The 56,803-nt window shown below is 42.3% G+C and overlaps 2 long non-coding RNA genes across 6 annotated transcripts; one reads left to right on the top strand and one right to left on the bottom strand.

The window, feature by feature from the left end:
- Nucleotides 1-32,968: 32,968 nt before the first annotated feature.
- Nucleotides 32,969-56,279, top strand: LOC111272450 (uncharacterized). Of its 5 annotated transcripts, none has more exons than XR_002687519.2 (4): nt 32,969-33,365; nt 33,912-34,938; nt 53,944-55,797; nt 56,191-56,279. It is a non-coding gene; the product is annotated as an uncharacterized LOC111272450 (long non-coding RNA). The 5 variants fall into 5 exon arrangements; XR_015315737.1 differs by having other exon boundaries at nt 32,969-33,574; XR_002687521.2 differs by having other exon boundaries at nt 32,969-34,938; nt 53,944-55,485; nt 55,667-55,797.
- On the bottom strand, nt 53,556-54,103 carry LOC147751861 (uncharacterized). Its single transcript, XR_015315738.1, has 2 exons — nt 53,982-54,103; nt 53,556-53,767 (listed from the first exon to the last, which is right to left on the bottom strand). It is a non-coding gene; the product is annotated as an uncharacterized LOC147751861 (long non-coding RNA).
- Nucleotides 56,280-56,803: the final 524 nt, after the last annotated feature.

Raw genomic sequence — 56,803 nt, 5'->3', positions numbered from 1 at the left:
TTTCTCTCTCTCTCTCTCTCTCTCTCTCTCTCTCTCTCTCTCTCTCCTGCCCCCCCGACTGGTCGGCCAGTGTGGCTTTTTTCTTAAATATTCACTCTTCCCGGCTTGCGTGGATATACGGGACTTCCCGTGAGCGGGCGTGTTGTTGGGTTTGCGATTGTGTGTGAGAATAGGTGTGGACAGTGTTGTCATCGTACAGGCCGGTGAGTGGCAAGCTGTTTATCGGCTGCTGTTTATTTTCTGACTGTTTCACGCGTTGCTGAAGTCATTCTCCGCCATGTCTGTACTGATCGACCAGTCAAAAGCAATTTTCTAACTTTGAGGAGTGAAGCAGCAGACGAAATGGAACTGAACAACACAACTGAACGCCATTACTGCTACTGACTATTTGGGCCGGGTATTCATTCTTTTTACCGACGCGCAGCCACGCCACAGTATCCAGAATTCGATGGCAAAGAACGCTGTTTTTTTGGAAGGGTCCAAAGAAGACGGGAAAAAGTCAGTCAAATTTATGGGTACGAAGAAAGGCGAACTCAAATGGTTACAGGCGAGGATGTACTTTACATTGTAATCGTGACAAGCGAAGTAGAAATTAAGCTATTGCTAGAGATCGATACCTGACATTTATTGTTTCTTTATGTCCTCCTTTGCTCCTATTTCGTTTGTCACATGTAACAGCTGAGGTCAAAATTGGCGGGACATTTGACGGGGGAAAGAGGGGGACAAACTGTAATATTTTATTCGTTTTTGCATTTTCTATATCTACGGGACGTTTGTCCTTTGTCTCCTTGCTCCTTTAAATGCTAATAACAGTTGTAATTAGTGCGAAGTGTTACTAATCTAGAATAATAATCAACTTATGTGATCAATGTTAGCGTGAGAATAGAGCGGCTCAACTGAGCTACCCGCCGCAAATATTATGGAATAAACCTCAGCGTCGTGGAACTGCCGACGGCCAATAAACACAGTTAGTTTTATGTTGCTTGTTTTGCCGATTCACTGTCATGGGCCGTAGCCGTCAGGGTTATCTGACTGAACTCGCTGTACATACACGAACGTTTTCTTATTCTCGCGTTTAGCAATATGTGTGCGTTAGATTCCCTTCAAAAGGACTGAGGGGTCACAAGTGACTCGTGATGCGCCGACTTCAAAATAAATACTGACGTAAATTACGCTAGGAGCTTGATGCTTAATGTCGCCGCTCTATTTCTGATGTTGATCAATCGCTCATTTAGCAAACCGTACGAAGGGCTTTCCTGTACGAGGAGCGAAGTATGTCAATCGAAGTGAAACTTTACATTTAGCCAACTCATTCAAATACGAAAAATATATTCAAATTAAATGGATATACTCTTAGCTATCAAAAATATAAACAAAAAATGTCAATCCAGCGATCCTGTGTAGGTCTTTGATTACTTTGTTGCGTAGGCTCAGTGTATTGTCGGAAAATAAAAAACAACGTAGATATATAACGATGTTTCGACACTTAGCAACGCTCCAAGACATTTCTATCGCTTAAACCATCCACAAACTACTACCTGAATTAAACAAGGACCAGTGCGTCGCCATTAATATTTACATAGATATAATTATCCTCACCTTCTGTAGCTTATATATAATTAACTGAAAAATTGAATCTATTTTTAAACAGCTATACGTTATTTAAGAAATCTTCCCAAATACTCCATTTGAAGAATCTAGCTTCAATTAGGATGTCGTATTATGTGTCTGTCTTCCAATCTTAGGCAGATTACGCATTTAAGTGTTGCACGCATAGATTCGTTATTTAGGGCGTAGCATCGGCTCATATGCCAGACAAAACTGAAATCAACTGCTTGGAATAAAGGTAGGTGGAGCAGATAACAAATTTGTAAGAAGTGGTCATTAGTGGATCTACGAAACGTCTACAGTTCTTTTTGTTGTTTGTTTGTCATTTTTAAGATATTAGAAAGCTTTCCTGATTTTTTTTTAAGTGACAAAAAATGGGCTTCCAGCCACGCTCACGTTCTGAGAGCGAAGCTTGTACGTCAACAAGCTGCTCGCAGAAGAATGCTAGGAAACGTTCGTACTGCAATCTTTTTAGTTGTGGACGGCCCGTTCTTTTCTTTGATGCAGAAACACTCATGGAAAATTCATTTAACTATAGAAGAACTAAGCTGGTTCCTGCTGACTTTCAAGGTTTTATCGGGCGAACAGTATAGTCTGTATACTAAGGTAAAACTATGTCTATCTGGTAAAAACTTGGCCCAAAATTGTGTAGTCGATCTCAATAGCCGACTCCACACACACTGAGTCTGCAGCTTCATGCGATTGTAAGTTAGATATAAACTCGACCATGAGGTCCAAGATGAGAACGCGCAGCCTTTTTTTTTTTATTGTTGACGAAGATGAATTCGTATACCGTCCTCTCTTCCCCAATTCCAGCCTACAGCTCCAGCGACAGAGATTACGGGCGTAAAAACTACGCTGTACGTTGACGTCACTCAGTGTTGAGCGAGGCGTATACCACCAGAACAAGAAATGGGGAGACGACCTCCCTAACCAATGCTTTCCGTTGGTAGGCTTCGTTTTGACGAGATTTTTTTCAGTCGTATGAAGACGCGGGAAACTCCAGATAAAGGACTATATTTCCAAATAGTACAACTGGCTAAAAATAGGTACCAAGCGCAGGAAAGCCAAAAAACGACTCGGAAGAAAACCCCGATGTTAATCTAGCTCGCTGATTGTGTTTCTGATCAATAACAAATTGGTTTGCCCTGGTCAGCTCATACTCCAGAGATCCTGATTGGAACAAGTATTTTTCAGACAGTCCTTTCATCGTGCGCGATCACTCGTTACATTACATTCGTTACTGTAATGTGATTTCTCATATTGTCTTGTTATTGTTATGGTGGTGTACCTGTGCTGAGAGCTTTTCTAAATCGATGCGCGCAACAATCTTGTACTCGAGCGGTTTTGCAGATCGGGTTTAATGAACTGGGCTGTCTATCTCTCGCTTGAGTACGCACGTCTCTGAACCCTATCAGTTGCCTCTAAAAGTGCAGGAAGAATAACTCGAGGTATTTGACGTCACTTATTCACACGGTGGCTCCTGTTACTGCAATGTCATGGACTTCCAGTAACCTTACCTGTGCTGTTTCTCTATCTTTTTCTGCTATGTAGTCGAGATGGTTCCCGACATTGGCAGGCTCAGATTTATTTTGTTCCATTCTTGTTTATAGCAACGTCGAGAGGTTATTTGGCTTCGGCGTAAGATAGAAGATCTCTTTCTCTTCAAATACGATCCTATTCTGCATAGACATGACCAACGTGGCAGAAATTTAGCCAATGGACGAAACGAGCGTATTTTGCATAAGCGAACCCGTTAGCATATTCGTAAACCCTTGACAGGTCCTTCAGAACCCTATTTGGCATAGTATCTGGGACATAAGGGTTGCCCAGGCACCGACCTGTCACCTTGGCAACAGCAGAGGAAATCCTGTCTAACTCCAGCTGGCAATACACAATAATAGATGTTCACTCGCGCCATGAACACGTCTAATGGGATTTTCACAACACGAGCTGTGCGGTAAAAAGAAGAAATCATTTAAATGATTCTTCACAAATTTACGTGCTGGTCGTGGCTGAAGGTTAGCAATGAGGTAGAACAGCCACTTGAAAATAAAAACAACTGCGGCCGATTGCTTTCGTAAAGGAGGCAACGGACCGCAAGTGTCGTCCCATGATAGTGTCAGTTTAAACAAATACAGTATTGTATATCATATAAAGTTCTAAACAACAAAAGGACACTGTCTGGAAAAGCTATACTGTCATAAGAGGTTTATTACGCTCGTCTCACGCATACATCGGCAACTCCGCATCTTGAGATATGCTTTTTGTGCAAAGTAAAATACCTCGTTGGTCTATCATACTATTAGATATAACCGATTATCGTACGCAATCCACGTAACCCAGCTGTGAAGTTTCTTCGCTCGCGATGTGGTGTGTTTTTTGTCACCTATTGATTTTGTCCTAGGTGGTCAAATGGAAATCGGTTCCCTTATTGATTGTTTTGTCTGTGTCCATTCAGAATGGTACTACGGTTGGACTCGTTCCTCTGTTCCATTTTGTTATCGAATAAATCTCAAAATTTATATTCAACGTGCGTATCATCCTACCGATAGTTATGATTCCCTGTCTAGGGTAAAACTCCATGTTCACTGAAACTGGTTAGCAAAAATTAAAAAAGTGATCTATTAGTATACGAAATACTACTATTTCTTTGGAAACCGAATATGTGACGGGGGGGTCTAACGAATGTCGGTATATTAAAAGACATTAGGCAAACTTAGGAGCTGCCTAGGTGAGAAGTGAAGTTTAGATATGAATTAATGTGCTATATTTAACTACAGCTTACTGGGTATCGGTACGGTACAGAGCAGAACAGTAATAAACATTGTTACTGTCATTATTATTTGTATCAAAACCGAATAGCTATCGCTACTTTTCCTTTGTGCTAATAATCGGTACCAGTTTATTTTTATTTATATTTAATTTAATATATTACGTTGGACGGTTTTAAGCCATTTCTAAGCACAGTCTGAGGCCTTTCGGCACCAACGTTTACGGCAAAGCCTAGTTTTGCGTGTTGAAGTGGGGACTTATTGCGAGAAATCTAAGACTGAACTCAGGGCCACACAATTTAAGTGAAACGTCATACCTACTTTGTTATTGCGGCCGATTTTATGAAGATAAGATCGTGGCAATACCGAACCATGAAGACAACTAGCTTAAATGATATCTATCAAAGCCTCTTAGTGTTGTTTAACCCCTATCATAACAGGTATCACTCTCTCTATTTAAAACTATTATCAACGTCCTGCGCACCGGTACTTGCATTAACTAATGGTTATTCTTATGAAACCCTTGATCATTATCAGTATTCTATTCTCACAGTAATCGTACACACGTCGCCTACGTACGCTTGTCTTGCAAGTCTTATAAAAGCAACGATACAATGATCACGCTCCAAGTTCTTTTAATCGCAGCTAAGACGATTTAATAGCGACGTGCACAAACCTATACGCCCAAGACTTTCACAATTAAGTGATCTGGGCGGAACTTTTCCCTTCTTTTTTGTTTCTTGAGTTTTGCATTTTCTATCATTCACATTTGTTATATAGACCCCACACTAATTTGTGGCCGTAGTCATCAATATAGCCTTAGTTTTTGCCAAAGGATGATGAGACGGGAACAGCAAGATGGTGACGAAGCTTGTAGGCTTCAACTGTAGATCACTTGCATGAATGTTTTCTAAAAGTATAAATGGGCGACGTCCAAGTCAAATAGCCATTGTCTGTGACGCGACAGCGGTGCCGAATCGGCTTATGTAAACATGCACATGTATATTTATCGGTAATGGACCCGGGTACATGTGTGCGTGCGAGTTGTGTGACGAGCTCTATCGGCGGTCGCTTGGATCCGCTTGCATGCAGCTATGCTGGCTTATGACTCTGTTCGTCTGTCACCCACTAGCTAACGGAAATGAACTAAAAGAACTACTTTCTAGGTGTCACAGCAGCCTCGGATACTATGGCTACTAGATCTTGGGAGCTTTCAATCCTCATATGGAGACGATAACTCTTAACGCCTCAAGCATTTTTTAGTATTTGATGCTTACGGCTCAAATTCCAGCCGTTGCCGTGCGATCCATAGTTAATGTCGATTTCGATGCACGCGGCGCGGCGCAGTTCGTCCCCTTTGAAGACGGAAGAAGACTCGCTACCGCCCCCGGCCGTGACGCCCAGCAAGTGGTTGAACTTCTCGATCAAATGAGACCTAGGATCTCGTCCCTAGGATCAACCCGGTGCTTAAAGCAACTTCATTTGCCTATGTACTACTATCGCCACTTCTACTATCACCACCAGCTCATGTTCTAATTTCCCACCAGCATCAACAGCCCTCTCTGATCTCATCATACCCTCTTTAATCTAACAGCAAAAGTCTGCTTTCATTCCGCAGTCCCATATTCACTTATATAGCATTATATGGCGGATTCGCCTCCGGCGTCATCGCCCCAACAGCATCACCCTACATGTTAGTTGAGATGAAACGCAGCGGAACGGGCATGTGAAAAAAGACCTGAAGTAGCTCACATCGATCTACACCAATCCTTGCTACCTTACACACGTGCACATGTACACGTACACGTGCACGCTTTACTCCGATCTCTCCCTTGATTTGTCCTCATCCACCGAAGTCGTCGCCACCTTCACCCTTACCACCAGCACCACTAGTGTTACAACCTCTATCGACGGATACAGCGCTGCGGCTTCTCCCACCAGCTCTTCGTTCAGCCGATTTGATTGGCGTAGACGCCGACTGCTTGGACCGGATAGGAAAATAGGGGGCAGTGACGGGACGCGGATGTGGAGATTGCGGCATACGATCAGGCCAGACTGGGACCAAGCGCCGCCAGCGTGTCGCGACGTCAACTTGGCTTCGTTCTAAGGAGCGACTCATCTAAGTCGGTATCATTTTTGCGAGTTTGCTCAAAGCAATTTGGATTGCAGGTCGAGATAGATGAACAGTAGCCATTCAGCTTATATTTGGACAAAGAGAATTCGCGCTCTGTCTGTATCGGCATTCTGGAACCGATATAACACGCTCATTATCAATTTTTCCGACGATCTGTTTTACAGTGGCTTCGAATCAACATGTCTATAAGAGGCACTTAATAGCTGAAGGTACTAGTCAGCTGCGGACCTTAGTAAACAAAAACGGAAGAAACTCGGTATTTGTTGTAACGTATGGAACAAATCTGATATATTTATGCGTTGCTACGCTATTCTGTATATTTGCTCCGATGATTCCGCCATTGCGTCGAATGTGCAGTTTATAAACGGTGAAATTCACCGTTTATAAACGGCTAGTTATTTACAACTAGGTAGAAAAAAAGTGGTGCCATACAGTTCGCGGTCGTTAGCTATGGCGACAAAATCAGTAGTTCTATAGTCGAGTTTCGGAAGAGTCATCAAGTTATACCATCCTCATCGAATGCGTATGACGTTGTGTTCTATGTCACAATAGCGACATAAAAAATTTCTTTAGAAAAGAATAGCTTTAGGAGTTTTTGGGTTTTCAGAGCTTCTAGACTAGTCTGACGCATGCTGAGCGCAACCAGCTTGATGCTAGATGACTTCACAAGGCCGAATAACTAGCCGGTCAAACGGCTAGGCGGCGGGGTGCCGACGGGGCCTTGCGATGGGGCCAAGGATACACCGCACACATGGTTGTTATATAGTAACGGCACGCCGAGACGGAAAGTCGGCCAATTCATCTGAGGCCAGCATGGCCTACTGTCTATGAATAAACCCCTGCCTAGACTGCCGATGTTAGTGAATAGGTTACCTAAAACGTACTGCCGGTGGTATGCGGCAACCACAACGATGACGGCGTCGATGCCATGTTCCCGACGGGACCACTGGGACTGCGACTGCTGTGGCAGCTTCCTCCTCATAGCCAACATGCTCTATCATGATAGTCCCATGAAGCACTTCGGACCGATGAGGTAATGAAGCAAGTTATGGCGCAGTGAAGGAAATGAAGAGTGAGCAAGCCGGGCCTATTGAAGATCGAGGAATAAGCTAGACGTCAGAAGCCTGCATCGGAAGTCGGTGCAATGGAGTCAGTTTGGTGGGTTACGGCGCCCAGTTTGACTAAGAAAACTTATCCAAGAAAGTTAATTATTGATCTTCTAGTATAAAGGACTCATTTGAAAAGCCCTTCATTGGGCTTCAGTGTGGCCCAGTTTTCTTGTACTGTACGGATGCAATCAACTGAGATAAATAAGCATGTTTCAATGATCTGAATAAGCACAATACATTACCGCAATGCTACTTAGAGTAATAGTAAACAGATATCCTCTTAATTTAGAGAATTTAGTTAGCCGTGAGAAACTCACGAACTCTATGTACATCAGCCAGTACCTTAAGGAAGCTAGCATACATGGTAGTACCTCAATACTTCAAGGCGTACCAATCGAATCTGATTCGCATCGTGTACTGAGAAGGTTATACTGCTTCAGGGTTGAAATAGCAACAGTCCAGCACTCATCTGCTCCAGCATGATAAATGTCATAACCAAGGATAGCCCTTCGTCGACATAGTAAAAGTTTATACTGCTGTTATAAGAGCCAGTGATTTTACCAACCTAAACCAAACGCATATGAAGATCTTTTCTATGTCCTTAAATGTCCTATTATCTAAATTAGACAATACCCAGATCTCCCGAGGTAGGCAATAAGGAGTTAAATATTCTTGTAATATAACAAGGGTTTGGCGCGCGTAGACTTTAAATGGCTTCCCACTGCCCTTTTCATTTACCTTTAGGACCATATAATGGGGACATGACAGCGATGCAGTCCATTGAATTGTAGCAGCAAATAGCACTTCAATGTATAATCGTAAAATCGTTGAATTTTTATTTACATTGATATCGCTTCGTCTGTAAGACATTCCTGTGCCACTAGATAATCTGGGTCAGGACAAATGTAGTCTAAGGCGAGAAACTTCGCAATTACACTTAACTGTGAGAATTCGGGAAAGGAGAAAATTTGCATGAGCTGACGTGGATGAAAGATCTGAAGAACTCATAAAAAATATGTAGAGGGTCATATATATATTTTTACAAAGATTAAAGGCCATTTTGGGCTGGTTTACTTGATCGCCCTTGTCAAGGTGCGCCTTAACGTCTAGCCGTTCTGAGTTTGTAAAGAGCTTTAGACGTTTTGGGCATGTTGAGCTCACTAGCGGTACACATCTAAATACATTAGACAAGCAATACTGTGTCATGTACGATTGCTGAAATCCCTTGTTAATTTGTAAAACGGTTTTAATTAATACGAACCGAATTATTATAAATGCAAAAAGAAGATGCACCAAATAAGGTTGTTCTTCGAAAATTCTTCCGCTGAAATAGCTCAATACAATTATCTATCCTTTCTTCAATTAAATTAATAATAAAGACACGGTTTCGTTATTAGGTGCGCACCCCTCGATAAGCTTGAACAGTAACTGCAATATTCTGAAAGATTTGTTTAATATCTATCAGAGCTCGCGCAGATTTACTTTTTCCCATATTGGTGCAAAAAAATAATGAGGCGGCATACTTATGCCAAAGGCTAAATATTCCGGCGCGCATCGTAGGATCTCGTCTGTCGTCGTTTATGAAAAGCTAAATGTGACCTTATTGACTCCGTCCTTCGTATATTTACCTCGGGTCTAATTATGCTAACGTTTATGGGGTAAACAAATGCTGTAAGCTGCTATCCGATTTAAGTGCGTGACACCAACGTATAAGGTACGAATAATCCGTTCATATTTTGTTATCCTACAGTCTTCTAGAAATAAGTATTACTGTCTCCAAGAATGTAATAAGCTTATTGCTATCCTAAACGTTGATTGTCATTAACAACGATGATGCCTTGATTCGTCCTTGTTTAGTGATAGTGAGAGCGGTGCGGACAGTCATCTGCAGGACACAGGCGTAGTTCATCTACAGTGGGCCTGATGTCGCTGGAATCTGAGCGTACGTTGACGGCAAAATCTGGTCTTTGGAATAAAAGCATTCTCAAAGTGGATTCAGCAGCATCCTGCGAAAATCGCTCCGGCGCTGAAATCAGGGTTGCCCGGTTTGCTTGGAAGGGACGCAAACTTCACAGTCACTAATTTTTGCCCCTGCTTCCCAGGTTCTAGAATGAAATAACGAGTATTGAGTTGATATAGAGTACTACAATTTTCCATAAGAATAAAAAAAAACGATGCTTCTTAGGTGAGACATCCGGCTTATCGGTAATACGTTTATAGTGGCTTCTCAAAGTGCGATCGATTTAGAGTGGGCTCGATTTGCAAAAGCTTTTAGGAAATCTCGACTCGATTGGTGTTTTAAATTCTCTAAAAAAATTTACCTTCCGTTACCACGAGGTTTAAACAAGTATTTTCGCATCAATTGAGCATAGAACCAATACATCTAAGATAGCTGGCCTAAGTATTTTTAAAATTAGTTTTTTGTCGTGACGTGAAAACAACAATTCCTCAAAACAGTGGCTGTTTCACTTGACATCGCGCTTCATTCAATCAATTCATGCTCCGGAGTGGCTCCGAAAGTTAATTGAGAATAGACCTCATATCGTTAAAAACCATCAAGGGGTTCGGCAATGATACTGACTTTATTATAGGCTTTATCTGGCGATGATGCCTGTTCCATCGATGAACTGAGTTTCTGCCACTGCGGCGTTCATGTAGTGCTTGCTAAAAGTCTCTTACGAAAGGCTGTCTCGCATAACCGCGTTTTAGCCTCTTGCTTTAAATAATATCTCGCTCCCCTGAAGTCCGGCTGTGGACTGCAAATACGCCCGAAATCCAAAACCTTTCTCCAGGAACATTTAGGAATCTTCCGAATGTTCGATGGATTCAAGTGTCTTACGTTGTAAAACTGTTTCTCGTGACGATGGCTATCCGGCCGCATGGACAAGTCAAACAGTTCCAAAAACGTTTGGAAGCAGAACGAAATGTCAGTAAACGATGTTTTTAGAACGAAATGTCAGTAAATATAGCCAAATCATAACTGATTCGTCTAGTTTAGTCTGGATTCGACCACATCTTCAGAAAGAACTTTCTTTCTTGGTTATGGTTGATCGCTTTCTGATTCGTGCGTCCCCAACTTTCATCCGACAAAATTCACCAGACCTCTATGAATAGTGCAACAGCTACTCTTGATCAGGGAGGTTCGCAGCTCATGAAGTTTGTAATATTTTGTTTGAGATGTAGGCATAAAAAACTGCAATAAACAATAGGCCAATTGTTTGTTAAAAAGCATCCGTTGCATCTAACCAGGGGCGCCTATATACTCCAATGAACGCTGAGTTCGAGGTCACCGACAACTAGTGAACGCAGCCATTGTAATTAGCAGAAGTAAAAGCATCTCCACACCGGTTCTTACGCTTTAGGCAACTAGCCTATTTCACTAGGACTCTTTGTATTTGTTTTGCTATAAAAAAAAGTCTATGCCACGATTTGCTAGAGACCCGTTCTTATGCTAATACACAGTTTCGGCGAGCCTACGCAGATGCAGCGAATTTCCTTTAAGATATTCATTTGAAAAAATTTCACATACAATGGTCATCTTTTTTCTGAGAGAAAACTCTAGCTTTCTCTGTATCTAGTTCTACAAATGGATTTTACTCTACTACATAAAGACATAGTGCCTCCTAATGCTATGATATTTTTACTATCATAACTTGGCGTAATTTACGCTAGACAATTACCTTACGTATGTTTTATTTCCTGGACATGAACAGCCTACAGTAAGTAATCTCGAATTCGATAGTATGCAGTATAAAAGTAGATAGACGATAAGGTAAATGGCTGTGCTACTAAGCGTCAATCCCAAAAGGCACAAGCTGGTAAATTTAAGCACTATCTTTTACAGCTGTATTCCTGGTAAGTATTAGTCTAGTGCAGGATGTCTATAATGCAGCCCTACACGTGAGATCCATTTCTCCCTAAAACAAATGGGAGATTTAATTCAGTGATGAGTTCATGATGGCTTCGCTGAAATACGACTTGTCTAACCGATGATGCCAAAACGACACAGTACCGTAGGCTGAAAATACACTGTTGAGCACTAAGCAGATTTTTCTATCTCCTAACATATATTCTAAAAAAGAAAAAAAACAAAAGTAAAGAAAGGAGAAAAAGAAATAAGGATTATTGGCCACCAACCTAATGCAAGCTTTTCCAACATTGTTGTTTTTATAGCACCTGTACTAGGCACATGAAGATTTAGCTTTCATCTATTACCTGAAAGTCGTCGATGAATTTCTTTGCCTTGGGCCTAATTGACGCAACTAAATTCAAGAAAGGTATGATAACTACCAGAGCAGAACGTTCGGCAGCAGACAGAAACAAGAGGTTGTTTGTTTCAGATCGAGTTCCCACGGGCAGGTGGGTCACGTTTGATAAAACCGTTACTCTGCATTAAGATAGACTGCTTAGCGACGAGGCTAAAATCAGCATGTTTAATAGCCCTGTATGAAGACAAAGCGGAATGATACGACAGGAATAACGGGCCACCTATTATATCTTGGTTCTATGTTGTCCTAAACCATTTGAGAAGCCGTTGAAAAACAAGCCAAAAAACACCTCGCGAGTTTAAGCTTTAACTTAGGGCCAATTTTTATCGAAGTCAGCACATACGATGCATGTGGGCCGCTGTAACGCAGCGTAAAACGTATGCACCTAGAATCGCTCTAGAATACTGGAAACCGGCCTGTCGATGCGTAGAAGGCATGCTAGAGTGTTTGGTCAACGAAGTTCCATCATCCATCATAAACACTTTTAAAATCCTTCATTTGCATATAGGAGAGTAAGGCTATATGACCAGTTGCAAAGTCCGAGGCCACTCGAAAGTAAAAAAGATAACAATATCCATATTTTTTTATTACCATAAGTACATGTAACTAATCCGACAAAACAGGTTTTCCTTTAGTCAGTTTGGCTTTTCTTCTTATTCGTGGAGCTTTCTCCGCACTCGGCTTTTTCTGACTCTCGGCATTCTATGATCCATCGATGCAGGCATCGATGACAACTCAAGATAGTCTCATGGCTGGCTATGCACAAACCCTTTTCGTCTTAATACCCCCCGTAGTAACTACCTAAGCGCCTAAAAGCATAATCGTCATAGGTGGTGATCTGGTCAGAACTTTTAGTTTGCACCGCTGTCTGTTTAACTGTGATTTGCAACTGAGGTTACCGTGTGCGCTATCTTAGACAACGAATCTGACCACGGTAACGACGCTGATATCATGATATATATAACTGTGCAATCAAAAGTCGTGAAGTCGGTGGCTCGCAATGTCCCAAATAGAACACGTTATAAACGATGACCCGAACATTGTCGTGCTTTTAGCCAGAATCTTACTTTGAAACAAAAAAAAAAAACAACAAGCTAATTCTTGTGTGAGACGCCCGAGACTTACATCCATGGGGCTGGAGGCTCAACTTGAAGTTTGGGGTAGTTTGAAGGATCTAATGCTACCCATTACATCTGCCTGAAGTCACACAGTGATCAACGCTGAGCCCCTTAGAATTCAAGAGGTAATCGCTACATGCACCGCGACGACACCCACCCACATCCGGTTCAAAGCTGTTGTGGACGTCCAGCCTTTTATAGTAGAGCACAAACAATACGTAACGACATCATATCGGCCCTTCTTGCTTTCACTATATAACTCGTCGTTGTGCGTTGTCTTAATATCATTTCAATTTATTAACTATACCAATCTTTTTCTGCAATACGAATCATTTTTGGGAAATCCTCTATTATTCTTATCACGGTCAAAGCGTTACCGAGCGCGCGAATTCTTGTCTTCATCGTTTTGATGTTTTTACATCAATTATATTACAGACGGCCATCTCGCGTCATAAAGTGAGCTTCCAAGTGAGAAACATCAGCTGTTTTCACTTTCGCTGCTAGTATATCGACTTTTCCTTGCTATGAAGTTTCTATTAAGTATACGGCGATGGAACGAACAGCAGGGCAACGAAACGGGGGGAGGAGCGGAAACTAGTGTGTTTGTTACAGTTATGTTCTACATAGTGCGTTTTGTACCTTGATTCACGTTAGCGTTCTCAGGAAGCTTACCCGCCATAAAGCATATATTCGGTTACCATATATGTAGCGAAAACGCTGACAACACTTTTTTCGTGACACTGATTGCCAATAGCAGACACTTCGTACCGAATGAAGCAGGATGTGAAACCGAAGTTACGACCACTTCCTAAACCATAACTGAGATATATCAGAGTGACGTTGTGTTTCGTATTTTGATAACGCTATCGATTATTGTTTAGAAGCATTGCTGGATCCCTATTACTGGGATCCCTACAAAAAATCCCCTGATTTTTTGTGCTTATTTTTTTCACTTCACGATGTTACCTACACCACAAAACAGTTACGCGTCTCAGTATCCTTCAGTTCTATTTATAGAAGAGTTTTATATTTGAATGGTGTAATATGTCCTGATATGTAGTCTGAAGAAAAATTGTTATTTCCGTTAAGGGGCTGCATATTGATTCAGTTCGACTGTTCTATAAAAGCGCAAACAATCGATAAACGTTCAAAAGACAACGTGTGTTCAGATTACCGCTATTCCAATAAATATGTAGACAAAGTATCTTCCGGAAGGGAACCTACCAGCTGTGGTTATTTGGTCTCACTTCAAATATGTTATTATACCGATTGAAATATTACAGACACAAACTAATTATTTACTCACGCTAACCATTCCTTGCTGTATGTAAACGAAGCTCATGTCATTGAAACGGTTATTTTCGACTAAACGTTAAGCAAATAATTGTACTGAACTTCGTTCATGCGTATCTTAACAAAACGGAACGTGGGTCACTCCGAAAGGGCTATTGGTGTTTCTGAAGACGGTAATGCTTTGCTATACTCTTGAGGCGACGGCGAATGGCGCAGCTTCAAGACGACAGAGGGAGTGACGGAAGGCTGCAGCACTCTCAGATATATCCACTACTGAAATTTAGTGCTATTTTTTCTGGCGATTTGCGAATACTGTAAGCCTAACAGTGCACTGATTTCGGCCTGGCTTGAATGAAGCCTCTGACAATATGCGAGTTACACGCCCGAAGTACGCCTACAAATAAGCGTAATAAAGTAAGGCAGTTTCGCCGAACCGGTGCAACAGACTTCGCGTGATGCACTTGCTACAGAAATTATTTTACAGTGTGTAAACGGGTTTCGTACAATAGCTGCTCTTGTAGGTAAGACCGCCATATATATATATATATATATATGCTCAAGAGAAATGGACATCAAACACAGATAAGGTACTTTATTTCTCTAGCAAACGACGCTCTATTTGCTGTACTATCTTTCGGGCTCGGTGGCTACTCCCAAACCTGCAGTCACTACGGATCGGGCAGGGTATCTGACGAGAGCTTACCTTGGGCGCTGATGCCGTCGGCGTTCCTGAACGGCGTCACTCTAATTTAAGCACAGCACTGGTATTGGGCCCTGCATACAAAACATTGGACGCTGCGAAAAAATGTAGTACAAAAGAACAGAACCAGCCAAGGCAGGCCTTTAGCACTGACAGGTAAAATTGTGGCCCCGTAATCGGTGCTCAACATGATGCTTAATATTCATCGAGTTCAGATGTTTGAAGACCCTTCATCTCAACTCATAAATAGGACTCCTGAACAAATGAAGGAATATCAATTTGTTTTATATTATACGTAGACCAGAGAACTAACATGTACTGAATGTACAGAAGGAAAAAACAGAGCCCTCGTAAAATAAAAAGCAAACTTACAAGGTCAAATAAACGTTTTTTTCTACTAAGTCTTAAGTTCTCGATATTTTCAGCCCTACCTATTTCACTACTTAGTTATATACTAACCTTAATACCAAGAGTGTAAAAAATTCCACATATCTGTTCGTAAGTTTAGGTTTTGACACTGCATAGTTTAACCTGAGCAATTGAAAATACGGATCGGTCACGATACTACCATTTTAAATATTGACTGCAACAAATGATAATATGTCCTCTTATTTATTTTTTGTGTTCAAAATGTTTTTGTCATAAATAATTTTTTTTCTGTTTAATACTTGTTTTCATCACATGTCCAAATAGAACATCCGGATTTAAGTATGGTAGGTTTTTATTAGTTCGTACCCTATTTTCCCTTGATCTATAAAATTACTTTGGTTACATGTTTGTCAACAAATAAAGATATTTTCCACTTCGGGCTCTACTGTACACCGTGATAGTTGCCACTGCACCAGATTTCTAGATAAAGTTTTCATCCTTAAATTCCCGATTCAGCCCATATAAGTACATCCAACACGTATTTGTGGTTAATGTTTAATACACCGTTATTTATTAGGTTCCACTCTATACAACTTAATAAAGTTATTCGTGTGTTAGAACGCTTCCTGTGATTGTAACCGAAAGCATAAAGGGCTATGCTAGGCATTGTTGTAACGGTCATAATCTTGGCTAGACAAAAATTCGGGCAGAGCTGGCTCTGACTTCGAGACCGGCGAGTCGCCTAAAGCAAATGCAAAGGCTGTATTGTATATACAACTCGGAAAATTTGAATCGAGAGATACACGCGGTTCGATCCTTCAATTTAAGCAATCAGCGTAAATCAGATCGGTATGAAAACGAATCAATACGAGGAAACACTTTTTCTGCTTAGCCTTTACAGTGAGCCTTGCACCTTCCCTGACATATCTTTAAGGCAGTGTTATACGTTAAGGCCAAAAGTTTTTGTCGAAAAAAAAAAAAGCTTGAAAATCAGTTGTGGAACAGTTTAGTGATAGAACTTTCATTTTTCACAATACGCAATATAGAACTCAAGCCACAGAGGTGGTGGTAAATATCCTGCCTTACATTTACACTAGATACCGAACGAACTCAGAGGATACCGAAATAAAATATCTTCATTATGTACTTTAGAATATACTCACAAATCTGACAAACAAGTAGACACCATATCCATGTCAATATTAACGCTTCTTGCACCCGTCATGGCAGCCCTATATTTGCATAGTAAATTTTCACATGTATGCCTTCAGGTTGGAAATTGACACAGCTGTTTAGTGTCAAAAATCAACCGGATAACGCATACAACATGGAAGATTTACTTTTAATATGAACACTTAACAGCTTTGATAAGTTTTTAACTATTATCATACGTATTACAGTAACCGATATCTAACAAGGCAGTGACATGTCGTTACCGGTATTGGAACACTTTTAATTACGTAAACCTTTAAAAAAAGTCTCCTCTTAGATTAATTTCGCTTGTTTTTTCATGGGTGCACTAGTTTGCCGCCAGAGCTACTTCACTGTCTGCAGCTGAGCTTGTGGTGTTCAGGAGCTACATCATGGATGTGAGTCTCCGAAGGGCGAGGTCGCATGCTATCGAAACGGTCCTCCGCCGTGAGCCTCTCGAAACTTGGACGACTTTTTGGCTCCTACTCTAAGTCAGCCCCGGAGCTGCTTTTAGCCTTACAAATTCGGTTTGCTAATCACCTTATAACACGGACTTGCTCAAGGGCAGATATGTGCGGGAGGTGAAAGGTGATCCTGCCCGATAATTAGTAGATTTTATCGATGTTTAGAAAGGTCGCTCATGAAAGTAGATGAAAAATAAGTACCGCACTGAATAGCACTTGATGGCATGACATTGCATGCTGTCTAATTCAATAACTTTCAGCGATCAACTCAACTGATTAGAACAGGAGCGGACATTGTTCGGAAGTCAAGAAGCGAACGCACTTCAAGACTGGCCGCTTAAGGCTCTGACTGTCTGCTATAGGTGTTCGATGGTGCCTCAAGGGACACGAAAAATACGTCGATGGCTAGCAGTATCATACGATGCTATTATCGTCAGTTACTGATCGGGGATTCCATTAAGGACAAAGCGTATGTTAGCTGAAAGGCGAGGCCTACGCAAGGTTATGCGCTTGGCGCAGTCGGGGTATTTTTTAATCACTTTAGGGTAAAACTATGTCGTGCTTTTAATTTGAGCTATAGAAGTTCGGAATTGAACGAAGAAAATACTGGAGGTGCCCACAGAAAGGGCATCATATCGCATAGCACACAAGTAGGTGGTAGTCCGTTCAAACTGGTATCATCTGCTGGCAAGAAGTATATATAAAATTTTGCTTATATTTGTTGCAGCATTCGAGACGGGCCTATGGGGTAAATTAATGATCGGGTTCAAAGCTCATTTTATGACCAAGAATTTAAATTTATGAAAAATGTAACTTGAGAGGATTTTCTGTTTCCATACGGAACCATCCCGAAGTGTTGATAAAAAAATAACCCAATTGTTTAGCAATAATAAAGCAGATTGATTTACGCCTTGAAGGCTGCTCAGCTACAAAATTAAAGTTCATTTCTTGTCCGATTCCGGGATTTACTGACATTTTATATGATGGCTGCTTTTAAGCCAAAGTACATGAAATGTGATATTTTAGAAAGCTTGCTTTCGCGTTTTATCAATGCTTTATCTGTAGCCTCTTGAAGATAGGAAAGATGACGAGCAAAAATTGAGAAAAAAAGACGTTCGTTCAAAGTTAGTATACTAAGGCCCAACAGATGTGATTTCATGTCATGATCAGGAAAACCCACAAAACGTGGCCACAGTAGAGACCAGCAAGAATTTGATTTTTTGATCATATTTTCGACCGTGACACGGACCCCTTACGCTTGGTCTATGAAGCCGACAAGATTTAAAACATTCGAAGTCACTTTTGAATGGACAGCAGTTGGATTCTGTAGAATTTAGCGTTATGGCCTATACGGATTTCCTTTTAATTGTAGATATAAATTCAATCAGAGAATACAATTCTCGTAGTTCTTGAATTCTATTCTAGACCTAATATGTTTGCTCGAAATACTCCAAACATCAGCATATATGCAAGGTTTCATAAAAGTCTATTTATCAGTACTCAGCCAACAGTCATACTGTACAGCCGAGTAAAGGCGAAAAGCCCCGTATTTCGTAGCACTCGAAGAAATATTTTTTCAGCTTTGTTTACCGCGATATATGTATATATATATATATATATATATATATATATATACAATTGATCAGTCGAAAGATCCACTTTCGACTATAAAGGCAAAATATAACTTTTTTTTAAAAAAAACTTACCGTTGTTGTGTTTTAACATTTTTTTATTTTTAATATTTTCTTTTGTTGTCACTTCGTGAAGGACCTGTAGAATTCTTCTTTGTAATATTTCTCCGGTAGCGACGCGTTCAGCCTACTAGTCACCCATTCCTGATTGGGCTTCCACCAGACTCGACCACTGGGAACCTAGCATCATCGAATTACCCACCGATCAACAGCCGTCCAGCAGTTATGGTCCAGCAAGCATCATCAAAGATAGCATTTGCTTGTAGCAAGATCACTGCGAGTGAGGCAATTTCCGCTGCAAGCTCTGAAAAACTTCAGACCGTCACGCAGCTAACTTAGGATTAGCAGACAGAGGATACTGAAAGATCGACAGATCTTCAAGACAGGCATAACATGCCAGTATTTAAAAGTCCACACACGCCAACTGCGTTATCTCCAATGTGGCTTTGACCGTCGTGATAAGGGTCGCCATAGTCGTCCTGCTAAAAGTGAGAACTGAGCGTGACATACATAATACACACATGAAAAGGACGTCGTTGCTGCTTGTCCTATTCCATTTCGAATGAAAATTTGGGCCGGCTAGAGTGACCTAGAGTGTAACGGCTGCAATGCACTCATCTACCAAAATGTATGCGGGGAATGGAGGCAGCTAAGGGGGTGAACGAAATTGTGTGGTGTAGTTTGACGTCGACTTCGACGCCGTGTTGCAGCCACCTTCATTGGCATCGGCGGCTCAAGCAGTCAGCAATAAGCCTTGACGACGGAACAGGCCAGCCGTCGCTTGCTATGTGAGGTAGCGGAAAAGATATGAACAGTACAGAATACAGACGCAGGCTCAAGGAGGCTTCCTTTATTTGCTATGTAGCCAAGCAGGCGTGGGACAGGTTTCCGCACCGCTGCCCTTCAACTTTTCGATTAGTAGTCCCTCCTCACATAGATCAGATTGCCGAAAGGTGATGTATACACACGCACAACGGCATTTTCTCTGCCCCCTCCCACCGGCTCAGGCCTAACTAGGCTAGGTCTGTAACCTCAGACGTACGCACAACAGGACTACAGGAAAAGTGCGGGTGACGCCAACGGGTTGGCAGTAGGGGTTCGATGGATGCAAATGCAAGGTAGAATGAACATGTTGAGTGTGAGCAGGTGTCGTCTTGGCGTGGTAAGCAAGCAGTCCGATGATCAGACAGCATCATCTTCCCTTTCAGGATGAATATTAGCAGAGCTGGTATCGACTCTGCCAGTGCACATAGGTCTCATTCTTAGTTTGTACATATAGGTGCGCACGCAGTGAGAATTCGCACAATATGCGTACTTGTTGCAAAAAACGTACGCGAGCTGTGAAAATGACGGGAGTAGTCAATTTCTAGGGAGGTTCCTGCCGTACTTTATGAACAAGAGTGTTGATGATCACTACAGGTTATATACAGTGTTTATAAACGAGAACGATGTGTGTTGATATTCTCTGAGCAGACCAAACTTAACATAAAAATGCGGGACACTACATTGGTTCAATAGTAAATTTTCATTTAGCGTATGCCAGTGAACATATCCCATAATCGTTTCGTATGTATAAGCTATGAACTACTTTTAAACCAAGGCAAAGTTGGCAAATCCCACGGTAAACTATAGCAAGTAAGAGAAAAAAATTGCTCTTTAGTCTAGTGAAACATACATAAAAATAGATAACCACATTACGCATTTTCCATTCAGTACTTTTAACACTGCAGATAGGAATAAACTATATTTATTAAAAAAAATGTGTTGCTAACAAACATTCACCTATTATTGGGCTATTAAATCATTTCTCTAAACTAGCTAGACCTCAGTGAGCAGAGATGGTAAAAACCAACAAACTTACAACGTTGTACTATAACGTTTGTTCTATGAAAAACAAAGAACAGCTATCTTAAGATGTGGTCAGTGCATATTAGGTTGGCGCGAGATTGACTACTGGCTGCCTTATCTGATATATTCTTTACCCATGCTGAAAGTTTATACATTGTTGAAAAAATCTTACGCCATTTTATAAAGATTCAGTCCTGCCGTCTTTGGACGTCAACGACGACTATGACAAGTGACAACGTCCAGTTTGTACTATTTTTTGTCAAAAAACTATACAGTCAACTCACAGTAACTGTTTTACATGTGATGGAAGCTCCTCAGGTATGAAATATAGTTTAATATAATAGCTGTCTCCTGTGAAAACTAGTCGAAGGCGAGCTTTAATGAATTTGAAAAATCAACCGAGCTAGTTCTTTGGGCTAAAGATGGTATTTTTAATGCAACAAGCCACTTTGAAGTGCTACGTTCAAATATGACGTCTTCGTCATGTAAGGCGTAGCTGCGGCAACTTCTTAATCTTAATGAAGGAGAAATAGCAAGTACCGAAAGTGTTCGTTTTTACTACCCGATCCATCCTCGAAATTTAAAGTAAAAGAAAATTATGATCCAGATAAGCGATAACAGGAGCACTGTTGAGTGCAAAAGAGGATGTTTTTGTTTATGTGCATAACAGCAGACGATGCGTAAGCAGATGACAACAGCAGACGATGCGTAAGCAGATGACAACAGCAAACGAAAAAATAGAAAAAGGAGAGTAGAAAACAGGCATAAACGGTACCTGTGGATTAAAACCTAACATTTGGCTCAGTGTACTTATACAGCTCGTTTTGTCATTATAAGTATGTTGTGTACTTTCAATATATATTCTGACTGTAACGCATACAACATAATTCTGCGTACGTTGAATGCAATTAAGTGAATAGAGTATGCAAATGGTCCTCCTGAGACTACATATAGTTCCATAGATCCTAAAAGCTATGGCACTAAACCCAGTCTGTAAATCTGGTTCTCCTTGAATACTGGGTAGATTGCCTTTAACCATTTTCGTTTCTACGCTTATGGAAAAAAAGATAAAGGAACAGGTGAAGACGCCTTTAAACAGCTACTATGATTATAAGAATGCGCGGACAAATCAGCGACGTCCTATTCAATTTTGCTGAACTGATCCTAGCCATGGAGCGTTAACTATTCTAATTATTATGTCTACGCATAGATTCGATAGAAGTCCATGGGGATACATTGCTGTGCAGGCTGTCCATTCAGTTGGCAACAGCTCTCAATAGAAACTTGCGTTTAGCCAACGAATAAGCTAGTACAATTTACTCAGTAATTGCGTATAATACGAAATTCATCTGTGATGGCAAAACAGACAGCATCCTCTGGACGGTGTAATCCCAAAAGGACCAACACCGTACTACTGCCCGCCCTCCTGCAATACACGAACTGGATTTCGACTAAATGTGTTGCCAGCGCAGATGTGAACAGCCGCGTGGGTCTGGGTTTTATGAACCGTTCAGCAGGTAGCGAAGAAGAAATGACATAGAATATGCATAGAGAAGCAGAGAGAAAATTGCAGCTATGCACTTTACCATTTCCTAATTGTTTGTCTTCTTCGCACGGTTTCAGAGTTTGCCTTTGCTTAGCCCACCAGAAGGTAAGCACCATAGGATTCCCCGTGCATCCAAATCTCCGAGATTCACTGGCGCCTTGAGCCTGGTTGCTCGTTGCTATCCACCGCTCTACCTACAAGAAAACTTGCACGTAACGAAATGAACTCTATCACGATTAGGTCTGTAGGTAGGTGGAGGAATTAGCGGATACACAAAGGGCCAAGGCATGCCTGCTGCCAGCAAGCAGACCTAAGACAACGCGTATATGATGCCTGTAATGGGCAGGAACGTTTGGGCGTCTTTTACTGACGGCTGTCGTCGGCGCAGACAACAGATGAAAACGAGGTCATAATTAATTACCAAAATTAGTGACGAAAATTATGGGACTTAGGTTATGTGGGACTTAGAATTGGACGTTAGAACTAATCTGACAGTTTCAAATACCTTGCATAGAGCCGTGCTTGAAGAGAGCGTCCGAAATGGAAGCTCGAAATATTTCTTAGAATCATATATTTCTCTGTAACTAACCAAAAAGTTTTAACCGTCTTCAAAATGTTTTCCAAGCTCATATATTTAAATGTGACCGCGCCGGCATTGTCCTTTACACGATCGGAACGTAACGAAAATCTACGTTGAATTATAAAAACAATACTTTTTCAAGGATCGACCACTTTTAACGGCCACCATTGGGATAAGTATGCAAAAGTGTTAGTCGGAGTACTGTCTGGGTTATGATGTATGCCTTCGCGGAAACCTCTGTGAACGGTGCTAAAGAAGCTTCAGTCTAAGAGCTTGTTTCATCAATAACGTCAATAGCAGAGAACGACACTGTGGCTATGGCGCTCTGTAATACGCAGTATATGCTATATCCCTCTTAATCGAATAGCTTCGAAATTCGAAAAGTGTTTATATATATATATATATATATATATATATATACAAGCATGAAAATAAAGAAGTTATGCTTGCATTGCTAGCTCAGAACATGCCTACAGAACAAGCGGTAGCTCAGATAGACAAACACGCCTTTCGGTACCGCTTCCCTCCAGCCGTCAAATAATTTCGATCAGTGAACTTTGCTGAGGCTCGTTTATTATTTTTTGCTATAAAAAAAAAAAGTAACTTACTTTATTCACGCTGGTTGTGTATTACGTATGCTGTTTATTGTTTTCTATACTGCTGGCGTCAACGCTCACGATACACCCCACTCGTGGAGAATACCAGATAAAACAGAATATCATTATCAAGTTGCTTTCCTTAATCGGTGTCCGTTTAGATGCGAACGTGGTTGCGGTTATAAATTTACACTGACTCAGGCGTTTGTTTCCATATGTGTCATTTTTAATTCAGCCTGGCTGCAACTGTTAAGCGTCACTAAGTGAGATCCTATCGCCTGACAATGAGTCCTCGTGAAGTGGAATTAATTCTACATGGAACGGAGCTCAGAATAAACAGATATTCAGCAATCGACGTATCTGAACATGTTGCATAAGCACAGATAAATTTCGTAAATTTCGCACCGTACGAGAACGACTCAGTAAATATCGAAAAACTTCAGAAATATATCATAGAAGGCAAATAAGCTGAAAATGTCATTTTGACTTATCGAAACAGTGGTCGTATGAGGCTGGCTGGAAGCTATCGAAATCGACTCTTATACTGAAAAGTACTTAAGAGAAAAAAAGATGTCGAAGAACTTTAAACTAACTTTTGTTCATGTTTTTAATTGTTTCAATACAGCTATGCAATCAACAGGGAGCATGTCCAAGGGATGGTTGACTATCGGTCTTAGATTCTGCACCGAAAAATTGAAGTCTGCACTTCAAAGAACAGTCTAAATTTTTTTTGTGAAAAAATCAGTTGCCTTGCTGCACCAATTTTCGTACTGACCCGAGCTGTATCCGTGGAGTCAAGTTTATATTTTGAGAAACTTAGAAGAGTAAATTATAGACAAACTGAAAATGCGGCCTGGTCAATCTCAAAGGCGCTTTTAGGAATGTAAAAACGTATCATGTTTGTATTCTAGCAGAAAAAAGCGTATTTACGAGGGACAAAGACACAACTCTAATCTTAACATTAAATTTTCGAAATCTATTGCTTCACTCTTGCAAATGTAATTACATGTAGCGTCAAACCTCTTTCTGTGTGTTATTCTGGATTTAAGAAAAAAAGAAAGAAAAATTGTCATTTATAGTGTGACAACACGTCCCAATAAGAGTAAAAAAAGTGGTTTAAATAGGTCTCGCAACTTGAATGAAGTTTTTTTTCTATTAATTCACATCTCTTAGTTGAAATTAAGAAAAAATCGACCTTGCCAAACGCCTGCCACTCATCGCACCGCTTATTTATGCTCGTACGTATTTTTATAGGCAATACAAGAATTCCATTTAAACGTGAGTATTTGCTGAGCTGATAATAGTAACAACAATAATAATAGATGTTAGTGGCAAACCGCTGTGGTGTAGCAACAGCTTGGTTAACTTCAGTTAATTACGAGATCTCCTGGTATATCAGTCTGTTGCTTGACAATGCCTATGTCGACAGCGCTCTGTTTATAATAGGTAGTCCATCTACTTTGTAAATCTTGTATGTATATTAATTTTATTAACTTAATCATCGTAAACGTTCAGACCCTTTCGTATCCGGAGGCGATCCTGCCACTTTGAGCTAAGCAGTTCGCGTGAGATACCTTGGAGACTCTTACCCACCCAGGCGTAGCCTGTATTCTGCCTATTTCCAGATAATCTGTCCTGAAGCGATCCTTCTTGTTCCTGCTTCCTAACTTATCCAGACAAAACCGTCCAGCGTACGATAGATTGGCCACGGAAACCTATTGCTGAAAAACAGCTTCAACTGCGATCCTAGCGCGACGAACTAGATGAACTAGAAATGGATCAAAAGTTAATAAATCTTTCAAAAAAAAACCTATTCATTCCTGCGGAAACTTTTGCGTGTCATCATAATAACTTCTGAAATTGCTGGACGGAACTTCATCAAAGTTAAGACCAAAACTTGCACCAGAATCTGTATCACGAAGGTTATTAATCGTTGTCATATGGGGCGTTCCTGAACACCTAGCTCTGGCAAACAATTTGGCTATATGTAAAAAAAGACCGAAACCCTGCTCATTTGTGATCTTTGTATGCACAAAAGACGTGCATACGACCATTAAATTTCGTCAAACGTTGAGCTTATTTGAATAGCGCTGTAATATTACATTTTAAAATGTAAAATGAAGAAGGCCTGATAAGGCTACCTCGAAAGACAACGAGAAGAATTTTGAGGAACTAGCAACGTTCCAGCAATGTCATCCTCTCAAAAACCCTTTCGGAACTGTTTGCTATGTACTGTTATATCTTAGTAAATGTTTACTGAATATCTATAGAGAAAATATATCAAAGGTTGGCCGCATTTGGAGATTACCATTGATGGCAAATAGGCAACGTGTCTGTTTACCACTATGGCGAACTAGGCTCATGTTTTGTATGATGAAAAACATTTCCTTGTTTATATATCGCTAATTTGATCATCGTCAACCGCCAAAAGAGTCAGCATTTCATTTTTCAGCTTAAACTGGGTATATTGAAAGAAAGCTAAAGTTCCACACCGTTAATCGTTAGGTCGCACTTGAACACACTGTACTTTTAATTCATTTTTAACCCAAATTAAGCTAGAAGGGAACTTGTGCTTTAGTTCGTCTGTTTTTCGATAATTCTAAGTGAAACATATCGTAAATAAATATAAAATAGTCGGCAATTTCTCATATTTTTTTAAGTGCCCTTTCAATCAAATATATGAATGTATCCTGTCAGGCTTACAACAGAAAGGTCGCACTGCATTAAGTTCCCCGACATTGCTGATATTTGTAGTAGACTGCATCGTAAGATGTACAAATGCTGATAACTTAAAAGACTTAATTGAATGTATTGATCCGACAAAGTCGTGTAAAACTGTCATACTAATGAGGGAATCGGCGTTGGCTCGTTACAGGCCACTCAAGGAATTCTTTTATCACCGCTAGCTGCCCAGTCCAATTGTTTGACCGCGATATAACAAAAGCTGCGTCAGTACCTTCAAGTTTCTATGAAGAATTTTCATATTGTTATTTTAGATGAGTAATTCATCTGAATATGCACTTAGCTTGAAGTGTTTAAGACAGTAGAGATGTACTATTAATACTATTTTCATTTGGACGAGCTCATATAGAACTGCAGATCATCAAATAGATGTACCCTGTATAATTGAATAGAAGGGTACGTGTCAGGAACGATTATATGTTGTCCGACGGATCCGTAATTCGGTCTTCAAATATCGACTTAATGTCTTGATTGAAAATTTTGTCTCCTGTTTTTTCTTGATAAGGGACTGCCTGGTTCACCAACTGTACCTGAGTAGTTTTAGTAGTAGCCGTTGTTTCCCTCTGACAGTCTCATCAAAGGAGATTATAGAAACAAGCATACAATATGAACAAGTTCAAACACACATTAATGCTGCGTTCCGTTGGCTAATAAAATTATGGACATCATGATATACTATTGTAGCAAAACAACAGAAGAACCGTTGGTTTTTTTTACGAACGAATATAGGCTATTATATGTTGACTCAATCGCAGTGTGTTTGACTTCACGTCGGCCTAAGATAAGGTCTCGAGCGCACCACGCAATTCGAAGTTCGCGTCGATTTTTCCTGTACCAGGTAGATGTAGCCCCCTTTCTCCCTTTCCCCGTAGTCGCTTTATTCGCGGCCCGGCCAAGTCGTTTTCAACTTGGTCGTGCCCATAGACGGGTTTAAATTGTCTGTCCTCCGGGGACGCAATATCCATGGTTTGCTCTGTGGTAGTTTGGGCTTCGTCTTTTGCTTCAACGGTCCGGCCACAACATGATCTATGCGTGCGTGTATGTATCAGTTGTCTTTTAGTACTTCTCAGTCGGCCATACTCGTCGAAGCTATTAGTATACGTATTCGTACCACTCTATTCTCTGCGGCAGGCTTTACGTATTATACTATAGGCAGGATCGCTAGTTGCTTACAACCTGCTTTTTCTTTCCATCGTCCCAACCTTTGCGTCCAGGTTTTGCCAAATACATCTTGTTGTTTTTGGAGTTGTACTTTCACCTAATCGTATTGTAGCTTTGTGAATGAATTCTGTTGTTTTAGGCCTACAGGCATAGCAGGCCTAGCGAAGGCGTGCTAGCGTGCTCTCGTCAACCTTCGGATCGAAATGTAGGTCGAACTTCACTAAGTGTTTATTCACCGCCAGCAGTGGCTGCACCAGCATTCTGCAATGTGTGGCATAGTCTCCGCGGTTTGAGGTGTTTTTATATGATGTAATTTTGTCGACAGACCCTAGTGTTGTAGCGTTTGCTGTTCTAATATCATAATAATAGCTAGAGTACGTTATTCGTGACGTCCCATCAAACATATCAACAACGGTAGGCCTCTAAGTAGGCTTTCGTTGACTCATTGTTCCAATGGGTCCTTTCAACAAAGAACTTCCGCAAATGTGAATGTAAGGGTGTCTTGAGGCTACGCACTCTCCTCGTTTTATACTATTTTGCGTATGAATGTGATCCGTTTCACTATCAACAGAGTCTCGTCCAAAGTCGTTGTATTTCATTTTCAGATTATGTTATTAATCGTGTTATTTTATCTATCCAAGCACCATACCTTTTTCGCTACAAATGATTTTTTGGAAATCATGTTTTCAGGATGAGATATACACGAAGCTTGCAGTTGCGAAGTCAGCAAGTTTCTTTATTTGCCTCAATGACGGCGTTATATAGCTGAATACTGTATCTTTAAAGTTCACCAGCTCTGCTTTGTTGCCTGGTAGAGTTGCAATTCAGGAGGACATAATGGTCCAACCAACTAGATCTGATAACAGTAAGGATATGTGTAGCCATCGCAAGGCGTTTGCGTCGTATTGACTTGCCTATTCGCGTTTTACAGCATTGCGCATCGTACTTTTGTAAGGGCTTTTTTACATAGATGCTCGGAACGGCATCTGCCACGCAGTTACAAAAATAATAGGCGACACGATGCGAGCGTATGCAACATCGAGTTTCGTAAGTTAGGCGCTGTACATGAAATCCTTAACGTAAAGGATTTCTACGTCTATAAAGCAATTTATAATGTGTTTAAATGGTCCATTGGCGATTTTATATGTACGGTGGCAGACTGGCCTTTCGTTGGCACTTCAACTCGGAGCCCATGAGTTAAGGCCCTGTGATTTTTCGAAGAGATACACTTTAAGTATGGCAGAGACCGGAAGTCAAGGCCGAAATTTTCCGGACAAAACATCGTAACAGGGTGTATATTATATCGAATGTAAGAGGTATCTTATGCCAAAACGTACGTATTTCTGTACTGTCTATGTGTGACTCCATAATTCTTTGAAGTTGAGTGCACTTTTAAATTAAATCAATAATGTCGATGTATCCTTATCAAAAACTGGTGTCACAGTTTATGTTGAAAGAAATACACAGTTGTTTACCACAAGTTTCTCCTTCTTTAACGTTGCAGACGACCATTACTCTGCTTTGGTTTTACTTGGAGGAGTATGGTTAATTGTTGCGTCTAAAATAACACTTTCTGGGTACAACCCTGAAGCGTTTCTATGTGGTCGTCAACCAACACGTATGCCTTTTAGGAATTGAAGGCAAGCTCATAAAGTAAACATGCTCGTACATCCTGCACCGTTTCCTTCTTTTAGATCTTGTTCTATTTTCGTCTGCTGTTTAATGGCTAAATGCCATTTATATCCACGTGGACCAGTATTCGCCACCGATTACAGCGTGAACTTCGCATGGCCAGCTATCCCGACGCTCATAGCATCCAAACTTAGTTTGCTGAAATAATTAGTCAGTTATGGGTCTACAACGCACCGGCTGGATCGATTTATTGTCTTATCGTTGTTATTATCGTACTTGTCGCGCAATATATCTTTCGCGAGTGCACTTCAATTAACGGTCCCCCTAACTAACACACCCCAGCATCCAACTCTAAGTTGACCTTTTAACGCATTTTCCGTTTCCCATTCCACCCACTGCAATAATAGTACTAGCGATAAGTACTAAAGCTTTAATCCCTTACTCCTTCCCTATTCTTGTGCTCTTTGTGGTTTACCTTTCTCGCTATCTCATTACCATTTTTCTTAACATACAATTGATATTTCTCCGCCGAATCTACTTTTTATAGTCATATCGCAGTTACCATTTGTTGTCATGACGAGTTATCCAATTTCTGCCTTCACCTTTTTCTCTTAACAACTTAAACGGACTGCAAACAACGCTTTCTAGCTTCTCTGGCCTTTATTTTTACCCTTTTTCTTCTGTTCTTGGGTAAACGTTCCACTCAGATATTCTAATTGGAATAGCATCTCTCGGAGTCGCGGTATCTCGTTAGTCTACTCTTCCTTTGTTGCTCGTCATTGCTAGCTTAATGTGTGTTGCAGATCTGTAATGGTAATGGCGTTTTTTGCCTCGCCGCCCCTGTGCTGACTGATATTTTTATCCCTAGTTGCTTTTTTCAAGTGCTTCAATATCTCTTCTCATTTCGTAAGTTTCTAGGTCTCCAGAGTTCTCTTTCCTTTTCGATTGCTCCTGTCCTTATTCTCCCTGTTGCTGTTCGCTCCTCGACTTTTGCTGTGCCCGATGCTCATCTGCCTTGCGCGCCGGAGCCATTGGCGCCTACAGCGGCAGCTTTAGAAGGAGCGCGACATCGCGTCGGACGCGCGCCGCTCGATGCAAAAGTGTTTGCCACCCCTAACGTGGGGGTGTGTTTTCCCTCTCTCAGGAAAGCCACGCCCTGATGCGATCGCCCCCGCCCCAACTCCACCTAACCAAGCACACACCTGACATTACAACTGCTCCTCCTATACGCTCAAAGAAGAGGCAGTAAATATAAATAAATAGAATCATCAAAATGGAGATACATCGATAAATAGGAAGGGCAGGTAGCACGAGAAAGAGATGACCCCGCCCCCCGCTCCTTACAACCCTCCGGCTGTCGTGGCTTGGTGGCGTGTTGTATTCTCCCGCTTGTCTCTTTCCCTACATCGTTGTATCTCATTGTCGTGACGCGCGTGCATGTGTTCTAATGTTATCTTCGTCGTCCCTTTATCTTTCTCTATTTTCGTACATTGGAGTCCTCCACCCACCTGTTGCTCTCTCATCATCTTCGGGTTGTATCGAACAAACGAATTCTAAGGAGTCAATCCCGCCTTGTCCCACCGTCTTGGCCTTCATGGGTTCCCTGTCAATAACTACGTAGCGTTCCCGCTCACACCAAATCCAATTAATAATCATTATTATTATAGTACCATTACTACTTAAATACATCTGCCAAGAGATGACCACAGCCTCTGTCGCTGATACTGCCATAGCAGGGCTGGCTGTCGCCGCGGCTCTAACGGCCGTCTGGCCGGTGTCCGATCTTTCATTGTGTTTCATTTGCGTCTTCCTAGTGAATATTACTGTCATACAGGTTTTCCGCATCCTTTCCATTTTCTTTCTTTAAAACGCCAGGGGCTGAACCAGTACGGCGACTGTCGAGGATCGCTTGGTCAATCGGTTGGGTCCTTTAGTTACTCTATCGATATGTGACTGTCGCTGCTCTGCCGGTACCTCTTATTTCGTCTTTGTTCCAGCAGCCGTCCATAGCGTGCGCCTTGCTTCATCTCGCCTCCCTCGTTGCTTCAGCCATAACATGAACCCGAAAACTCGACCTCGACTTCGTTCAGTGCGGGAATTCGCTTGGGTCGACTCCGTTCGACGCACCGCCAACTCGAGTCCGACTGTGCCGGCGCCTAGTGCACGATGGCAGAGTGGCAGTAGCGCAGGCTCCTCCCCTTTACCCCCTGACGTCACTTACACCCTTGCTCAAAGCCCTTCCCCTCCTATAAAAGAGGATAGCCTGCCTAGTGCTGGTAGAAGTTGTTGCCTGCGTTGCGTGATCCTGCCGGCGGGTTGCCAGCCGCCAGGCATTTTAGCCAGGTCATCCGGCACCCGTCGTTGTCTACATTAACAACTAACCGCTTACCTTCCTACGACGTCGTCTACCCACCTCAGGGCAATCCAACGCTTACGTTCAGCTAACACACATATCCCTATCGCGTTATCTGTGAGTGCTGCTATGGCTAGAAACGTGTAAGAAATGTTGCGACAGACGAAATGAAGCTGAACGAGCACTCCGAAACGGTTGTAAGGCGGATTTTCAATGGCGCCGCCGTAACTAGAGAGAAACGTTACAGCCTTCAAATACTACTACTATAATACGTTATCGAAGTTCGAGGAACCACTGAGGCCACTGCTTCACATGTTCGCTCTGTTTGTTTTCGTCGTTCTATAGTCAGCAGTGACTGCGTGTTTATCTCGTGTTGTGGCCGTCCGCCGGTCGCTACAACTGAGTCATAAGCCAGCAGCCACAGGTGTCATTTGCGACCTTCGCGCCGCAGTTCGCGTAATTCCTTCTCAATTAGTAGCTTTTGCCGAATCTCCAGTTCAAGCTGTTAACCCAAAGGAATATATTCCTCTAAGTTCTAATGTTTCTAAAATTAGTTGTCGCTTGCGAACATGTTGCATGTTTCTGATATCGTACTAGCCAGCCACTATCGCATAATTGGTTGAGTACTGACCGAGTCGAGCTGGCATTGTCGAAGGGTGATCGTCGAAATTAAGCTATCACGGCCAGCTGTGAAATAAAACAGTGTTTGGCCTGACCAACACGCAATCTATGTCCGTGAAGCGCATCATGCATCAGATCATCAGTGCGGTACATCTCTACTGGCACCTACAATAGTGCGACTATTTTGCCGGAACTTCCTTCAACGAAGCCTCATTTTCCCTACGATTGAACAAACGTAGAGCTAAATTTATTTGCTGCACCCTTCAGAGATCAACTAAAGGGGGAAAACTCATACCCTCTAACTGGGCTACCCCGGAGCCGGGCTCGATCATTAATCAGCCACTCGACAGCTACTCATCAATAAAGTAAAGATCAATAGGTAAAAGAATCACCTTGTTTGAAGCCAGCTCTGCCTATCTTCTCCCCATATAAAGTATCTCATATTTTATTACAAAGCACGAAGACAACAAGCAATCGGACAGCACTCTAAAAGGGTCGCTTTCGATCAACAAACCAACCATTGGTCATAGCATTATCCAGGTAAATTCGCCTCTCGTTACTTAGTTCGAACCATTCTGCGTATCGTGCCAGGCATTGATACATTCATCCTGCCCGAAATAGAGGACGGCGCCCACCATTAACTTTAAAGCAGAGCCGCTCTCAATGCCATAGGCATCAGTGACGAAAATGTCAAGCGTGCAGGAGTGCCGACTTTAGGACGAGAGCGACAGAACGATCGCTGGAATCTCGTTGTTGGAGCTGCCTGGTTATTGCGTGCTCCTTCAGCCTACGCCTATCGGGCTGTTAGTGATCGATCGTTTGCAACAACATCAATTTAAGGCGCTAGGTCGCCCTGCCTCCTCCGGCTGCCTAGCTACGGTCGCTGCCAGTGGCAACTCGACTTTCGCTGCTGCCACTGCTTCTTCGCGCCAGCGTCCGTGTCCTCCTCGCCAGTGGCATCGACGCCGCTGACGCCGACGCTAACGCTGACGACGGTCACGGCGACACCCACCACCATTACCATTACAACCACCACCACCACCGCCGCCGCCTCCGCCGCCGCCACCGCCGCCGCCACCGCCGCCGCCACCGCCACCGTCGTGGCGTCCACCTTTAGATCGGCTACTATCGTAAGAGCATTCACTCTTCCTCCCTATTTCTATTGGTGTGTTAGGACTAGCGAGCGTACGCCGCTGTTACCCCTCCTGCAGCCTTCACTGCTACAACAACGACGAGCCTGCTTTCTTCAACAAGTAGCACGCGCCGTTGCGCTTATCTGTAGTTGTTGCAACCGCTGCGTGCCACTGACAATAATAAGACAGTGCCTGCTGCAGCTGCTAGAGGGCGACCGACGTCGCGCATCAACTAGCAGAGCTGCGGTTCGCTTGTCAGCGGAACGAGCGAACGTGTACGTCCATGTCGAGCCGAGCCAGGCACCAGGTCCGGCCGGGCAAAGTAAGTGCAAGCAACAGCGATCCAATCGGTAGAAAGCAAGTAAAAGCCGGAGTAGGGCGAGCGGATTGCTGGGCTGACCAAGCAGCCCTACGCGGTGGTAATCGACAGAGAGGTAAGAAGGCTTGGTGGAAACTGTTTTATTGCTGTGGCTAAAAAGTCAGTCGTCCAGTTCCAGCTAATACTGCAATGTGTGAGCCGTACCATGATCTTGTACTCTGAAAGAACAGCTACAGCTTACTCGACGGCCAATCTCTCAGGGTGGACAGTTAAGTAACGGAAGTCGGCGAAAGCCAGGGACAGAAACCAGCCTGCTTGGTAGAGGTCCGTTGAAAAGTGCAAAAGCTTAGAGCCAAGAGCCTAAAGCCGTTATCCGCCTAGCAACAGGCAGTTTAGAGGTGGTTCAGCTGTACGCGCTGCTGGTTAGTTTATCGTGGGGCATTGGCAAGGTGGCATCGATAGCATTCATGGTTGTCAACGCCCAACTTCGTACGGTCAACGTCGAACGTACGTGGCAGGGAGTTTTAACCGAGGGGCAATTCAACCTCATAACATTAACAGAGGCATCACAACTACTAATTAACTTGTTAGCTTCATGGTGCCGCTACAACGTTTATTGTTGTTAGATCTACGTTTGACAGTAATTGTGGCTTCCTGTCAGGTTGCAGGAGGCCGTTCAGGAGTTCACCTCGACGAGACCAGAAACAGAAACCGCTTTAAGGCAACGAGAAAACAACTGTGCTTAGAAAAATGAAGAAAGCTACCAGACGTTTTTTAGTGCAAATCGTAAGCTACATTTTCGCAAACGCTGAATTCGTAGAGCCAAACATATCAAATTAAGTTTCGTCAACTTCACAACTTCAAGGTTCAGTTGTTTGCAAGCGAGAACCACACTTATTTAACGAAGTCAAATTGCGCTCACTAGCGATAAAGCCGACTCTCAAAATTTTAGCTACTATTTCCTGTCATAAAGGCACTTGGAATTCGCAAGTGTCTCTGAGGTATTCTCGCTTTTCTACGCTAAACAACAGCTACATCTTGTTAATATTATGAAGACACTGCTATTATTGAATCGTGACGCGCGAAAGGCATAGATTTTACAGTGTTTCAGTTAGAAAATTGTGAAGGCTGCCGCCTAAGGCAGCCGCGTAGAACTAAAACCTTAACCAGGGTGTTTCAAGTGTTTGTGCTCAATGCTATCCTAGTTGCTAGAAGTTCTCGTCAAGAAAAATGACAGTGACATCGACAAACGCGGCCACAAGCACGCCAGCCAAAATCCGGTCTGCGTAGTCCTTTGAAGAGAAATAGGCCTCTTAGATGCAACGTCCGTAGTAATAGTCATCACAACACTGCGCGAATCTGCAGACGGCAACTTCTACATTTCGTCAGCTAACGGCTAATGCGCTCGACAGTCGACTAGGAGTAGTTTAACGAAAAATAAGAAAATTAGAAGCGATCGTTATATGAGACAGTGAACTGTGTCGGAAAAACTTTTTTTTTTTGTGTTCTTTCAAGAAAGCTCTGTCGAAAATGGGGACAAGATCAAGTAGAATTGATTCAATGTAGAGCTGACAGTCCGGGACAATTCTGACGTACTGTAAAATCGTATCGCTAAAAATCCAAACTCATAAACAACAATTGTATACAAAATCAACAAAGACTAATACGTCCAAGATCAACACACACAGGTATGTAAGTAATGCACGATAGACTTCAGATATCTGCACGCGTATAAAAGATAAAGTACGCAGAAAAAAGTTAGAAAGCAAAGGCTACTCCCATTCTTAGTTATGAGAAAACTAGAAGAACGCGTATGCCTCTCAAACATGGACCGAGATGTACCATCGTTCGTACCGTAACGAGTTTTTTTTTTTGTTCTACCGGTGGCATGTGCATTTATTTAGTCGAATGTCATTGCTCACTTCAAATGCGGCCCTTCTCTTCACGCTTGTCTTCTTGCGAGATAACAACAGAAATATCTACGACTAGTGGCGCTAGTAGCTGAGATGAAATACCGTTAAGCAAGTGAGCTCATTCAACCGTTTTAATCGTGGGGTAGTTGATGAGGCCTGCCAAACTGAGACGGAGGCCAAAAAGGAGCCGCGGTTCATCAGCCCGTCTTATGTCTTCCACCTTCTCAAGCATCATACGCAGTTACGTCGACATCGGCTGATCGGCTCCCAGTCGTCATTGAGGTGCGGGTGCGTCAGAAGCTCTTTGTTTGCCACAGGTGGTGCCAGTTAAGTTAGTCAACAGGTGGTTCTCGTTGTTAAGGTCGCGAACTCCCGTTAGAGATTGTTTCATTTCGTCAACTACGTAGACCTCGGGTCTGATTCAATCTATTCGCTGCACTAGCTTGTTTTTACTACGTACTGGCCTGTCGTATACTCTGATTGTAAGCTATAATCGCTACTGCCGATGCTGCCACCGCTGCTGCTGCTGCTGCTGCTGCTGCTGCTGTTGTAATTTCTGCCTATATAACGTAGAGTGCGAGTAAGAAATGAACGTTAAATAGCAGGCCCCATACACTTTGCTGTATCTGATCTGCAATTGCAATCGGCCAGTTCTGGTTTACAAGGATCTATTCAACGATTTTGCTCGCTTTGAGCTTCGGGTGCTTCGAACTAGCACTACTAACATGTACTAGCTATAGTAAGCCAACTATAGAAGGTTGCCTGCCACGAGTGGTCACGCTAGCAAAAAGGATATTATGGCTATTTTGTACGAACTTTTACATGATATAGTAGAAATCGAGGACAGACGTACCAGTCAGAAGGAGCACGCATACTCTAGGTAAGATTTAATCATGTCTAATCGATAGAATCATTGAAAGTATTTGTGTTTAGAAAGCAAATGGCTTATTGTCTGCAGTTGTCCTATAATACAGTAGCGGCATGCATTCATATAGATTCAGACGTTTTGGTATAAAAAAGTCTTAAACCTGCTTTTTAGCTAATATTTTGCCCACACATAACATACTGGTTGCGCAGAAACCCTTGTGCCTCGACATCTCAACAATTCAAATTATATCTATATATAGCCAAATCTAGTAATAGCCTACCGAATGTTGTAATGATGCTAGCGCCTAACTTATAGTAAGTGCAAAAATATTAGAAGTAGAACTTGAATAGGCGGATTACGATATCCAGTCGAAGTTCATCGAATTGCTTAATAATGATAAACAGAACTGTCGCTACATGGTTCTACGAGATAATGATCAGAAGTGTGTCAGGGCAATGATAACTGAAAGCCTCTTCCTTCACTCTACTAAATCGGAGGTTTGCGATTTTGCCCCGAGGTCTCTACAGGTAAAGAGGCTTGTCTATGTGGAGTTTAGCTTTGAAATTAGCTTACTAATAAAGTTGAAATACTTGTGAAGTAAAAATGTCCGAAAACATTGAGGCGTTTCAATGCGCTCAATATGATGAGTGTCGCTGAAGGGTTATTATGGTGAAGTATATTATATTACGTGGCCTTCAATTTTCAGCTGGTTGAATATTGGCGGAACGCCTTTTCTGTGGCTTTTCTTGTACTCGGACTGGTTCGTTTTAAAGTGGTTTTCTATTGTCTCAGTAATAATTTAGCGTGATCGTCGAATATCTCACTCTCCGACTTTTCCATTATTTAGATGTAATATTCAGCAATAGTTTTCACGTGCCTCCCACTGGCTTTGGTCATCAACACTTCGCAGATGTAACTATTGCTACAAGAACCTCTTAGAGACAATTTAATTTGCCAACAAAAGCCCTGTCTACACTGAAGGGGAGCTGGATAGCATTTAGGTATATATGTTAAGTTACTGAAAATGGAACGCAAATTACGTTAATTGGCCTAGAGGTTTTGCGAACGAATCTTGGAACATTGCTCTTAGCAAGTGAACACTTCTGCATCTATGGCATGCCAAGGGACAGATCTGAATACATTATAAAGACCGATATTTACTACGAATCGAATCAATAAATTAAACCGACTGGAAGATTAGACGTGGTTTAGTTACAGTTAACGAGAAAAACCGTTGCCAAGGTTTAAAAAATAAGCGTAGAAAATTTCGTTTATTTATACGGCAACGAAAACTCGACAACTATTCAGCTTGATGGCTAAGAGTGGGATATCTGGCATCTCTGAGAACACTGATGGCAATATCTTCCGTGCGTCTATAGAATCTTTGCGTCAGCTGAAGTCAAACTTCGGCTGAAGTTTACAACGATTCTAGCTCAACAGCTATCCGCAGTTCTACTGCCGTTCTATTCGAAAATCGAGATGATCTTAATAACGCAATTTCAGTCTACCTCCTATTGCGCTTAATTTTCAATCGATAGTTTTTATATATTTTTTATTTCCTGTACTAGATTTCACTCATAGTATCTAGCATCTCGTACTGTCGATCTACCATTTGTACACCATGGAACTGAATCTGTTATTATATTCATCACTATAAGCATAAATAGCATATTGAGTTTCGCTTAGGCTGAAGGTTTTTCTATATTCATCTAAATTATTATGCCCTATATTATCAATTTACAACTTTTCGCGCCACATTTTAAACACCTGCTAGGGACACTCAGACATGTAGGATATGCTATAGAAAATGATCAGAGGACAGGCCGAGATTTCAACGAACGCTATGAGTTGACGTGGGTAATGCCGTTCCGTAGCACGCCGCTGCGAATAGCTATTGCCTGCAGTCTACTAATTATCATTACTGATATTGTTTGAACGTTGGATTTTAAAATATCCTGGAGAATAAAGAGGATCTATGGCGGACAGTCTGATCTTTTAAGCGGCGTCCGCCGTTACGGCTAACAGCTTTACGAACAGGCCAAACGAAGTGGGTCAGGCAATAGGGTTATACTAGGCAAATTTTTAGGTAAACTATTGGGAGCTACATAAAATTGACAGCCTATAGCCATTCTTAGAGGCAGGTGTTCCGTAAAAGTCCCTTCTGCTTGCGAGAGTTTACTCGAATACTTTCAGCCATAGCCCCGACTGCCCAGATATGAACACCGCTGGCCCTATCTAAAAATACCGTGATAAAAATATGTTTTCGTCAATTGTTATATATTATCATGGTGCATATTCAACGATTTCAAAGTTTCAAGGTTTTCGATTGCAAAGCCAGGTTAATTGTTAAGGACAGTGGTGGGTTATTAGCATAGATAAAAGTATCTAAATCACCCGATTGTAGAAATGGTGTTAACAAACAAAGTACAAAAGTTTTATATATCAATGTAAATAATACGCCATTCGATTGTCTCTAAAAAAAGTTTGTCTCACAAGAGGACTATATATAAACGTTTCAACATGAAGATATATTATTATATAACCGGTTCTTGCTAACGTTATGCATGTAGATCCTTCCTCATACTGGGTTGTCGAAGAAGTGTTAGCTGTTTTTAGCCGATACTAAAGCATTTTTTTTTAAATTTCAAAATAATGTTACTGCACTAAATATGCGCGATTTCAATTAATGATCATCTTTTCATTTTTTTTTCTTAGTAAAATCATAAGCCTGTATCAGTAGAGCTGTGCTCTCCATTTCCATCCAACATTCAATTGAAATTACTGCAAAATATGTAGAATTCCTTATTTGAGTTCCAATAGAAGTAGAGATTCTGATCATAGACGTTTCTGCGTATAGTCTGCGTCGCGGCGTTTTAAGACCTACTCTGACGGTACCTGGGCAGGATAGTGAAACAAAAAAAAAAAAAGGTGACTAAGCAAATTCGAACCTACGATGATGATATTTTAGCTGATGAAGCAGCTATCATATAATATAAAACTATAGCATTTTGTACGTTAACACTGTTGAGAGAGGGTCGAATAATGGCTACGTCGTCTGCCAACGCACGGTACGGTAGATATTGGAATTAGCCACTCCATTATTATTCAGCTTCGCAAGCCTACGTGAAATAAGCCAATGCTTATCTCTGTTGAAGGAAGCTTGGCTGAGGTTAACTGTTCAAGTAGCAATATCGTTCCTGTTGAGAAAATTCAAGTGGTAGAATTTGTATTGTTATGTAATAGCAGGGGTGGCACGCGCTCGGGCCAGCCCAACAATATAGAAATGTTACATTGAAGTTTCCTAGCTGCTTCGTATCGCATTGAAATAGCGCACTTGCTTGTCTGCTTCAGATGCCGTGGTCTTATGGATGGATCTGTTTGCGGCAAAGTGTACTGACTTAGATAACAATGCACATTCACTCTGCTTATATGCTACGTAACGATACTGTTGCTATATGCGAAAATCGCGAAGTTCCTATGGTGTTTGTTCTCTGCTGCTATTTGACATTGCTGCTCCTGTTCAGGAAACGCAAAATAAAGGATAGTTAGTCCTGTTAAGGAAACATACATTGATCACGGTATGGCTTTGTACACGGCTAACGATAGTTCTGCTTCGCAGCCAGTTACTTTGTGTCATCCTATAACTATTCTATCAAAGAAGCGATGAAAAATCGAGTGGTAAAGCTGTCTGATGATAGAGAAGAGGGTAGCCAAAGACTATGAGCACGCTCAATTTGCGCCTCGGTTGAGCGAATATTACTACGCTTCGTATCGCTGCGAAGGTAATAGTACGTAGATTTTCGGGATAGGCTGTCAATAAAATATTTAGTGTATGTTTGCTAGGACATATCTACCTTGCCCTGCATACGCGGCACGACCTAACCTAAATGAACATGCTATCACTAGTACCCAGCAGAAGTCTTTTAGCTTTTGCGTGCGGACTCGTCGTTTTCGTAGTTGTCTACGAAAACAGCAGCTTTATAACTTTTTTGCTTTACAGTGTTGCCCCTAAATGGGCTGTACGTTGCATCTGCGAGGGGCAAGTAGTCTTGTAGTCGTTGAGTGCAGGCACAGACTTGTTCAGATGCCCTAGAAAGGCTTAGGCCGATAGGACGTTGGCTCTCCCACGAGGCAACGCTAAAAATGCGGGAGTTGCTTGACGAGAGGTGCTTTAAGAAGCCTAATTGATGAGAAAGTTGCTTACTGGGAGTTCAAGTGGCAGCTTCAGGATTATGTGGAGCCGGTCTAAATTAACGAGGTAGACAAAGGAGTAGAGTAGTTCTGTTTGATTCACATTGTTTAAGGAACACAATTGTTAACATGCAGTGGCAGTCCCATGATGGAAGATTGGTTTCATAATGAATCGCTTCCAGGAATATTCGGCTTGGGGCCACCACGTTTCAAAGTTAACATACAGCTTTTCCTTAAAGCTTTTGCGCCTATGGCCAAAATGCTCCTTTAATCTTATTTTCCATATTGATAGTAAGCTGATGTTTTTATTGTCCCTATTAACTGAAAAAAAAACACACTGTACAGTTATGTTTTCTGGGATCGCGCCACTTAGTATCCTCTTTCTGCCAACGTACGTGTATTGTTATTTTTTCGCATTAACTTTACCAGTAACAATACATTCATCGTATAGCAATGGATGCCAGGTTCCCCATTAGTTTGCCTATTTCCGTGTATACTTGTGTATTAAATCTTTTTTCCCATTTGCTTTCAGTGTGTTTAAACGGAAATTTCTTGCAACGTTTTTTGCACAGCAGCAGCAGATGGACGGGCGGATGATTGGGCTCTTTCTGTGATGACAGAGCAGTTAACATAAAATCTATCGAAGAACCCACTTTTAACGCAGACAGAACGGCCGACGCATGCTCCCTATCGCCTCTTACGGATTCGTGCAACGTTCATCAACATACACACGCACACACACAATCGCTGTGTGCGGGTGTTATTGGATAATGCGTTGCCTCTCTTCCCGTGAAGTAATAGCACACACGAAAGATCTGATAGCAGTTTGGGTAGAAGTCCGTTGTTCCTGTGCTAACTTTCCATAATTATACTTACAAGAACATAAGCTTTATGGCTATGAGCCTTTACGAGTGTATATGTACATCTGTATAGTCGTCTTTCTCTTGAACCGTTATTGCTTGACCTGTATGTCTGGCCGTTTGCCGACGTTCCCGTTAGCTGTGTGTGACTCTATTTTGAGCGAACGAACGATCCATGTACTTGTTCAACTGGCTAGTGGAAAGGAACAGTGGTCGTAGCGTCGCACTGGCAAACCTGCAATATATGTTCGGGGACCTGGCCAAAAAAACCCGCCGCTTATTAGGGGCCTTGCTTATGGGTGCCTTCTGCTGATCACGGTGTCGATAGCAGCGGTTCAACTTTCCTTACATTTATCCACTATTGCTAAATGCTTTAAGTTTTACGTCCGGTACCGCCGTTAAATATTTCCTTAGACAGATCTACTGTTGCCGGTGTTACCGTTGTGATTATTGTTGTGTCAATGTAGATTGGATGACCTTCCGATAACCCGGTTTTTGATCGTGGCGCTCGTGGTGGTTTTTGATCGTGGTTAGTAAACGGTCCCTCTAGGCGCCCTTACATCGACGTAAAATAGTCATTGTATCTATAGACGATGCCACCGAAACGTTAATAAAAACAAAACAAAAGGAGATAAGATATGAAGATAAACCAAAAAAAGAGAAACATGAATAAGTATAGGTGAACAGGGTAGAGGAACTTTGCCATTGTTTCATTTACTGATAGAGTGCGATACGAACTAAGGATTCTGAACAGGCTTGCATATTTGGCTCCTTAACCCTGTCTCAACCGTTGCACCTTCTGTTTATCTTTCTGTCGTTCTCGCTCTGTGCTATTTTATTGGCTAGCCAACTGAATAGCGGCACATCGCAAAAGACCATCTCATGGTCACATCATCAGATACACGATTTTTCTCGCGAGCCGCAACTGATTTGTTCTCAGTCGTGGTTCGTGGCTCCGTGACTGTTTATTTCGGATGTTCGGGCCAATTTATACTTATCGTGGTGCAGCTTGCGAACGGGTCGCTCGCGTTCTTTGTAAGGACACACGTCGGCATATGCTCGTATAGGCCAGCGCTTCCTTTAGATAATGTTGTTACGGCAATTGATAAGTGCCTTTTCGCGCATGTGTGGTTCTCCCGTGGGGGGCGATAGGTTTTTCCACGAGAATGGTAGGTTCCTCTATGGAAGCCGACTCACTTATTCCTTCGCCTTAGGCTGCTGTTCGATGTGACCTATTGAGACCTTTATCCCTTAGGCCCGTTCCGTTGCATGATTTTATCGTATTCATTCGCCGCCGCCTTCATCGCCCTAGTCGTCGTCAGTAACAGCGGAATCCAGCCGTCAGCGACACAGACACGGAGACCTACGAATGGCACCAAAAGCCGACTAATTTGACCGACCAAGACCTGGTTATTTCCAGTACAAGCCTAAAAGGTAACGGCATTTACCTAAAAAATCAGGGCGGGGCGCCTTTTATCTCCAGACAAATGCTCCGACAACTGAGTTCTGTTTTTGACCACCACTCGATTCAAGCCACGTAAAGGACAGTGAGGTCAACAAATCGCACAGTGACAAGGCGCGGCCAAGAAAGAGCCGGCTGTTACCCTCTGTTTTAGGTTGTTAGTTGACACCCAACAATTTACGGAAAGAGAGTTCTGTTGCTGCTGTTGCTCCCTTCTCCAATCGCGTGCAGGTTCTGCTGGCACCAGCTGAATCGAACGGGGTCACTCTATTAAACGTGAACGCGAACGTAGCTCTGTTCATAGACTGCTGAATTAGCGATCGCTACCCGTGTTAATAATAATGCTGCTACAGCTATCGATGTTCTATAGAGGTCTCTCTGCTTCTCCATGTCGGCCATTGCTCCTACCTTATGCTGTGGAGGAAGCGAGCTATTTGATTTGATCATGGTCGATTGGCGCGAGCGGACACTGAGCTCAACAACAGCAATGACAGAACAGAAACGGGACAGACGTCTCTCTCTATTACGCCAGCAAACTCCAGCGTTAATAATGCCCGCTCAACCACTATCAGACTAAACAAAAGTATTAGCATCTGTTACAGGCTGCATGGCAGCGGGTAGCGTTCTGCGTAACTGCACACAATGTCTCGAAGCTAATACATCCAAGGCCCAGCGGCCTTAACGGCCTTCATCTGTCAAAACTTCGAACTAAAAAAATATTGGCAGCAAGACGAGCTCACAGGTCACATACCCGGACAGAAGCACTAAGAAACATAAACTTCTCTTGTAGAACGTCAAGCATAACGCCACAGTTTAGTTGTCGTGATTGCTAAACTTTAAGTTAGGGGATTACAAACATGTTCAGCAATAGGACCAAACCCGTTTTTAAGACCTGAAAGTATATATATATATCGAGTACATGATTTATTGCGAGGTCCATTTTGATAACAAGATTATGTACATTCCAGATTCTTCAAATCTAGTCTAAGTGATAGCTAATGATATAGAGAGGTTGTTGAGACAATGGTATTATATATATATAATATGTCGATACCTTAGATATTATGAGTTTGTTTAAGTAGGTGCATTTTACCAATTTCTATGGTACTCACCGTCATGTCTTACGTTAGAGATAGATGCATTATTGATTGTCTGTATTCTATTTTTCTATATATATATATATATATATATATATATATATATATATATATATTTACCTATAGAAACAAGTTGAAACAACACTTGATGAAAGTTAATTTTCCGTTGATTGCTACTGTTTTCAAACACCTATTATTTAATGAATACATATTTATCAAATATAAAAACTGAAACAGTCAACGCCATCTTCGAACGCAACAGATCCGGAAAAATCGTTCATTCAAAGAGTCAGCATTTTGTTGTTGTCAAAGAAACATTATCGCTACTATTAAATCTACCAATGCACTGAACGACAATTGTCTATCTAATATGTGTCACTACGCGACTGTTTTATCGCTGTGTGGCTTCCGGCGTTACAACGCTGATTTGACGCTATGATATCGTTAGTTGGAGTCTGGGGACCTGTCCCCGTATCAAATTTAGAGAGGCTTCCTTGGGTTTCGTAGTATACTTTGAGGAACTGACGTCTGTTCACTTGCTGCGCTTATTCTCCTTTGCCTCAAGATCTCCCTAGAGCATCTGTCGAGTTTAAGACGATCGAAATGAAAGCCAATAATAAGCAAACGGTGAACTTCACGTTTTCCCTACGTACTTATCTCACATTTGAAATAGATGGAATAAATAGGCTGATACCATATTGCACCGAGGGTGAGACGAGTCGATCACAGAGACCGAGCAGCCGTCAGATCTTAGTACTAAGGTCAAGCATACCCAATGAGACGCCTGAGTGTCTCCAAAGAACAAAAGTGTTGGAGGTAGTGAAAAGCTTCAATGAACTAAGAGGCATGATAGTGTCGCTTGTTCAGCTATCGCCTTTGCCCCTGTCTCTTTCTTTCCCCACATAAATTGGCTTTTAGGTAGCGGGTGCTATCATGCCCTGTTAGCCCACGTTGGCTTTACGACCGGAGTTCCAGGTGAAGAGCAGCTAAGCACCGAAGAAGGACATCCGCAAACCAAGACAGTAGCTTAACATAAAGTGGGCATGACAGAGCATCATAACCTTCCCGTACTTCTTCAACTTTTGGGCTTCATATCGCACTGGTGAGAGCAACACTATTAGCATGAAGAAAGAAAGCGCTTTGTCTTGGCTTTCGGCTCGTTGGCCTCCCACCTTCGGCTGAGCTGTTAGTGGCGTATTTTCGTACTGGCGGCGTTGAACCATATTTCTACGTGGCGTTGTTGCTAGGGGATCCTGTTCCTCGTGCAAGACCACACGTGTTGCTCCTGCATCTGTTGTTAATGCCATCGACCCGGAACACGTCACTATGGGGACGTGCTACATGTTTTAAGAGAACTGAGATGAGAATGAAATTGCAAAGAGGAATGGTTTCAAGAACTGCAAAAACGGGATAGGCAATAGCAAAACAATCATAAAGATAATGATTGTTGCTCGCGGTACAGTTGCTATTATTAGGAACCGAAACGTCAAGAAACGAGGCAACGACAAGCACTGTATATGGTACTGCGGACTCACCCCATCCCTGACATCGTTATTACTCTAAAAAAAAGCTGCGGCAAAAGATGGAACAGAGACGAGGTACGCGCCCATACATCTGCACTGTTTCCGTCAGCCGATTAACTCTTGCTTCTTACTAACGCACCTTGATCTCATCTGGCCATGTATAGCTGAGAGTTCGTCGTTGAATTCTGACTTTATAAAGAATAGCAAGCCTACACGTTCCTTATTGCCAGTATAGCCGCTGCACGGTAGAGATATAGCGCTAGCAACAACAACAACACTCTAATTACGAAGTGTAGAGTACAGCGGCTTGCTCGCTTGGGCATCCATTGCATCTGTGTATTCATGGCTGTCGTGGTCTTCTTCTGAAGAAACTGCTTTCCATTCCGCTGACGTTTATCCTCAGGGTTACAGCGGCAACTACTCCGAATCAAGTCAACGTATCGACTACTGCCATCTTCTCCGGTAACGCGACGAAAGCGACAAGGCGCAGTAACGAAGGTAGCGGCATAAATAGCGGCAGCAGTTCATTTCACCAAATAGTTTAGTTTACGCCTATACTCTATGTACAACCGTCCTGAGAACATAGCGAGAGGTTCTGCACATAGGGCAAAGCTGTTGCCACGGAAAAGGACACGAAGATAGCCTTGTGCAATAAATGAAAAGTTGCGGGACAGCGGAACTTCGGGGAACAACATAGATAATGTTCATATACAAGGTTGTTTGTCGGGGATTTAATGCATGCATGTGTCATATGTATGTGTATGATATGAATCATCACAGACTAATTCATGTATACGACGTATGTTTGACGAGCGAAATTTTAAATTGATATAAGAGGTAGGAAATACTTTCCTCTTAGAAATTAGTAATTTTTTTACTAGTCAGTAATGCAAAAATGGTGACTGATATCAACCAACCTACGAGACTACAAGCTTTGTCACTTTGTATGTATCCTCGTAGATTCAAAAAATAAGGCAAAAATTCGAAATTCGATCAAAAAAAAAAGGAAAAAAAATGCGTCATTGACGGAAGTCGTCGAATAGATTTCACAAGACAGCAGCGATCAGCAATCCCCTCGGTGGCTGGCTCTTGAGCTAATATCATTATTCAGTGACTTCAAGTGCAAAACGTATCGTCATGGTCTGTGCCCCGTCAGACCTACCTTGTAGTATATAGAAATCAAGAATATACTAAACGGTTATGCGATCGTGAAGAAAAAAATACCGGAGATAACATTTCTTTGTTAGTTATTCGAATCCACAGCGAACATGGTTCAAGGTTTGAAAGCTAAACCTGGAAATAGCCTCTAAGCCAACGTGTTGCAGATAAACGTGAGAGAAAACCGTTGGGCCCAGTGCTCTCTTCGAAACGGGGTAGGTTTGCGCCGGGTCGCGGTACGGAGGTTCACTAGCAAAAAGGAGCAATATGCAAACAGGTGTACGCCAATCTTTTAGACAATGGGTTAAAGCTCGGCACCAAGTAACGGTATATGTTTGGGTCTTTCCCATGACAACTTTTTTTTACAGGAGGCACTTCCATTTGGCCATAGTAGATGTGCAACTGAAGCGTTTACGGATTGCAATTCCCGGGCCGGCTCGTAGAATCTAACGGGGACTCTGACAAAGTTTTCGTCCGTCGACAGAAAACAAGCTTCAGAATTGAAGTGGCAGGTGCCCATGTATCTATTTAAACACAGCATGAAGCGGAAGCATCCGGATTTTTAGAAAGGTGTGATATAAGGCCAGAATTAGCGCTTGGTACAGACGGCGAAAGATGGGCAAGTGCGCAGACAAGCAGTATCCGCTTCCTATCAGTTAAGGAGACTATCTGTTCAGTTTTTCATTAACACATACTCTATCACCCCTTCCCTTCTTACTCATCGTACTCCACGTCCACGCGAGGGCGGGTCCTTCCGTTTTAATGAGTTTTATCCGTCGCCCAGAGGTTTAGTGGGGTTAGTTATGGGAGTGCTGAATTGAATCGAAACTGATACTACTGCCGTGACCCGCCCTCTAAACAATGAATGCAAACAAAACAAGAGTGCGTGTGCCCCTGGCAAGAAGAGTCTGCTCGGTCTGTCGCGCGCGGAAGTGCCAGGCGTCGCTCTACGAATCCGAGCAAAGACAACTACACACAACAAATTTTCGTTGTCGGCACCCAGTCTAGTCTCTGCAAATGTGAAATTTATCGCTTGACAGTTTCTCGTTCGTCTTGAACCTTGATGCTATGGCCGATGCTTTTCTGTCACTAACTCTATTGCTGTCGCAGCTGCTGTTGTACCTCTGCACCTCTAGGTCTAGCGTTCCAGCCGGTTTATACTGTTTCTTTAATCTTTTCCTGATGATACTATACATTGAATTGTTGCTAATTGGAACGTCAGGCTGGATGGATGCTAACAAGACTCAACTGTTTCGAGCCTGTTTGCCCTTTACAGCTTCGCCAACTTTTGGAGTCCATTATTACTTTGATTAATCAAGAAATTTCATTTTCGGGTCCTCTTAACGCTAGAGCCTTCTCTTTCCATGTTCCGTGGCCTGGTGCCCACCTGTTACCGAAATGCGTAAGAAAATAGGCTAATGCTGCTAAGTTTAGTCTAAAAGAGAAAATGAGGTGGAATTATTTTGATGAGATTCAGTCGTCTTTTAGCTTCAATCTATACTTTCAGTTCTGTTTCTGTTCCTTTTGTTCCAAGTGTTCCAGAACAGTATTACCCAATAATGTAGTTAACCTGTCGACACTAGTTGAGGTCCTTATCGGACATAGAAATAGTTATATGGGACACTTAAAAACGTTATCAAGAGGCAGTGACTCTATCCGGATGTCAAACGATTAGCAAAGAAAGAGATAAAAAGATGAAAAACACCGATAAAGCAAAAATATTTAAATTAGAACAGCAAAAGGTATATGATTGTGTGTAAGCGGATTGCACCTTGTAGGAATATTCGACTTGCCTTCCGTACTGAGACGCATTTCCACTCAAAGGATGACATCAGCCTTACTACTAGTCCTTAGTTGATGTCTTGGGTTTTTTTACACAAAACATGGTTGTCAAGTTAGACTGTTTCAACCTACTGTTGCTGTTATTATTGTCAATGCGGCACTTCCAATCTAGCTTTAATTGACTTTTCGCGCACCATCTATGGCGAACCTCTCACTGTAGAGCGTTCCCCTAGCTAAGACTAGCCCTTTCGCACCTCTGCCATCTCATTGCGGGTCCCGTTTAAGTCTTCTTACCCCATTCCCTCAAATTCTGCCCACTACCGACCTCATCGAGACTCACCAGGCCTTGTTGCTCTCTGTTCCCACGCCGCGCTCCCCACTCTTTCGAGGAGCAGACAAGATTTCGTGCTCTGTGGGCTTTCGGCCATCAGCCTTGTTCGCCGCTTGTACGCCATCAGGAGTCTTCTATTCATCCCAGGCATTTTGCGCCACCTCTGTTTCTACCCATTGCTATAAAAAGTTGTCTCTATCTTTAGGAAAAAAGAATGTTCGATACAGACATTCACTGAGAAAAAAAAATACGAGCTGAAGCGTGTACATACTTAAACAACACACATAAGCACATGCACACAGACACGTTTAGAAACACAGTACATCGATAGATCGACACATAAGCTCATCGGCGGCGGCCAATACAACCGACCGAGCAAGAGTGATTGACAGTGACAAAGGAGGAATTCGAAACACGAAAAAAAAGGCTGTCATGGGTAATTCGCTGTCCGTTTGCTATCGTTTCAGTAGCAGCGGTGGCCACGGCGGCGCCAAAAACAGTGGCACGTCGACTGTTGTTGTCTTTGCTGAGTATTTCTCGGCTCGGCTTTCGCCTTCCAACTGTCCTCGTTTCCATTCGCTCGCTCACTTCGTACGACAATTGTCGCCGCTGCCCCGGCCCAATTCCTTTACCCGTCCTAGCTCCGAGATCCTTTTACGCCCTGAGGTCGGCGGTGTTACTCAGAGACAGTCAACCTCTGTTTGTGCCTCTTCCACCTTCTGCGTCCTGCCACTTCTCGCTGCTGTCTCAGATGGCGATGCTCCTCTGCGTTGTCCCATTTGGCCTTTTAGCTTGCGCCTTTTCTGCTACGTCCGGCACCTGAGGTCGTTCTATTGTTTGCGTCTTATCTACCTCTTGTTGCCTCTTCTCGAAAAGCAGCTTCGAGGCTCAGGAGGGTAAGAATTGGGGTTCAGGACCGGGTCTCAGTTTTTCACATCTTCAAAAAGCCTGGCGTCCCTTCACGTTTCCCGATGAGCGCTTCCGACGAAGGAGGCGATGGCGGCCACTTGAGTGAGCTTGATCAAGCAAAAACGAGGGACACTTCCTTCTACTACCGGTGACCTGCTTTGCCCCGAGCCAACCTACCTGTCGTTCATTTCGTCGTAGCGCGATGCGATCTGCGCAATGGCGATGCGACTAACTCCGGTAGACCTGGCTCTTTCTTGTCTTGGTAGTCACGAACGATACCTATATATAGACTTGCTCTCTCGTTCTTTCCCACGGGGGTTCTATGAGTACAATAGAGAGGGTGAATGGGTTTAAACGATCGTCACGTGTCGTAAAGTGTAATCGCTTTAGAGAAGGCGAGATGAATAAGTCAACTCAGCTCTTCGACGAATTTCGATAGCCTGAAAAAAAATATTCCAACCAAAGGCAGTTTTACATGATTACACTATCGATGAGTTCAGGTAGACCGTTCATGTCTGCGTAGTACTTTTTTACATTTTTAGCAGACATATTCGGTACTCTTTTTTTGCTGTTATAATATAGGCATTTTGCATAAAACTACTAGGACCATATAGATGTTCAGATTGATATAGGCCAACTAAATTCGATCTAAATAGGCTCGCAGTTTACCAATGATTCAACTTGAGAAAAACCTGTTTTTCAGCGCAACAAATCTGATGAGACGTATAGTACGCCTATGTACATGTAACTACCTAGAATTGGACATAAATATTTAGCAGCGGGTGGTGAAATGCGAACTCGACCGACAGGTCGGCCCCTTCTTTCCACCCATTCGGAGCTAATTGTTTCCGGAACTTCTTTTTCTGGACACGTGACCTCAATAACGCTATTAAGCTTGCCTTTGTGATGCAAGGTAATGCGATGTCATAATCATACGAACAGCACTGCAGTTATTCATATCTGTCACAAATGCCTGCAGTGAAAGGGTAATCCGAGACAAACGTTTAGCGTCCGATTCTTTTCGGGAAGTGCTCAAGACAGCCCACGTTCAGACCCAGCTCAGTTAAAACATTTTGACAAGCCACGTACAACTTTCGAACGCCTGGGTAATGGTCTGACCTAACCTAACCCATCTAACCGATAATGGCGTAGGACACTTTTAATGGCGCAACGTTTTACCTAGACGACTTGTTCCTTGCTGATTTGATTGTACAAAAATCGCGTGGAGAAAATACCCTTCTTCCGCGGCTTACCCAGTATCTATGTCCCTTACTATATCGTATTGCAAATAATTGTAATAACAATAATAATGTATAAATACTGAATTGTTTGTCTCGAAAATATCCCGATATTCTCCCAGTGATATTGCTAAATTAAACTGAATGCAAATAATAAAGAATATAAACTGAATTGAAATTCGGCACGACCTTGGCGTCTTACGTTGGGTGGGATGGGGTAAAAGTTGTGCAGGTAGGGACTTGAATCTCACACCTACCAGATTCGACAATACATAGGTATAAAAACTAAAGCGCGCTGAAACCTGTGCAGGCTATGGCCCATTTCGAGAGAAAGCGAAACCAGAGAGGAGCGGAGAGAGGTTTATCGACACTTATCTAACACCTGTTGACAAATGGCAATCGGCCCAAAAGTGGGAAAAACTATGGTTGACCATAGCACGCTAGAGACGGGTCTATTGTATTTTTCAAGGTATACAAGCACTCTCGCAAACTACTCGAGTAGCTCCATTGAATGTAACCGCGTTGTTTTGTACACTGTTACGTCGGCCGAACTGGCTTGTAGGGGGTCATTGTGTGCGGCACAGAATCTAGATTTGTATTAAAAAATGAAAACATTTTAATGTGTATATCACAGTCCGTTGGCAATATCACTTTGACGATGATGCAATAAACGACACCATAGAGTAAATATCATTCGACTGAATTAGTAACCGCCAATAGAGCTGCGGCGCCACTCAGTAGGAATTCTGAAGGCTTTTTCATCAGGTTTGTGCATACTTGAATGAAAATATTCGATTTTTGGCGCTATGCTGTGCATTTGTGTGCATGTACCATAGATTGTACATAGAGCAATAACAGGACTTATATGTTTACCAGGCCTTCTACATATCCATACGTATACGTCTGCGTCGATCGCAAATTTGTTTCGCATCTGTGTGAATTGTTTCTTGCATGCGTTATTTTATTAACCGACGGCCTTGTCTCGACGCGTATAACATCAGTCGAGCTAGAGAGATACGGAACTCCCATTTTAATAGCGTCTGGTTAGAGGCCTACCTAGCCGCTACGTAAACGGCCATCGCACAGAGGCGGGGAGCAGAACGAACAGGCGGAGTTGTTCTTCGACCTTAATAGAGGGCGCCGAGGCCGCGTTATAATTTTTATAACTTGTTGCGTTTAGGGCAAAGCACTAATAATTACCACGACGATGGTCGTATAACCAAAGGACGACATGAAAATGGGCTGGAAGATTCGTTAGAACGATACAAAACCGCTAAACCCCGTTGGGATCAAACGGGAGGTAAATTTAATAACTGTGTAATAACATCTAAAGACACTGATAAGAAAAGATCAGACTAGCTCTTCATGCAATTTCTACGCGTTTCATATTCCACATCTGAACCACTGAAGCGCAACTTCAAACAGCAGTAGAGTCCCCAAGAATACGCATTAGACAATTACAGATGATATATCCGGACCTAGATTTCAATGACTGTCAAGGATTTACTTCGCTCAATCGTTGGTCCGTGGCGTCGAACGCAACATTTTTGCTGCAAGGGGTATGGTACATCAGTGTCAATCTATTTTGACTGGAAACTAGTCCCATCGCAGTCTCAGGTACAGCAAGTTCTCTATAAGTAGTTTACCCCAGGTCCTCAGCCCAAATCGGCCACTTTTTCAATCCTGCGCAAAACATGAGCGATACGGGCACAACTTCCTTGTGTTTTCGTGGCTGTTTCTATGGCGACAACACCAACAACTGGCTGTCCCATTGAATCAAGACATGACGCCTCCTTTGTTTAATCGCTCACACCGAGGCTATCCTCTGCCCACAATTGGGACGCTAAAGAAATCGTAGATTACGGTACCTCATTCACTTGAAGGTCGCGCTGTTTGGTGCATCGGACGCGCTAGGTGACACGAAGGGGCTTTTAATATTTTACCTTCGACCTCACACATTTCTCTGCGCATACTCATACCCTCATTTGCCACAAACGCATAGGTTCGTTATTTTCTTCGACGTCCGCTCAATTAGTGCCATAAAGGCAGGCTCAACATACGTAGGCGCGGTCAAAGGGGGACATAGCTGATGGGCAGATGGCTGCCGGTAGCAGTGCGGCAGGTGCGTATGCATGCCGGTAAATACGCGGAGTTGCCTCTAAGGTAGCGATGTGGGTGAATGTCTTAGTAAGCATGTGGAAGTGTACTTTTGTTATTTCTATTTAAGTAAAACCGTAGACAAACTAAAAAAGAGTCAGAGACGCAGAGGTGCAACGAGAATAGACTATACAGAACTAGATAGAAGGGTGAGTGTTTGACCGATCTAGGCACTTGTTTCGACCCTTTTCTGCTTCTGGCCCCGGCGGTGAAGTCCATTATCTAATCGTTACTGAATCCTGAAACCATATCGTTCCGCTAAACGTCGCGTGAGGTAGACGTAACCCGGCTGCAATTCGTCTAAGAGAGGAGACATGGCCACGCATCAAGACGTGCTACGTCTCAGTGCCCTATTCGCAGGCCTTCTAAGTGCAGTACAATATAATCATGTGCGGAGACGCTAGTTAGTCGCCGAGAGTAAAAGGGAAGAATGCTGCACACGTACAGATATACCTGCCACCAGAATCACCCTCAAAATAGTATGTGCGTTTGTATAGATACACAATTATGGCGGGCACTAGATAGGTGCCCAACATACGAAAACAGCAAAAAGCAAAAGCAATGAGCTTGTCGACAGACGGCGCACCCCATAAACCGTAGGCTGCACTATTCTATTTAAAGCCAACCATGGCTGTACTTTATACTAACTCGCTAAGCTATATAATTGGCTCCCTGACATTGTGCTTGTCTGGGGTACTCGCGATCTGCTAGTGGTTCTGCCAACGCAGACTTATTCACTCACTGGCTTACTCACTGACGTCTAACAAATTCGGATGTGGCATGATAAAATACCTAGCTCAGACGAAAGGCAACATATTTCACCAGAGAGTAAATACTGCATATTTACTGAATCATTTCTGAATAGTTACGTTTGAAAACGGGATTGAAAATAATTAGTAATAGTGTGTTACAGCTTGACTATTGTTCTATAATTGATTAAAATGATGCAACGCATATTGTACAGAATGCTGGAGTAGTTGAGTACTTAAGACACGTCTCGAACAGCAGGTGGATGTGCAGTGGCAACACTGAAATAAATTCGAAATACTACTTAGTACTGAGTCGTGTTTAGAATTGCGAACGTTGGATTCTCATACGCCGTGTTACTTAGTCTTTTCTCTTTGTCACAAACTCGCTAAGGACAGCCTCGATGACAACCAATACAAGCAGATCGCATGTCGTCGGTATGCTCTCGATCTTTCAGGGACATGTACATGATTGCAAGGAAGTTTTTTCACTAACGGGGCTGTTTTGCTGACTACGCCACCCATCTTACGTTACCACCAACGAACGGACGTTTCGACGTAACTAGAAGAATCAGCTTGTCCGCTATCGTAATCGTAGTCGTAGTTGGCGCTGTGTCCCTGTAAATGGAAACAGCAAAAGGGCTGCGAACACCAATCGAACAGACGATTTCAACGGTGAACAAAATCATAAAGAACGAAAATCTCAGTGACAAGATAATTCAATACCCGCCTTAGCCTCTTTTGTTTCATAAGAAATAAAAAAGCCCCTTGGAGAGCGGGTACTTCTTCGTATTAATGAAGCACTACAAGTAGCAACAATAATTGTAACGCATAAAACATGCGGTGAGTGTTATATGACTATAGTTGTCTCGTGTAACTGACCTAATGACCCACATGTTGATCTTGTCTCGTTGGAGACGGTAACATTATGTAACTAACATTATTTATTATTAATTAAATATGTATATTAACAGGAGTTGAATGGTATGACTCGTGTAGTGCTTATCCTTGTGCGTGGGTTATACGAGTAGTTTTCGGTGTCGCATCTGTGTATGCACTAGATTATACTATCGAAGTTACAAAGGTGCGCGCTGTTACCGCTCGTCTGGGAGACGCGACAGGTTCGATTACATTAGTGAAGCAAATGACGACCTGTATAAGTGAAACACCTGAATAGGCTTTATAGGACCACTGATGTTTGGGCATAGTATGTACGGTACAGGAAGATATGATCTGAGATAAGAGTAAGGTTGTACTGAATACCTATATGTTGAATATGCACCCGTTAGCTCGATACTTATATAGCTGGATAGGCCAAATTAGCTTGATAGGATGCCCATTCTGATATGTTATTTGTAGCCCGACCTATTGAACGAGCGAAATTTACTGTGTAATCGTTTATTATCGCACCGCAGTTTTTTTTCCGCCCAATTGATGGGAACTTTAACGTTCCTTTATAATTGGTACTTATTGGTAATCATTTAAGCCTTCTACCACACTGGATGTCACGGAGATATTAACAATAGTTGAAATTAACTGTAGTAAGAGGTACTTATCGGTATCCGTACTGGCTGATTCGAGCTAATTTTCGCAGTGATGAACACTGGTCCGGGTCAAACTGTTCTCAACAACTATGGAAAGGACTCCATTCTAGTATATGCAATCTAGTTAGGTAGGCGGACGGAATAGGCCGCCTCTGTTCGACACGATTGACGCCGACCGCTGCCTCTCAATGTAACCTTTTTTTATTCTGTTGGCCGTATTCTCTATTTTTGGACAACCATCTAAAGGGGCTTCCACTGGGTAGAAAAGCAACTATTATCAACGTTTGCTTCCAGATGGCAGATTGAGTTTAAACATACCTTTGCCTGTTGTTTTTGCCTACATATACTGACAACTAAAAGGTTGCATGTAGTTGTGCTGCAAATCGGATCATCTCGGGCCTTTTCAAGCATACTTTGCTCGTAGAGCGTACTAGCCCTTTATTAATTAACGACGATGTAAGTAGAACGTTTCTGATTTACTGAGGTATGTCACAAGTTATCTCTATATTAGTTGATCAGGCTGTAAATATCAGAGGCGGTAGAAAACATCCTACCGAAATCGATCATATGACTGCTGGTATATTTGCGTAGCGAATAAGGGAAGTGTTTCTAACCAACGACTACTATATCGTTTTAGTCTATTATGTTTCCATGCCTGTTCTGCGTTTTGATTTCTTTACCGGAATTGAGTCGGATCAGCAAAAAGTAGAGCGTGCCGTTTCTCCAAGGACGTCAAACTCGAAACTGCAACAAATGTGTGCTCAACAGGTACTATCCAGTCCGATGGTAGTTTTATATGGGTCTACGAACAAATGGTAAAAAAAAATAATAGAGTGTGAAACGCTAACTTCAGTAGGGACACGCCGTAAACTTGCTCGATCGGTAAGCTCTGATGCCGAGAAAATACAAAAGTAATGCACGCATGGTCAAGACCAGTGTGAACAACGTTGAATATTTTTTCAAGAAAAGCCTAACTTCCTGAGGTTATCGATAGAGTGTTCAAGAATCTTGTTTGTATCCTTCAAGGGTGGACTAATGGCTTCAATATATGTATATTGACAACCAGGTAGAACATAAATCCTGATCCTAAATGCATATGGCCTATTTATTTAGTGCTGCGAGCTAACTTGAGCCATCTAAGCTAGTGTTTTTGCATTGCAGATCGCGTTGATACGAACTAAACTGAAAAGCTACTCCAGCCGTCTATGCACTATTAGGATCCAATTATAGCTATTTATTCTTCTACGACGACTCTAAACAATTTTCTTAAGGTCTATTGTTTTTGTAGTTCTGTAACTGGTGGCAACGGTTTTTTACTTAACGTTTTTTAGACGAACTTGACCAAATCGTACCCAATTGAATTTGCGAGTTCTAAGATAGAAACGTAACTTAAAACTTAATGTGTGCTCTTATGGACCCCTGTATTATTTTATGAAATTTCTAGTATCGATTACCGCACCTACGAAAATGGTTCACGATCTATCGTGCGACTGAGGAAACATATTATTTTGTAACCTGGCATCGTTCAATAAAACAAATAGGTATCGTTGACCCAAGCCCACCAAAGGCGTATTACGCGCCACGTATGATTCAACCGAGCAGCAACACACTGCATACAAACTAGTAACCGTACGACCAAAACATACATGAGTCGAACACCTCTATAAAAGGCATGAACAAATTACAGAGCTGTAAAGACTATGACGAAAAAAAAGTAGCGTCACCTGGAACTTTGTACGTATATACCCCCAAAAAAACCTCCTGCATTTACTAT

The sequence above is a fragment of the Varroa jacobsoni genome, unplaced genomic scaffold, assembly GCF_002532875.2.
Source record: "Varroa jacobsoni isolate VJ856 unplaced genomic scaffold, vjacob_1.0 contig02293, whole genome shotgun sequence".
Taxonomy (NCBI): Eukaryota; Metazoa; Arthropoda; class Arachnida; order Mesostigmata; family Varroidae; genus Varroa; species Varroa jacobsoni.
This window is presented reverse-complemented; position numbering and strand designations above follow the sequence as displayed.